This window comes from Glycine max, chromosome 18, assembly GCF_000004515.6.
Source record: "Glycine max cultivar Williams 82 chromosome 18, Glycine_max_v4.0, whole genome shotgun sequence".
Lineage (NCBI taxonomy): Eukaryota > Viridiplantae > Streptophyta > Magnoliopsida > Fabales > Fabaceae > Glycine > Glycine max.
Window position 1 is genome coordinate 44,516,810 of NC_038254.2, and position 72,089 is coordinate 44,588,898.

Here is a 72,089-nt window from a genome sequence, read left to right on the forward strand (position 1 = left end):
AAGTTAGAATTGGGTGTGGAGGATCAGAAAGTGTCATTCGACTTATTTGAAGCAATGAAATATCCAAATGATATGAAAGCTTGCTTTGATCTGGACAAGGTAGAACATGAAATAGAAATAGCTGCTACAGCCATGGCACTGCACTATTCTTTGGAAAAAGCATTGATTAATCAGGTGGAATGTCTTACTTAAGAGGAGGAACATGAAGTGCAGACTTGTATTAAAGAGTTGGATGGTGCAGGAGAAAATTCTAAGGGACATTCTACATTTGAGGAATTAAAGAACGGTGGGCAAATAGAAAAACCAAAAGTAGAATCGAAGACCTTGCCTGCACATTTGAAGTATGTATTTTTGGAGGACAATGACTCAAAACCAGTGATTATTAGTAGCTTGTTGAAGAAAACAGAAGAAGATCAGCTGGTGCAGATTTTGAAGAGACACAAAGCTGCAATTAGATGGCACATATCTGACTTGAAAGGAATTATTCCATCTTATTGCATGCACAAAATCAATATGGAAGCTGATTACAAACCAGTGAGACAGCCTCAAAGAAGACTGAACCCAATCATGAAAGAAGAGGTGCGTAAGGAGGTGCTTAAGTTGCTGGAAGCAGGCCTTATTTACCCCATTTCGGATAGTGCATGGGTTAGCCTTGTGCAGGTTGTCCCCAAGAAAGGAGGTATGACAATCATTAAAAATGACAAAGATGAGTTAATATCCACAAGGACTGTCACCGGGTGGAGAATGTGCATTGACTATCGGAAGCTGAATGATGCCACTCGGAAGGACCATTATCCACTTCCTTTCATGGACCATATTCTTGAAAGACTTGTAGGGAAATCTTATTATTGTTTTCTGGATGGGTATTCCGGCTATAATCAGATTGTTGTAGATCCCAAAGATCAAGAGAAGACTGCTTTCACTTGCCCTTTTGGTGTATTCGCATATCGGCACATGCCTTTTGGTCTGTGCAATGCCCCAACTACATTTGAGAGGTGTATGATGGCTATTTTTTCTGATATGGTGGAAAAATGCATTAAAGTTTTCATGGATGATTTCTCTGTTTTTGGGCCATTTTTTGAATGGTGCTTATCAAATCTTGAAAGAGTATTACAGAGATGTGAAGAGTCCAATCTAGTTCTCAATTGGGAGAAATGTCATTTCATGGTTCAAGACGGGATAGTGCTGGGGCATAAGATTTCAGTAAGGGGAATAGAGGTGGACAAGACAAAGATTGATGTAATTGAGAAACTTCCTCCTCCCATGAATGTCAAGGGAGTGAGAAGCTTCTTAGGACATGTAGGGTTCTACAAGCGATTCATAAAAGATTTCTCAAAAGTCGCCAAACCACTTAGCAATCTGTTGAAAAAAGATGTTGCTTTTGTGTTTAATGAAGAATGTATGGAAGCATTTAATGATCTGAAAACCAGATTAGTGTCTGCTCCAGTAATTACATCACCAGATTGGGGACAAGAATTTGAGTTGATGTGTGATGCGAGTTATTACGCCGTAGGTGTAGTGCTTGGACAAAGGAAGGGAAAAAATTTTCATGCTATACACTATGCCAACAAGGTTCTAAATGATGCACAGGTGAACTATGCTACCATAGAAAAAGAAATGCTGGCAATTGTCTATGCACTTGAAAAGTTCATATCTTATTTGGTAGGCTCAAGAGTTATCATCTACACCGATCACGCAGCTATTAAATATTTGCTCAACAAGGCTGATTCCAAACCCAGATTGATAAGATGGATCTTGTTGTTGCAAGAATTTGATTTGGTGATTCGAGATAAAAAGGGATCGGAAAATGTTGTAGCTGACCATTTGTCTAGATTGGTGAATGAGGAAGTCACATCGAAAGAAGCTGAAGTTAGAGATGAATTCCTTGATGAATCATTATTCTTGGTGAGTGAGAGACTTTGGTTTGCCAATATGGCCAACTTCAAAGTTGCAGGAATCATCCCAAAGGACTTAAATTGGCAGCAGAGGAAGAAATTTCTACATGATGCTTGATTCTATATCTGGGATGATCCACACTTGTTCAAGATAGGAGCTGACAATCTCCTAAGAAGATGTGTGACACAAGAAGAAGCCAAATGTATATTATGGCATTGCCACAACTCTCCAAGTGGCGGCCATTATGGTGGAGACAAGACGGCAGCCAAGGTTTTGGAATCCGGATTCTTTTGGCCCACACTTTTTAAAGATGCTCACCAGCATGTGCTACATTGTGATCAATGTCAGAGGATGGGGCGTATATCAAGAAGAAATGAAATGCCTTTACAGAATATTATGGAGGTTGAGGTATTTGATTGTTGGGGGATTGATTTTGTAGGTCCCTTCCCTTCGTCCTTTGGCAATGAATATATACTAGTGGCTATTGACTATGTCTCTAAATGGGTTAAAGTAGTGGCTACCCCACATAATGATGTTAAGACTGTGGTGAAGTTTCTGAAGAATAACATTTTCTCAAGATTTGGGGTGCCCAAAATTTTGATTAGTGATGGAGGCACACATTTCTGCAATAATCAGTTACAAAAGGTTTTGAAACAATATAATGTGACACACAAAGTAACATCACCTTATCACCCCCATACCAATGGGCAAGCAGAAGTATCAAACAGGGAATTGAAAAATATTTTGGAGAAGACTATAGCTTCTACTAGAAAGGACTAGTCCATCAAATTAGATGATGCTTTATGGGCATACAGAACAACATTCAAGACTCCGATAGGCTTATCTCCATTTCAGATGGTGTACAACAAGTCTTGTCACTTACCAGTAGAGATGGAATATAAAGCATATTGGGCCCTTAAATTTTTGAACTTTGATGAAGCCGCATCCAGAGAACAAAGAAGACTGCAGCTCTTGAGTTGGAAGAGATGAGATTGACTACTTATGAATCTTCAGGGTTAAAAAGTATCATGACAAAAAGTTGCTCAAGAAGGACTTTCAGCTAGGACAACAGGTGTTGCTTTTCAACTCAAGACTTAAATTGTTCCCTGGAAAGCTTAAATCGAAATGGTCTAGACCATTTACCATCAAGAAAGTCTGACCATATGGAGCAATGGAGCTTTGTGATCCTCAATCTAAAGATCCTGACAGGACATGGGTAGTGAACGGAAAAGGTTGAAGCAATATCATGGTGGAGCTATGGAAAGATTGAACATTGTTCTACGCTTCGATCCTGGATAACAGGATGATGCGTCAAGTTAGTGACGTTAAAAGAGCGCTTACTGGGAGGCAACCCAGCTTTTCTTTCCCTTTTCTATATTTCATTCTTATCTCTTGCATGTAGTTAGGATACCTTGCTTGTGATTGCGATTAATTATCAGCTTGTTTAGTAATGAACAAGGGGTTTTAAGCTTGTGTGAAGAGATAGACAGAAAAAGACTCAGAAAATTTTTTGCAATTCTTTATCCGCTAAGCGCAGACCTTGCGCTAAGCACTCAGTTTTCATGCGCTAATCTTGAGCTTGCTCGTGCTAAGCGCATAGACAATTGAACCTTAATCAGTGGGCTTAGCGTGGATGATGCGCTAAGCGCCACTTCTTCTCTGGAGAAATTTTATTGTAGCAGCGTTAAGCGCGCTATCCTGAGCTAAGCCCCAGAGCAATTATGTAATTTGAGCTTTTAAGCTGGGCTTAGTGGGGCAAGTGCGCTAAGCGCCAATCTCTTAATGTTTTTGAATTCTTGGAAGTGAGCTTAGCGCGCCTGTTGCGCTAAGCCTGAACTACTCTCTGTAAGTTAAAGCTTGATGGCACACTAAGCCTCACATCTCAGGCTAAGCGAATATTGCAGAAAATTTTGTGTTCCTGAAAGCGCTAAGCGCAGCTTGCTGCGCTAAGCCCCAGATGCTCACTGGAATTTGCAACTTCATGTTGGGCTTAGCGCGAGGTTGGGCTAAGCGCTTGGGTTTTTTAACTCAAATTTTACATGGGCACAATAAGCACAGCTCTGCGCTAAGCGTGCCATATGAATTTCAGCTTTTAAAAACCAAAGGCTGAGGCACTTGGGTGTTACCCAAAAATCATTAGCCTTTTCCTTTGCTACCCTTGAGCATTTGTGCATTTATGTTGCGTGCTTGAACTGACTTGTCTGCATCTTCCTTGCTTCATTCTGCATTCCAATCACAATCCAAGTAAGTGGATACATTTCCATTTTTATTTTTCATCCTTCAAACCATAGGATAGATTATTTCTTGCTTTCTTAGTTATTAATGCTATTAAGTTAAGGTTTTTAGCTTTAGAATTAGTCATTTTCGGATTTTAAGTATTTTAGAAGCCCATTAGGGGCAATGTGGCTGAAAGGGGTGAAGAACCCTGTGGTTCTGTTTGGAAGTCGTGATGAATGCATTAAGCACGCCTGCTGCGCTTAGCCTGTTCATCGCAACTGTTAAAATTTTGGATTTCCAGATGATCGTGCTAAGCGGACCATGATGCACTAAGCGCGTTCATCCCTACTGATGAATGAAAACGATGATCCCGCTAAGCGCGTCTGTGTGCTAAGCGGGCTTAGTGTTCAGACATTAAGATTTTTGAAATTTTCGTTCAGCGCTAAGCCTGCCCTGTGAGGCTAAGCGCCACTTTGCTTCTGAAGTCAATCCTTTGAATAAGGCTAAGCGCAACTGTTGCGCTAAGCCCTAGTTGTGTGTCGAGGAGGTTGAGCTAAGTGCACCCTGTTGCGCTAAGCTCAACTCTCTCACTATTTTTGAGTTGTTTTAGTTAGGCTAAGCGCGCCCTGTGCGCTAAGCCTGAGTGTTATTCTGGTGAGGCTGAGCTAAGCGCGCCATGCTGCGCTAAGCCCAGACTTTCTTTCGTTTTGAAAATTGTAGACTTAGGCTAAGCCCAGCTTGCTACACTAAGCCTAATCTGTAGAAAAATATTTTTTGTGTCTTTAGGCTAAGCGCGAGTCTGTTGCGCTTAGCCTATGAGTAAAATTTTATAAGGCATGCTAAGCCCAGCCCTCTGCGCTAAGTGCCCAGACAAAATTTGAGTTTTATTCTTCTGTTTTTGTTGAAACTAACCTGTGCTAATCTCTTATGTTTGATCTTATATTTTTTGCAAATGGCATCTAAGAAAAGAAAGTCCCTTGCCTCTTCATCCTCTTAGATCATATTTGACAGATCAAGATTCCATTCTCAGGAAGCTTGGGACAGATATAATAACGATATTGTGGTGCCGAGGAAACTACTACCAGAGAGAAATGTAGTAGTATATTACACTGAGTTTGATGAGTTCAAGGAGGAACTCAAGAGAAGGAAATGGGGTGAGGAGCTGACTAGTTTTGCTGACGGCAGCATCGATGTTGCCATTGTGAAGGAATTTTATGCAAACCTCTATGACCTGGAAGACAAGTCACCTAAGCAGGTGAGGGTCAGAGGTCATCTGATCAAATTTGATGAAGATACTTTGAACACTTTTCTGAAGACCCCTGTGATTGTGGAAGAGGGGGAGAATGTCTGTGCTCATTCCAGGTTTGCACTCCTGAGGCCTAATCCTCATGAGTTGGTTGCTAAGCTTTGTATCCCAAGGAGGGGATTTGAGTTAAACGCTAATGGTCAGCCATTGAAGATTTTAAGGAAGAACATGACCATTTTAGCTCAGACATGGAGTGTTTTTTCCTTCTTTAACTTAATTCCTACCTCCCACACATCTGATGTCATATTAGAAAGAGCCAAGTTAATCTATGGCATCATCATGAAGATGGATATGAATGTGGGGTACCTCATCTCCCACCAGATCTTTATTACTACACAACATGATTCATCCAGACTTGGATTCTCTACTTTGATCACAACTCTATGCAAGGCTAGAGGAGTCCAATCAGATTCTAGATCCCTAAAGATCCTGAGCCCTGCCATTAACTTGGCATACATTAAGAAGAACTATTGGAATCTGGATGATCCAACAGTGACATTTAGAGGGCCAAAGAAGGCCAGGGGTAGGAGATCAGAGGCCCCCACTACTCCAGCAGTGCCGGACACTTCAGCTCCTTCTTCTTCCACAGCTCTAGCACCTCATAATTCGACACCAGCATAGACTTCAACACCTTCTTCTTTTACTCCATCTACTCAGACACCACTTCCAGCTCCTTTATCTTTTGGACCCTCAGATTTTTTTTGTTTACACCACAAATGCTTCATTCTATGCTCCAGAGCTTACACAGGGGGCAGACCATTATCATGCAGAGCCTTCAGGGCTTAGGCCTGCCATCCATCATGAGCATGGATGAGTTTGACACACAGGTGGCCTGGCCAGGAGCCCAGCCTTCTCCTTCTGGAGGGGATGGGGCCTCCGCAGCCCAGGAGCCTGAACCAAAGGAGCCGGCAGCAGCAGCTAAGGGGCCAGCAGAGGGGGAGGATGAGCTCACTTCTCCTGAGCCTTTTTATTTTGATACAGATGTACACATGGCTCAAGAGGAGACTTTTACAGATCAGATACCAGAGCCATCTCCTGCACCTGTTCCTAAGGAGACCTTGCCATGTTCACCAGTCATGGAGCCAGAGTAGCCTATTCAGGATTCATTAGCAGCTCCAGCACTGGATCTTAATGAAGATCAGCCATGAGATGAGCAGGATGTTTAAATTTTGTTCAATTGTTTAAATTGTGTTTAGTTTAATTTATGCAAAGCATGAACATTTTAGTTTACCGGTTATTTAGTTGCTTTTTAGCTTGCTTTATATTTTAGTTGTTTTAATTCCAGTCTTTAAACATTTCAGTACTTTGAGTTGATTGCTTGTATAAAAAGCTTGTTTGAATAATGAACTGATTGAAAATGATATGCAGTGGATTGTTTTGTATGAAATGAGTGTTTGCGAATGAATTGAATGAGAAACTGTATCATTTGAGTGGACTGGAATGATTAGATAATTGTTTTGATCAAGCTTGTAGCCATTAGAAGAGAATGAGCATGTGATTAGAACTTTGACTGAAAATGTTAGTCAGTTTGTCAAATTGATTGTGAAGGAATGTATCGATCGTATCCCGGTGAAAGTGTGATCCTTAAATTTTGAGAGAAACGACTATCATTTAGTACTGACTTTTGCATGAATCTCTGAAGTATGGATTGAATGCATGAAATTGAGGATGATGAAGGCCATGTTTGATTGTGATAGCCACTTAGCCAAAAAGCTGACCATGTGCTTGAATGATTTATCCCTTGCACCCAGTTTGAGCTGAATGAATTATTGATTGATTGAACCCTGAGTCTATACAGTGTTATCTCCTGCTACCTTGTCTTAGGTTGTAGGAGAACATCATCTTCAGGAAGCTTGGTTGAAAGCAAACTTGTCCCAAATTTGGGGGAGTAATTATCAAGGTAAATTTGTTCCAAATTTGGGGAAGATACTAGGTAAGAATTGAAATGGTAAAAGTAAATAGCATACACACATTATTTCTGTATATACACATACTGTTTCTGTACATGTGTTAAAAAAACTGTAAATATGGATCAATCTAATAAATGTGTATGTTGTAATTCCATGAATGAAAGCTTAGTGCCTAAATAAAAGGCAAGTACGGGGCAGGAATGAATAAAAAAGTGAAGGTTTATCTATGGATGAATGCTCTCCTAGAACCTAAGCTTTTGAATCCTAGAAAAACCATGAATTGTTGGCAGCCTAACCCCATTACAAGCCTAGAAAGTCCTTCAGATTCATTTTATGTGTTCATTGTTGTATGATATAAGATGAAAGACAAAGGTTGGGACTTGTGTTAGTTGTTTATGATGGAATGAGCTTAAACACTTGAGCTTGAGTGAAACAATGACTGTGAGGTTTTGGTTGATGATCCTTCCTTGATTTTTGTCATTCTTACTAGCTTATTTCAGTTGTGACTCTAATGCGTGTGTTTCTATCTTTGAAAAGCTGCATATTTGTGAAAACTGAAAAGCAATTGAGTGAAGCATTCCATGATATTCAGTTCATATGGTTGAATTTCTCTGTGAAGCAAACACCATTTTTGAGTGACCACTACAATTTGTCACTTGAGGACAAGTGAACTGTTCTTTCTTTGCTTGATGACAAGCAAAACTGTAAATTTGGAGGAGTTCATTAGTCGTCTTATATGACTAACTTTTGTATAGAAAATATTTTCCAAAACTTGTATAGTTCCCCAATTTATGGTTATTTTGTAGTAATTTGTAAATAAATCTTGTTTTATTGTTAAAGTTGTCTCTAGAATATTTCCATTGGATTTAATGATGAAATCTGTGCAATTTCAGGTTAAAAAAAGGTTAAGTCATGAAGTGTTAAAAGTGGCAGTTAAGCTCAGCTCATCAGTTGAGCTAAGCGTGCATCCATCGCTAAGCACAACTTCAGTGTGACAGAAGAATCTGGCATAGCATCAATATCAAGGCTGCGCGCTAAGTGTGATATCAGTGCGCTAAGCGTAACGGTTGTCTTCAGCCAGGCTCAGCTCATAACTGACGCTAAGCTCAAATCCACTTACTCGTGCTAAGCACGAGGGTGGCGCTAAGCGCAACGTCACGGATTTAGAGCCTATTTAAAGCTTGTCTTGTGCAGAATTAGGGGAGATACACACAGAGAGAAGACAACTTTAAAGAATTCCAGAGCACACCACAGTGCCTATTTCGGGAAAAGAGCATTGGAGGCAGCAAGAGGAGCAGCTTTTGCAGAAAGACCTAGGTTTTGTAATTAGAGAGAGATTAGTGAGTTGCAAAGTGATTGTGACATGCTGAGAAGAGGAGGAGGGATCCCCCTTCTTATGTAAGGAGCAGTTATTCTCTACTCTTAATCTCATTATTGTTAGGGTTTTCTACAATGGCTGGCTAAACACCCTTGTTGGGGATTTCTAAAGAACAACTTATGTAATTCCTTTAATATCTAATTGGTTGTGTTTATTGTGTTCAATGCTTCTTTTAGTGCTGAAATTTTGTATGCTCTTGGTCTGATCACCCATTTGTATGCATAGTTAGGTGACTTTAGCATTAGGAAATGTACTGTTGACTTAGAACTCAATTGAAGCAGGATTGAAACTTAGTGTTAAATGAGGGATCTGCGGATTAAGTTTTGGTTTCAAATATGTTGTTACAATAATGTTGTTTGATCTAAGCCTAGTCTTAAATGAGGGATCTGCGGACGAGGCTTGGGTTAAATTAGTCTAAACTTTCGTAAGCTATTTAAGCTAAGCCTAGTCTTAAATGAGGGATCTGCAGACAAAGCTTAGTTTAAGTTAGTCTAAACCTACGAGGACTATCTAAATTAAGTCTAGTCCAACAAGAGGGATCTAAGGACGAAGCTTGGATTGATTCAGCCTAACTAGGGATCGAGGTTTAGTAATTTAGGCTACAACATATAACACAAAAGCATGATTGATTAGAGAAAGATCTTTATATATATCAGCTTGTTTGTTAGAAAGACCCAACACTTTTACCTACTGTTCTCAATCTTACTTACTTGCATTTTTTACTGTTTTTAGCCTAGACTTAGTTTAGTTTTGTTCTAAACCATCAATTATCAATGTTTCTTTCAACAATGCCTTATTTCTGAATTTAACCTTGTCTAATATTAGTTCCCTAAGTTCGATACTTGGATTCATCCGTTTTAATTTTAAATACTTGACGATCCAATGCGCTTTTGGCAAATCGGATTTACCTTGAACATATTTGCATAAAGAAAAATTGGACCAAAAAGTAACTGTAGGGGAAATCCAACATTTACTCAATCAAACAATTATTTTAAACAAGGACCATTGACAAATGAAAGTGACTTACAATCTTGTCTGTAATTTCCTTTACTGCCTCTGACGTCATTTGACAAGTTTTCTTTGTGCGGACCATCTTCCACTTCATGTGTCGTCTGATGGGAGATAGAGGATCAATGATGGTGTCAATGCTCTCGGGTTGGGCTACTTCCTCCAATTGTTTCTTTTTCTTCTCCTCCATCAACTTGTTTTCTAGATACTCATAAACCCCATGAGACAACAGGTGAAGGGTAATGTTTTATTTCTGAATGGCTTGTGCCTTTTTTCGAACATTAGCATCACTTATTAAGTTTGAAAATAATACATAAATATAAAGTTTAAAACAAAGAAAATCACTAACTTACCTCTCACGAAGGGTCTCTACAGCTCTGACAAAACCAGTTCCCCTTCTCCTTGCTAGTGTCATACTTTTCACATACAATATCATCAACGCCCTCCTTGCCATCTGCAAGTGTCCATTTTGACATCAAATCAGACTTAAATTGTCTCTACCACTTACTCACATTCTGAAGTATTTTCTTCTTCGTCCTCAAATTGGATGCTTCAGGGATGTCAAATTCAGCCTAACAAATGAAATATACATTTTATCGTTAGGCAATTACAATTTAATAATATTATTACCACTAATTACAACAACATGCAACATTTCACCTTTATACCTGAATATCCTCCCATATCAAATCCTTATGAGTTGCAGGGACTTGTTTCCAATTCTCATATGTGACATCCACCTTATCATGAGTGACAATCCCCAAATATGTCCTTAACTTCTTTTTGTGGGGATTGTCGGCTTTCCCAGTCGCAGGATCCACATGGACCAGTGGTCTCTCCGCCCCAATTGGTCTAGTCGCCAATGATCTCAGTCGTGTCACTTTTCTTGTCTGCTAATGTGTTGCTAAATCAGTAGGAGGAGGAGTTAGGGGGGGAGCTGGGTGGTGTAGCCATGTGCCTGTCAAGAAAAAAAAACATTAATTAAACAATGTCTAAAAACTATATTATGTTATGTAATTGAATGAACTTAAAGCAAGTTAATAAAAAATAAATTACATTATACAATGTTAATTAATTCTCCTTCATCGTGATCATTACGATTTGCATGCACGTTGTCAACTTCTTCTTCTCTGATGACGTTAGACGACATTTGTATGGACAAAGGATCTACATATGTATCAATGAGTGAATCATCTTAAACATTAACATCAATTATTTTTCCGTGTAGAACCACTGACCACCTTTCATCATACGGGTCTTGAACATAAAGTACCTATTTAGCTTGTTCTGCCATGATGAAAGGGTCATTCTTGTAAGCGAGTTTCTTCAAATCTACCAACATAAATCCTAAATCATCAATCCGCACACCAATATTGTTGTCAACCAACTTACACTTGAAAACACATACAATGAATTTGACATAATTAAGCCCCCTAATTTCTTCAATGACACCAGAGTAAGGGTTGAAAGCTAGACGGGGATTGCCATCATGTACACTCGCAAAGTGTTGAGATTTAACCCTTAGACTAACCCTGCTATTTTGAATTTTATTCTTGTCGTCTTGTGCTTTCGTATAAAATGAATACATGTTTATGTCATATCCTTGCCAAGTTATAACATTTCTTTTAGGCCCATCTGCTAGCTTTCTTAACATTTCAGAAGCATTATCGTCACCAAAGATTATATCTTTAAACCAATTTAGGAAAGTCTTGTTATGCTCTTTCAACACCCTGCTCTTCGACATTTTTGGATTACTTACCTTCGCTAAACCTTCATGACATACTATGTATGACAAAACTTCATTATTGTTATTCAGTACATACAAATGAGTTTGTTGCAAATCTTTTAGACTTGGAGTGATCACATATAGTCCTCTTGAACCCTTATCTCCCATTCTTTCGTTATGCTAAGACTTAGGTAACCCAACAGGTTTTGCCTTTTCAATGTACTCTGAAAAAAACTCAATAGCTTCTTCTGCAATGTACCTTTCAACAATAGATGCTTCAGAACGATGTAGATTCTTTGTATACCCTTTTAAGATCTTCATGTATTGCTCAACCGGGTACATCTACCGCAGATAAACAGGACCATAACATTATGTTTCCTTCACTAGATGAACAATTAAGTGAACCATGATGTCGAAGAACGCAGGAGGAAAATACATCTCCAAATGACACAATATAATGGCGGCCTCATTTTCCAAGTCATCTAACTTGGCAGGATCAACAACTTTGATACATATGGCATTGAAGAAAAAGCACAGGCGAGTTATGGCATGCCATACTTTGCTAGGCAAAATGTCTCGTATGGCCATGACTAACAATTGTTGCATCAAGACGTGGCAATCGTGAGACTTTAAGCCCACTAACTTTAGATCTTTCAACTGCACAAGGCTCTTAATATTTGAAGAGTATCCCTGTGGGACTTTGACATGGTGCAGACACTGACAAAAACTTATCTTCTCCTTTTTGGACAAAGTATGACAAGATGGAGGCAAATATATTTTCTTATCATCAAACCTTGGATGTAATTGGTCTTGTATACCCATCGTAGCTAGATCTTGACAAGTATTCAAACCATCTTTTGTCTTGCCGTGAATGTTAAGGAGTGTCCCAATGACACTATCTTAGACATTTTTCTCAGAAAAGTATTCACAAAAATCAAAAGTCTTATTTTGAAACCCATCAAACACTGAAACCCCCTCGTCCCACAACTTTGTCAAGTCTTCATTCAAGGGATTGAGATAAACATCGATGTCATTTCCTGGTTGTCTTAGGCCCGATATCATCATAGAAAACATCATGTGTTTTCGCTTCGTGCACAACCAAGGAGGCAAGTTGTAAATTACTAGCAAAACTGATTACGAACTGTGTTGAGTGCTTAAACTGCCATATGGATTCATTCCATCAGTAGAAAGTCCAAGCCTAAGATTTCTTGCCTCTTTGCCAAAATCCGAATACAAACGATCAATCTTCTTCCATTATGAGGAATCAGTCGGATGAAGGAGCATTGCATCACAGTTTCTCCCATTTGCATGCCAACTAAGGTCTTTTGCGTCGTCTCCATTAGCAAACAAACGCTTAAACCTTGGAATGATCAAAAGATAACACAACACTGTGGAAGCAATGTCTTCCAAGGTTATTTTGATGATGCCAAAGAATCAAGAGTTAAGCAAAGTTTCAAACAAAGATTCAAGAATCAAGTTTTAAGATTTAAGATTCAAGAATCAAGTTTCAAGAATCAAGAATCAAGATCAAGATCAAGATTCAAGACTCAAGATTCAAGAATCAAGAGAAGACTCAATCAAGATAAGTATTAAAAGGTTTTTCAAAACATTGAGTAGCACATGAAGTTTTCACAAAAATATTTTACCAAAGAGTTTTACTCTCTGGTAATCGATTACCAGAAGGTAGTAATCGATTACCAGTAGCCAGCATTGTTTTTCAAATTGATATACAAAGCTGTAATCGATTACCAGTGTTTTTAAAATATTAAGATTTTCAAAATTCAAAATGAAGAGTCACATTTATTGATGTGTAATCTATTACACCTTTATGGTAATTGATTACTAGTGACTGTTTTTGAAAAATTCATTTTCAAAAGTCACATTTCTTCAAGTGACTTGTTTCTGAAGATTCTTTCAAAAGTCATATCTTTTTAAGTGATTATTTTTAAAGGAATTGCCAAGAGTTACAAGTTTTGACTTAAGTCATCAAGAAACTATAAATATGTGACCTTGGCATGAAACAATAAAATTATCTCAATCATCTCTTTCAATCATCTCTTTCAATCATCTTTCAATGTTTTCTTTCATCTCTTTCAACAGTTTTTCTATTTCATCTTCTCTTCATCTTTCTAAAAGTTTTTGTTCAAAAATTTCTCTTTCAAGAAAAGTTCTTTGTTCAAAAACTTGTGTTATTCATCTTTTTCATTCCCTTCTCCCTTTGCCAAAAAGAATTCGCTAAGGACTAACCGCCTGAATTCTTTTGTGTCTCCCTTCTCTCTTGTCAAGGAATTCAAAACGGCACAGTCTGAGAATTCTTTTGATTCTTCCTATTCCCTTATACAAAAGTGTTCAAAGGACTAACCGCTTGATAATTTTTTTGTATCCTCATTCACAAAGTATCAAAGGTTTAACCGCCTGAGATCTTTGTCTTAACACATTGGAGGGTACATCCTTTGTGGTACAAGTAGAGGGTACATCTACTTGGGTTTGACTGAGAACAAGAGAGGGTACATCTCTTGTGGATCAGTTCTAGTGGAGGGTACATCCACTAGGTTCAAAGAGAACAAGGGAGGGTACATCCCTTGTGGATCTTTGCTTGTAAAAGGATTTTTACAAGGTTGAAAGAAATCTCAAGGACCGCAGGCCGCTTGGGGACTGGATGTAGGCACGGGTTATTGTCGAACCAGTATAAAACTCTTGTGTGTTTGTCTTCTTCTTCCCTACTATTTTACTTTCCGCTGTGCATTTTAATTTTCGCTTTTACTTTTGGTTAAGTTTCTCTTCTACTCCTTATTCACTTAACAACATAGTAAAAGCCTTAGAAGAGTAAATTTTTAAATAGTAAAGGTTTAGGAATAATTAATTCAACCCCCCTTCTTAATTATTGTGAGGCCACTCGATCCAACAAGTGGTATCAAAGCAGGTATCTTGTAGAAAGTCTAACAACTCCAAGATTAATGGCCTCTTTAGATTCTTTGTCTTTCAAAAGAATTTTTAGGAACAGGTTATTCCAAGATCATGATGAAGACCAAGTCAATTTGTGTCTCATAACAAAATCTGATGAGAATAACAAAGAAGATTTTGTAAGGAAGAAGTGGTACATAGACAGTGGATGTTCCAAGCACATGACGGGTGATATATCCAAATTCACAACTATTTCCCCCAAGAAAGGTGGACATGTTACATACGGCGACAACAATATTAGTAAAATCTCAAAAGAGGTAACATCTAAGCCATCTTTATGAATTAAGGTATAAGTAATATTTTCAGTTAATTTATTTTTGTGGCTAATAGAAAATAATTGTTGAAATTTTTTTTATTGTGTTTACAATGTTTAAATAACTATATTTAGTCTTAATTTTGAATATGTATGATTAATTGAATTTTGTCTGAATTGATTAATGCTTGAATTGTTTATGTTTTGTTTCTAAGATGATGATATTCTGTTGAAAAATAAAAAATGTTTTGACATGTTAGAATAATTGAATTAAGTAAATAATTATCATGACATGTGTTGATAATTGTTATTTGATACTTAAAATTTAGTGTTTAATTAATCGATTATAGTAGAACAGACTTAGTTTTATAAATTGAAGATAAGTCCAAAATTAGTTGATTATGTTAAAATTTATTGTAATTAATTAACTATATTTAGTTTTAAAAATTTCAATATACATGATTGATTTTTTTGTCTTTGATAATTGTGTCTAAGTAGTTGGAAGTTTGAAAATTAAAATATCGAAGTTATTGGAAGTTTGAAAATTAAAATTTGAAAGTTATTGGAATTTGAAAGTCGAAAATGGAAGTTGGAAGTTGAAAAATGGAAGTTACTGAAAGTTGAAAGTTGAAAATGAAAATGGAAGTTATTGGAAGTTGAAAAAGGAAGTTATTGGAAGTTGAAATTTAAAAATTTGAAATTTGAAATTTTTTAAATAGAAATTATTGTGCATAGTTAGTTGATTGTTAATTAAATTTAATTAAATTTGAAATGTTTGATGATTGATTGTGTTTGAGAGTTATTATGATTTTTTTACATTTAAAAAGTTATGTTGATTATTTTGATAATATATATTTTTAAAATGATTATGCATGATTTTTGATGTGATATGTGATTATTCATTTATGAATGGTTATGTATGGTTTTATATCTCTTGTATGATTCTTGCATAATTTTTAATATGACATGTGAGTTACTTGCTTAAGGTTCATTCATAAAGTTTTTCAAAATCCATTATGTTATATTTTTTTCTTTTTTATATAAGAATTTTCATATATAAAGTAATTTTTTTTATTCTGAAAAATGTGTTATCAAGCATAAGCATGATAAAGATATTGAGCATATAGGTTTCAAAGAAAATAATGTTTACATGATTGACTGAGTTCTTTGAACTTTCTAAGTTTTTAAATTATCTTTAAGAAATCTGAATGTTTAATGATGTCTGTGATCTATATCCTTCAATCCTTGTATAATTCTTGTTTGATATGTTTGAATTACTTGATTGATTGTTCAAAAAAAAATTTATATGCTTTTCAAAATTATTATATTTTATTTCAAATAAAATTATATTAATATGGTGAAACCTTCTATGTTAATAAAAAAAAATCATCTTGGTATGTGTTGATAGTCAATTAGCACTTAGTCATAGGAAAAAGGTAACTGTGTTTTAAAATTTGTAGATATTAAAAACCAACCTATAGACATCTTCACAAAACCACATAGTCTTAGACAAATGATTTATGTTTTGATGACTTATGACTTATTTGTTGTTTATGCACATATGCTTCTATTATAATATGAGGATAATTTATTATCTTGTTTGATTTCTATAAGTTTCTCTTTTCTTGTTTAATTATTATATTTTGATTTTAATCCTTGTATTTGGCTATGTTTTTATGACATTTGAATACTTAGTATTTCTTTTAATACTTGCTTAGTATGACTGAACATGATGATTATATTGACTTGCCCTTGGTTATTTATGATTATGTGTTTTAAACTTAATTACTTTAATGATATATGACTAGTGGTATGTACTTACATTTGGTATTATGTTTTATGTATATATGTTTTATTTGAATATTGTGGATGACTTTCTAGTTTATTTGATGTTATGAATGAAGTATTGTCTTTCTAAGTTTGATGAATGGTTAAGTTATCTTGTTTGATTGTTTTCTATTCTTTTGTATGATTAGTCATTTATGTATATTTTATATGTCTTACGTACTTTGGCTTTTTGTTGATGCCAAAGGGGGAGAGAAATAGGGATTAAATCAAGAACTCACATAAGTAATTAACTTAATTTCAAGTGAAGCATAAATTCAAAAACAAAGGGGGAGAATAAGGAGAAATAAGTGAGTGATCGACTAGGAAAAATAATGTGTATGTGTTTCTTGATTTCAGGGTTGTCATCATTAAAAAGGGGGAGATTGTGGAAGCAATGCCTTCCAAGGTTATTTTGATGATGCCAAAGAATCAAGAGTTAAGCAAAGTTTCAAACAAAGATTCAAGAATCAAGTTTCAAGTTTCAAGATTTAAGATTCAAGAATCAAGTTTCAAGAATCAAGATCAAGATTCAAGAATCAAGAGAAGACTCAATCAAGATAAGTATTAAAAGGTTTTTCAAAACATTGAGTAGCACATGAAGTTTTCACAAAAATCTTTTACCAAAGAGTTTTACTCTCTGGTAATCGATTACCAGAAGGTAGTAATCGATTACCAGTAGCCAGCATTGTTTTTCAAATTGATTTACAAAGCTGTAATCGAGTACCATAATCATGCAATTGATTACCAGTGTTTTTAAAACATTAAGATTTTCAAAATTCAAAATGAAGAGTCACATCTATATTGATGTGTAATCGATTACACCTTTATGGTAATCGATTACCAGTGACTGTTTTCGAAAAATTCATTTCCAAAAGTCACATTTCTTCAAGTGACTTGTTTCTGAAGATTCTTTCAAAAGTCGTATCTTTTTAAGTGATTAGTTTTAAAGGAATTGCCAAGAGTTACAAGTTTTGACTTGAGTCATCAAGAAACTATAAATATGTGACCTTGGCATGAAACAATAAAATTATCTCAATCATCTCTTTCAATCATCTTTCAATGTTTTCTTTCAACTCTTTCAACAGTTTTTCTATTTCATCTTCTCTTCATCTTTCTAAAAGTTTTTGTTCAAAACTTTCTCTTTCAAGAAAAGTTCTTTGTTCAAAAACTTGTGTTATTCATCTTTTTCATTCCCTTCTCCCTTTGCCAAAAAGAATTCGCCAAGGACTAACCGCTTGAATTCTTTTTGTGTCTCTCTTCTCCCTTTTCCAAAAGAACAAAGGACTAACCGCCTGAATTCTTTTGTGTCTCCCTTCTCTCTTGTCAAGGAATTCAAAACGACACAGTCTGAGAATTCTTTTGATTCTTCCCATTCCCTTATACAAAAGTGTTCAAAGGACTAACCGCTTGAGAATTCTTTTGTATCCTCATTCACAAAGTATCAAAGGTTTAACCGCCTGAGATCTTTGTCTTAACACGTTGGAGGGTACATCCTTTGTGGTACAAGTAGAGGGTACATCTACTTGGGTTTGATTGAGAACAAGAGAGGGTACATCTCTTGTGGATCAGTTCTAGTGGAGGGTACATCCACTAGGTTCAAAGAGAACAAGGGAGGGTACATCCCTTGTGGATCATTGCTTGTAAAAGGATTTTTACAAGGTTGAAAGAAATCTCAAGGACCGCAGGTCACTTAGGGACTGGATGTAGGCACGGGTTGTTGCCGAACCAGTATAAAAACTCTAGTGTGTTTGTCTTTTCTTCCCTACTCTTTTACTTTCCGCTGTGCATTTTAATTTTCGCTTTTACTTTTGGTTAAGTTTCTCTTCTACTCTTTATTCACTTAACAACATAGTAAAAGCCTTAGAAGAGTAAATTTTTAATTAGTAAAGGTTTAGGGATAATTAATTCAACCCCCCCTTCTTAATTATTGTGAGGCCACTCGATCCAACAAACACCTTCGTTGGGGGGCCTTTCTTTGAGTTTTCGTCATTGCTACCCTTGTCATCATCCTTCACTTTGTACCATGATACCCCACACCTAGGGCATTTTTGCATTTCTTCAAACTCATGTCTGTACAGGATGAAATCATTAAGGCATGCATCAATCTTCTGATACTACATACCCATCGGACACAATATATTCTTCGCCTGATAGTAACTTTTTGGCAACATGTTTTCCTCTGGAAGCATATTGTGCACTACTAGAAGCAGTGAACTAAAGCTTTTGTCACTCCACCCATATCTGGCCTTGACACTAACCAAACTTAACATCGCTGACAACAGTGTCAATGAATTGTTGCACCTCGGATACAAAGGCTTCTTTGAATCATTTTGCAATGTATTATACATAAGGGCATGTGCTTGCTGAAAAGACTCTTGTCCAAGATCACGAATCATGTCCTCTAAGCGATCTCCCATTTCTACATCAAAAGGTTCAGATTGGGACCCCCTCTACATGTCTCTCAATTCACCATGTTATATCCACATTGTATAATTCTTCTTAATCTCATCACACAGTAGATGTTCCTTATGTCGTCGAGTATTTGTCATCTTCTGTTCAAACAATTTATACAAGGACAAAAAAAAAATTTGTCTTCATCCGATTGACTTCTTTCGGAAGCAAATTGCAAAAATTGTTCCATGCTTTCCTCATACGCAGGGCTCATGCGACTTTCATTCATCCAACTTCGATCTATCTAATTAATAACTTCGTGATACTCACAAAGTTATTTGATGCATGAAAATATCACTTTTTCATTAAAGGTGTGATCCTATCTCATTCAGGAAGACATTTTTTATGGTAGATTCATAGGTCAAGGTTAAGTCTATTTTGTTAAATTTGACAAAATTTTGTCAGCATTTCACATTGATCTCCAAGTACACGACATGAAAGTGGTGAGATTAATTCCTCGACTATCAAGTATGTACTCAAAGAACAAATAGAAATGCATTGTACCTAAATTTCATCAAATTCAACAAAATAATCTTAACCTTTACGCATGAATCTACCATAAAAATATGATTCTTCCCAAACTATTCAAACAAACAATTCAAGATTCAATACAATGATTAATGCAAACTGTCCGCAAGAATCATTGTATTCAATCTCAAATGGGAATCTAAGGTTCACTCATCACGAACATACCTTGTATACAAATCAATACTCATTAATCACACTCAACAAGTAATAAAAAAACTAAATTGGCAAACTTATCAAGAATCGTTGCAACAAACTAGTGTCAAGATGGGTTGGAGTGGGAGCAACCAATCAAGCTTGAACTCAAGGCTAAAGAGAAAACCAACCAAGTCAAGACACCCCAAATATGCTACAAATACTGAAATCAACAACTTTGATTATAACTCAGAATTAACTATAAAAAGAATATGATGCATATGTGAAACAAAGATAGAAGAATTGAGGTCCTTTCCTTGCAAAATGACCAAGTGTTGAGTTTCATTGTCAAAACTTGCAAAATGAACAAGTGTTGAGTTTCATTGTCATGCATATTGAAAAATTTGAAGCTCCCTATCTTGCCACTATGTATGGAATGAATTTGGCATTTATGTTTCTATGCATGTACTTTTATATATGATACCAACACCAACATAAGCTCAAACAAAATAAGTTACTTATAAAATTATACTTGATTGATGGCCAAACTTAGTAAAATTACATTTTCAATTCAAAATAAAATATTTCTAAATCATTTTGAATCAAATGTCATATGCAAGAACTTTCCTTCCCTAAAACTAGATCAACTCCTCAGCTAAATGTTTACTTGTTGCATTTTAGCATTTCAAGAGGAGGGTGAAGCTCAATTTAATAGCCTAACCACTTACACAAATGTAAACATTATTTATACAACACATAACCAAATCAATTAGGTCATTCCTTAAATGTTCTAGCCAGTGTCTATAGGGCAGGGCTAACAAGGAGCTTCCCAAATCACATAACCAATATTTTCAAGTTAACTACCGGCTACCAATTAATATTCATAGGCACCAAATCACCATGACTGACCATTATATATAGCAACTCCTATAATCATAATTGTATGCATGCACACTAACTAATCCTTTTAACAACTTACTGTACTTCCAATTAAGGTTATTAATACTTCCCAAGTCCTAAGAAGTCACTTGAGTGATTACAGATTAGATTTAACATCGAAAAAAAAGGCTTAAGGTTCAATGTTAAGCAACATACCTTGTTGACTGAATTCTAGTGTTGCACACAATATTTCAAAGTGCAAATTCACATGTAACAGACTTAATTCACTCAACAAATAAGCCTTCGAAAAAAGTCTACAACTTCAGTGTTACACAACACAGTAAACTCCTTGTTTTCCAAAAAAAACAAAAACAAAAAATTACAAAGGGCACAAATGGATTGATAAAAAACAACAAAAATATAATGGAAGCAAGATAAAATAGTAGACAACTTCAGTAACTTGCTTCATATACACTGGCAAACAATGAACATTCGCGTTTTCGACAAAAATAGAACATCCAGAGCATTCATGTTTTTGACAATGGAAACGTTGATAATATCACAGACTATGGGCTCGCGAAGGACAATGGAAATGTTCTCAACACCAGGAATAACATAAAACAAACATTAAATGAAAAAATGTATAACAATGGAAGTTTTCTACGATGGAACGAAAACAAGACAAAGAGAAGGCGGACGCGGCGGCGACGGCCATGAGAACAACAACCAAATACAAAAATAAGCACAAGTACCTGACGGAGACGTCACAGGTCACGGTGGAGGAAGACAGAGACACGCAGAGTGGAGTCGCAGAGGGAGCTGAGACAGAGAAGAAGATAACGCGAGAAGATAGGGCTCGTGTTCATACATTTTTAAATTTAAGTTCAACATCGGTTTTCACTAAAAAAACTGATGTTAATCAATTGATGTTAACTTATCATTACTTAACATCGATTTTTGAAAGATCAATGTTAACATAAGTGCGTTAACATCGGTTTTTGAGAAACCGTGGTTAACATGACATTGTTAACATTGATTTTTTAAAAATTGATGTTAAGATAAGTGAGTTAACATCGATTTTTTTTTAAAAATTGATGTTAAGGAACTCACGTTATTTATTATTATGCCACCATTTTTTTGTTAATATCCATTTTATAGAAAATTGATTTTAACCTAACAATATTAAATCTATATTTTCTAGTAGTATAAATTTTACTGTGTAAATTCTACAATTAAGTGTATGTTTCGATCATAATAATATGATGATAACAATCAAATATGATTCAGTCTTAACAATTAATTATACTCTGATAATATATTTCATATTTGGTCATTAATTCTCACAAAAAATATATTTAGTCATTAAAGTATTATTTATCTATTTTATTAATAATAATAATATGGTGGCAACAATCAAATATATAATATATGATTGGGTTAAGATAATTAAGTCAACACTAATAATATATTTAATATTTAATTATTAATCCATCATTTATTTATTTTATTATTAATATGATAGTTACGATCAAATATTTAATATGATTCAGTTTTAACAATTAAGTTAAATTTAATAATATATTTAATATTTATTCATTAATTCGTCAGTTATTTATTTTAATAATAATATGCAATCAAATATTTAATATGTAATTTAGTCTTAACAATTAAGCCAACTCTAACAATACATTTAATATTTTATCATTAATGCATCATTTATTTATTTTATTTATAATATGATAGTAACAATCAAATAGTTAATATGATTCAGTTTTAACAATTAAGTCAATTCTAATACTCCTTCGGTTTCTCTTTAATTTTTTCATTTTGGGAAAAAAATATTTTATATGTCATTTGTAAAGTTTAATATAACATTAATTACTGTTTTATTAATTATACCCTTATTTTTTTACCTAATTTTTAATTAATTTACACATAAACTTATTGTAGGGTAGATATGAAAAAGGGTAAAATACAAAACAAATAATTATTTTATTAGGATCAAGAAAAATTGTTATATTTCTTGGTTTTTACATAAAAACCTTAAAAGATAAATAAATAGAAACACAGAGTACTCCTTCCGTCTTAAAATTATCAAAATTATTATTATTTTATCTTTTTATTGTAATATTAATTTTTTTTACTTATATCCCTTATAATATTAATAATAAACAATAAAAATTGTAAATGAATTAATAATAATAAGATTAATTTTATAAATTGAATACTCTATTTCATTCATTTATTATTTTTTCTTTGTTTATGACTATATGTAAAAAGAACTCAGGACGATAATTATTATGAATACTTTACAATTCACTGTAATATTTATTCTAAAATAAAGTAAATGTATATTATAAAATTTATGATTAATTCATTTATTTATTATTATTACTATCCAATTGTTTGGCATGAATGAATTCTTTTTAATCTTGATAAAAATGTTTGCATATTTTCTATGATGAGTAAAAGAGCGGAAAATAATAAATAATACACTAAATTAATTCATAAAATTATAAAGATTGCGATTAATTTAATCTTTGAAATAATTAAAAAAAACATTATTCCAATTCACAAAACTATTAAATAAAAATGAATATGTATTTCAAAAGCATTTTTTTTATTACAATTACAATTTTATATTACCTATAATTAAAAACTAAAATTTTTAATTTACCTTTTTGAAAATTATTTATATTCTATATTTTATTAATTTAATTCTTCAAAAATATGTATAGCAACTCAAACAAATACTTTTTTATATATGCATTACAAAGATGTAAACGTGCTTGACTGGTCAAAACATTAGTTGTCTAAAAGGGATTATGATTTATTAAATGAATAATTAATAGATACAATAGAGATTTGAATGCACCATTAATGAATACACATTATATAAACCTAGCAATACAGTGGATTCAGAGAGCCACAAGCTTCGTACACAAGAATGACTCGCACACTTGTCTCAATGATTTTGCTGAAATTTTTTATCTTTGCAGCCATGGTGATTGTTCTATTCTCACTTGGTATGTGGCCAAATTGACATCAAAATTGAGATTTATTTATGAAATATTTTTTTATTTCGTAATTTTCCATACTGTTCTAAGTGCCCGTAAAACGCAGGTGTGAGTAGCAATCAGGTTTGTCCTGGACAATGCGATGATTTTTCTGATTGTAATGCCTACTGCGTGGCCCACAACCATAAGACAGGGAAATGCGTCGTCGCACCTGAAGTAGGGTTTATTTGTTGTTGCTTCTAAGATGGTGAACAAACTTTTTAGTAAGAGTTCTCTTCATATGGTTGTAAGCAAGCAATGTAATTTTTGAATAATCATTAGCTTCATTGGCGGAAATAAAAAGTATCGTGAGAAGCTGAGTTTAATCCATTGTACTATTGTCTTGTCAAATTAGTTTATGAAAATATAAGTGTATTTTTGCAATAACTAAATTTCACTATTTTAGTTCTTATTTTTATAATGTTAAAAATTAAAGTGGTACCTTTTTTTTTGCTGAATTAACATGGTGTCGTTTAGAAACATGAAAAATCAAAATCATTGTTATTTAATATTTTTGAGAATTGGAATAATGTTTTTTATTATTTCAAAGATTAAATTAATTGCAATATTTATAGTTTTAGGAATTAATTTAGAGTATTATTTATTATTTTCCTCTCTTTTACTCATCATAGAAAATATGAAAACATATTTATCTTCCATTTGTATAAAGATAATTTGTCAAGATTAAAAAGAATTCATTCATGCCAAACAATTGGATAGTAATAATAATAATAAATAATTGAATTAATTATAACTTTTATAATATATCTTTACTTTATCTTAGAATAGATATTACAGTGAATTGTAAAGTACTTCATATCTCCCATAATAATTATCCTCCTAGATTTTATTTTTTTACATAATGTCATAAACAAAGGAAAAATAATAAATGAAACAAATAGAGTATCCAATTTAAAAAATTAATCTTATCATTATTAATTTATTTATAATTTCTATTGTTTATTATTAATATTATAAGAGATATAAGTGAAAAAATAATTAATAATACAATAAAAAGATAAAATAATTATTATTTTGATAATTATGAGGCGGAAGGAGTAATCTCTTTGTTTTTTTATTTATCATTTAAGGTTTTTACGTAAAAACTAAGAAATATAACAAATTTTCTTGATCCTAATAAAACAATTATTTGTTTTATATTTTAACCATTTTCATGTCTACTCTACGATAAATTCATATGTGTAAATTAATAAAAAAAATTAGGTAGAAAGTAAGGATATAATTAATAAAACATTAATTAATGTTATACTAAACTTTGCAAACGATAGATAAATAGAATTGTTTTTCCCAAAATGAAAAAATTAAAGAGAACTGGAAGGAGTATTAGAATTGACTTAACTGTTAAAACTGAATCATATTTAAATATTTGATTGTTACTATCATATTATAAAAAAAAATGATTCATTAATGATAAAATATTAAATGTATTACTAGAGTTGACTTAATTATTAAGAATAAATTATATATTAAATATTTGATTGTTACTATCATATTATTAATAAAAAATAATGATGAATTAATGAATAAATATTAAATATATTATTAAATTTGACATAATTGTTAAGACTGAATCATATTAAATATTATTAGAGTTTACTTAATTGTTAAGACTGAACCGTATTAAATATTTGATTGTTATTATCATATTATTAATAAAACAAATAAATGATGCATTAATAAATTAAATATTAAATATATTACAAGAGTTGACTTAATTATCTAGACCAAATCATATATTGTAGTTTCAAAAAACGAGCAAGAATTGGATTCCATATATTGTTTTGATATTTAGAATATCATGTAGATATTTAATTTTGTTCTTCTATAAAATAGATGTATGTAAGAGACACAACCAAGCTTGTGTTTTATCTTCTATTTTATAGGTCTCTAAAAGAAACCTTTTATTTATAAGATTATGAATTGAGAATTAGTAATTTTGTATTTTGTAAATTCAATTTTATTAATCAAATTGTGTTTTTTAAAAGATAAACCTATATATGCATTTTTATTTGTCCGTTATTATTTCTTTCAGTCAAGTTAATAAATTTAGTTTAAAAATTTAAAGTTCAAAAGAAATTATTTATAGTTAATTGAAATTTGATTGATATTTTGAATATTTGATTGTTTTAATTAAACATATTTGATTGGGCTAATACTTAATTGTTTATAAAGTATACTTAGTTTCAAAATTAATTTAATAAAAGACATACTACCATTTTTGTAGGTGAATTAAATCAAACAATTTTTTTTATCATTCTACTTGTAATTTTATTTCCTTTTTTTTATTTTTCAGTTTTAATTACTTTCCAACAAAAAAAAAACTATCTAGAGAAAATTTGACAAAATTATATAAATAATTAAGAAAATTACCATGAGTATATATTTGGTTTGATTAAATTGTTAAATCTTATATGAATTTTTATTTTACATAATACATTAATTTAATTGTTAGTTTTTCTGGAATAGTTTTTATAATTACAATAATCAATTATGTGATCAAAATAATAAATGAAATATTTTATTGATTAATTATGATATGTTTAAAATGTTGAAACTATGCAATTAACTACAAGTATAAAATATAGAAACATGTGTGCAAACCATAATAAATATATTTACTTAATAAGGCACAAAATTCTATTGTAATTAAACAATTTCACACATTTTTTATTATCCCACATCAAGCTTGCAAACAAAAATAAATGAATTAAATTAAATTTTTTTAAAAAGAAAGTGGAAAGGGAACATGCATGCAAGACATCACTAAAGCTAAGAAGATCCTACCTAGGACAACACTCATAATAATAACAATTTTTTGAAGCATATGTATATATAAAAATATATTTAAATATTTATTGACATATCTACTAACATAAATTTATTAAAATTTAAACTAAATAATTAATAATATATTAAAATGTAAATATTATAAAAAATAGTCCTATAAATTATAAAATATAAATTTAATACTCGTGTATGGTATAGACAACTAAGCTATATTATATATTTGACTGTTTTTTTACTATAAATATTTGAGTGTTACTAACGAATTAAAAATAAATAATGCATTAAGGACTAAATACTTTTTTTATGAGCATTAATGATTAAATATTAAATATATTATCAGGTTGACTTAATTGAAGTATGAATCATATTAATATTTGATTGTTACTATCATATTATTAATAAAATAAATAAATGATGCATTAATGATTAAATATTATATATATTATTAGAGTCGACTTAATTGTTTAGACAGTATCTATCATATATTAAATATTTGATTGTTACTATAATATTATTAATAAAATAAATAAATGATGAGAAGAATGTGTGCTCTATCCACTCTCCTTTGTGGTTTATTTCTAATATTTGAATTTTGGGATGTTATATATTGGCAAGGTCCGGATAAGGGGCAACTCATGCATAATGATTTGTTTCATCACATCAGAAGATATTGTTCTTTAACCTTTTCTCTTTGTTAATATTTAATGAGATAGGATTTCTCATTAAGAGTAGATTGATTTCTCTATAGAGTCTAGGAAATCTTTTTATAACTTTTTTGTGTGATTGTAGGAATACTTTGGTTATACTGAGGAGTCTCATGTGGAATTGGTCAAGGAACAAATGTAGCTTTCAATGGTAGAGAATGAATTAATATAAAAATTTATTTGTTTTCTTTTCTCTCAACTCTTATCTTGCACTTTCTTGATGGTCTCTTATTTTTATATATATATTTTCTTGTATTGGTTTGTTTTAATTTAATTTTTTCCCCTCATATATACATAAAAAAAGATCCTAAGAGAGGAGTAACAGGGCACCCTGCTTGCCCCCGGCCCCACGAATCTATCCTAGTTTAAATACAAATTATTTAAACCCTCTACAGAATAAATATTTAAAGTAGTTCATCTAAAATTAAAATCTCATACAAACTAATTTAACTCTTCTATTCAATATCAGGGGCTTGTCGGGTAAATTTATTTAGAAATACTCCTCGAAAAAGAATACAACATAAAAATAAAACAATGAAATTAACTTTTTCATAAAAATGTTTAACTTATGCATAAATTAAAAACCATCTTTTTAAAAAAAAGTTAATATCAGAAAGCTTCTACATTGCATAAATTAATTTTTATTTATGAATTTTTTTTCCTTCTCTTAAAAATACTTTTTAAAGAAGTTTACCGAAACATATCCCACCCCGTGCAAATTATCTTTTCTAATGCTTGCAAAATAATTCATCTGAACTAGCATCAATCTTCAGATTAGATGAAGTTCATCACACTTTTTATATTCTACTAGTTACGGCAACGAAAGTTTTATACTCTAATAGTCTTATATCAATAAAGATTAAATTCTTCTTTAAATAGTTTTAAGACACCCATATCAACCTAATATACAGAATTATGACCTCTGTCACTTTAGTAATTCATATCTTTACTTTATCACCACCACTATCTCATTCCATGTCTGTGAAAACCCATCAGATATTTTTCTAAATAATTCAATAGATTTTTTTCTCCTTGTGTCCAGAAAAAACCTTTCAGAGATGCGAAAATCAACATTGGGCCCTGTGATTCTTCACTCTTCCCTTCTTTTTTGTCAGGGTGGAATACAATGAACTTGTTAACACTCCAGCCCACGTTCCAGCTACACGACAAAAAAGGCCCATGATTAGTGTGTGCCAGTCCCACACTACAAACACCAACAACAGTAACATTAGCAGCACCACTAACCTCACCGATGCCCACCGAAAATCCCATATGACAGCTCCACTATACACCGTTGTCCTCCGCGGGCCCCACCTCTGAACCCCGCCGTGGCTCACCGCCCGGTAGCCTATGAAAAATCAATTTTTTGCCCCTTCCCGCGCAAACACACCGACCTTTTGATGGCGCCGCCTAATTTGAACCCACGAAAAAAACGCGGCGAAACGTGGCCCACAAAATCCACGTTGTCGTCCACTCAAAGACTGACACGTGGAATCTTCCACTGTCACCACTTAGCTGTCACCTACTCACACCGCTCGTTAAAACCGCTTCCCGTTGCACCCCTCTCAATCTCTCATCCCACCATTTTTTCAAATTTTCAAAAATTTAAAATTAAAAAAACTTATTGAATTTCTAAATTATTTTGATCTGATTTTTTCTCCAGTTATATTTTATATATAACCTTCTCCTGAAAACACATTTTCACTACTCCAAAGTGTGAAAGCTCGCGCTTTTACGGCTAATTTTTTGTGGGCTTGTTGGGTTCTGAAAGAAGGGGCAAAAGGGTGTCTGAAGATAGTGTTGAATTGCGATTTGGTTAAGTGGAGGTGTCATCATGGAGTGGGAAGATGAGTGCAGAACGCCAAGGTTGGTGCAGAATCAGATTCCGGCGGTTTTCATCTGCCCGCCGCCGCCGCCGCGGAAGAAGCCGGTGGCCGGAAAGCGACGACCGCCGCCGAAGGAGGGGTACTTCCACCCACCCGATCTTGATTCCTTGTTTTCAGTTCCAGCAAGAAAAGAAGCATGTGTCTAACAAAGTACTAGTAGCAACTTTGTTTTTTTTTTTTCGGGGGGAGGGGTATCTGAATTTGGTTTGTTATTTTTAAAAGGGAGTATTTAATAAACTATTTTATTAGTTTATTGATATAACGAATAATTAGCTGATGATCTCTATGAAAGAAAATTGTTATATAGAATGATGATATATACATTTATATGCTTTGAGACTTTGAGTTGATCTGTATTCTTCTAGAATTTGTATGAAGTAGTTGTTCCTTTCTGTTTCTACGTTTTTATTTTTGCAATTTCCTTCGTGGGTTTCCGCTCCTATCGGCTAGTCCTAGCATAGCTTCATTGTCTGACATTTGCTGTTATTTATGATTTGGTCTGTTCTAAATTCTCTTTTTGCATTTTGCCTGTTGTTGTAGCTTCTTTTTTTCATGTGCTCCCGCTGTAAGCTGTTCTATTCCAGCACAGAATTTTTACTTTTTTTCCCCTTTATTGACCGCAGCTAAAATAAATGAAATATAGTACTATATTAAAATACAACTTTTTAACTTAAGCACTGGTACTTCCACAAGCAAGGATACTCACCTCATTACTCTCTAGTAACTGGTGTTAAGGTTGTTCTTAGGCTACATTTCTCTTTCTCCATTTCTCAACAACTGAAGAGGGTTTTGCTTTAATTAGGGGAGGCGAAACAATTAGATTTTGATCAAATTGATCGCTGAAATATAATTAGGGCCTGTTTGGGTAAACTTATTTAGAAGCACTTATAAAAGAAGAAAATAAGAAGTAAAAAGATGAGATGAGCTTTTCCACAAGCAAAAATAAGTTCTTCATGAATTAATTTTTAGAAGCTCACCAATATAACTTCTCTAAAAGGTGAGATGACATCTACAAATTAGCTAATGGAAAACTCATTTTAGCTAATAGAGAATCTCATTTTATTTTTTTCTTCTTATTTTTTTCTTCTAGAAGTGTTTCTAGAGAAGCTTACACCCAAACAGGCCCTTAATATTGAAATGAAAAGAGAAGGTTTCGAATTTGAGTTAACTAGAAGGGATGGGCTGATGGGATTTTGTACTTGGTCTAACTTTGACTTTGATTTCATCCATAATGTTTTATAAACAAGAGTATACTTGTGCTGACCCAAGTCTTCCCAAATGACTTGACTTGGTAGTCTTGAAGCTTCCAAAACTATCTCATGGTCAAGAGCCTTAAGATGTGTTTGGTGGAAATGGATGAAAAAAATGAAAGTGAGGGGTGAAAAGGGAAAAAAGAGATTGAAAAGTTGGATTATTTGATTGAGATGAAAAAGTGAAAAAAAGATGAAAAATTTAAATTAAAGTAATTTGATATATAAGAAATGAAAAAAAAAAACTAATTTGAAAGGGATAATTGATTATGCATTCATGCTAGTGCTAAAAGTGTATGTGAGATGTTTTTATTTCTCTCTCCTCTCTCTATTACGTATATATGATTTTTTTTCCTATACTTATAGGTTTATTCATCTCAAATTAAGATGAAAGTTAAAGCCTGTGGGTCCAATATAATTTTAAAAACTTTCACCAATGATCGATATCTAACAAACATTTGCTTCCAAAACTTTCATTGCATTTCTATAAAGATAAATATCAAAAGAAAAAAAAAGGGTTGATTTGTGATATTAAATTTTTTTAAAATCTTGTCGTAATCAAACAAAGTTTTCATCTAAAAGAAAATTTTTGTAAAGTAGATAATCGATTTTGAAAACACAATTAGACAATGAAAAACAATTTTACCAAGTAAAAGATATTTTAAAATGTCTAAAAGTAAATTGTCTTAGGTCTATTAAAGTAGAAAGAAAGCAGATAAAAATTGAACACATGGAATTATATTGGTTTGTCTCTATCATTGAGACTATGTTTAGTTCTTGATAAATTATCAAGTTTCACTAACTTCGCAGGCTACAAATATTACGTTACGGTCACTTTTGACTCTACAAAACAAGCTATACTCCTAGGTTGATCAACACCTAATATTCTCTGTCTATACCAAGTCATTGCTAATTCTAAACAAATCAAAAGAGATTTGTTGGTTGTGTTTGCACAATAACTAAATCTATGATATTCTTAAAGATGAATTTATAATTAGCACTTAATTTTTTCTCGTAATGTGTTCAAAGTGTTTTGAGAGTTTTTTTTTCAAATTGTACAATCAAACACATAATGTTTTTTATAGAAAGAATAATGAATGTTTTCGCACAAAAGTTGTTGTTCATATCTTTAAAGCTTCTGGTATATATATGTCTTATCTTCAAGTGTCTGTTGTTTCACAATGGATAGAATTCTTCACTTGTTGTTCTTTGTCTGGTGAATGTGATCGTTGAGACATTTATTGCTTGCATCATCAAATGTATGTCTTTTCTTCATGCAGAAAGTATGCTTTCTGTCTCTGGCGTGTCTAACACTACAACAAGAAATCACTTCCTTTTTTATAAAGTGGGTATGTGCAATAGAGCTTATAGAACTCTATAGATCTTAGGAGAATATTTTTGCAAAACAAATATCAGACACAAAATATTAAATAAAGTTTTTAATGTCATCTTCATATCATGCTTTTATCTAGCTATTGTTTGAAACATTAGACATAGATTTTACAAGGCATGTTCTGATAATCCATAAGACTCAATTTTTAATCTTTGTATATATCTACATCTAATAAAAATAATTAAAGGTTCAGATTTATCTAAAGACACAAATGTCTTTTAACTTAACAATTTTAGTGCAATTCGCTTTCACTATGCTTTTATTGGTTTGAAACAAACACTGCCTTAAGCATATTAGGTTTTACATTAGGGTATGTTTAATTTCTGTTTTCAAAAATTGTTTTTAGGTTTTTTTAAAAACAAAGGAATTACATATCTACACTAAGTCAATGTCTCACTGCATACAACACAACACCTCTCCAAATGATTTACACCCCTTGAACTAGGACTACAAAATGGAAGAAATAAGTGAGAAAATATCTTTTAACTATTTTTGTTTATAGTTTTTAAAACATTTGTTTTGACGACAATTTTCAAAACTTAATAAATTTAAAATGAGAAATTAATTGTTGATTAATAAGAAATTATTTTAGAAAACATTTTTAAAACTAAAAAGTGAGATGAAAATCAAAAGTCCTAATTATTCCTTATTAGTGCAAGATAGGCAGCCATAAGCCAATTAGTCAATGTCTTAGTTATTTCAAGGTGAATCTCCATGTGGGTGTTAAGGGGTGCTACTCGTAAGAATTTTGATGCTCAAGTTAACAAGAATTAGAGTCGAAAGGTCAAAGTTGATGTCATCGTACCTGCCTTGAATGTTAAGGGTGTTATTTCAGTATTTGGTTGTATACTTATAGTTTTTGTATTAAAATATATTATATTAAGGAGGCAATGTAGTTGTAGCAGTGATTTTTTTAAAATAGACTTTCTGAATTAATTGTGGACATAACTGATGCAGGCGATTATTTTTACTTTCATTTTCTATTTTCACTTTTTAATTATAAAACTATCACCTTATTTTCAATTTTTTTCTATTTTTAAAAATTTGTACATGAAAAAGAAAAAAACAATTTTTTTCAATGTTTTCATACAAATATTTGAAAACAGGAAATGGATTGAAAATAAGATGATAATTTTATAATTAAAAATTAAAAACAGATACAAAAGTACTAGTAAATTAATGCCCTCTTTCTACATCAATTGTGAAAACAACCTATATAAAAAATCACTTTTTACATTTTCAGCATCAATATAGAAAGTATCGCTTTTCCATATTGGTTGGTTTTTTATTTGCTGCAAAACTAGCTTGATTTTTTCTTTGTTCTTAAAATCTTGTATGGAGCTAGTAGTCATTCTCAGTAAGAAAAATGATTAAATTATCGATTCAATATAAAAGGAACTTCTTATAAAATTAACTTAAATGGCAAATGAGTAAGTATTTTTCTAAGTAGAGTTTATGTTTTTATCAGGTCCATAAAATGTTAAAGAAAAAAAATATCTTAGGCCAAAGCAAGAAAAGTATCCTGACTCAAAGTATATATATTAAGGAGATTTAATTGAATTAGTCGAAGAAAATGCATAAATTATTATAAATATGTGTTAATTGTTTTTTTGGTTCAGATGGATATAAAAAAAATTATTTATTCATTAAAGGTCCATGTTAACATGCAGTCAGTTGGTAATATGCCGTAATGGTATGTAACAAGCTCAAGTATATATATTTTATTTTCTATAATTTATCATTATGGATAATTGATATATGAAATTAATAATACTGAATGACATTAACAATTCAACAATTTACTATTTAGAAGTTATTATCACAGTTAAATAAATTATTTAAATGCTTCCCCTAGCCCCTAATTATAAATTGACTAGAGAGACGTCTCTGTTCACACCTATTATATGTTGTTGAAGTTCGAAGTACATCACCAACTTGATAAACTTCTCAACTTAAATGTCTTTGTGAAAATATATGCATTTTCTTATTCAGTTATGCAAAACTTGATCTTTTAATTTCTTTGTCCTTAAAATTTTGTATTTAGTGTCTAAGTTAGATAGAAACAATATTATTTCTTTAGAAGTACTCTCATTTTAGAGATAATTATGTTCGAAGCATAATCGGATTACATATTGGATGTGAGTAGTGAGAATTTGATTATTAATTCGTCACCTTGTAAGGGATTAGCATTTTTTTTCTAGACGTCGTTGGTTGACCCAATGTCATCGGATTATATGGAAAAGGAGATAATAATAATAATAATAATAATAATAATAATAATAATAATAATAATAATAATAATAATAATAATAAATAAATAAATAAATAAATAAATAAATAAATAAATAACGACTGTCAAAATTGGAAATTTACCTAATAAAAGTCTATTGTTTTTCAAGTTGCACATGAACAATTCTAATATTTTAATTTATTGTTTTTGTTAACTGCATGTGGACGTACGTACTTTCCTAGTAGCGATAATCCTTTCATATCCGACTTTGAACTTTGAAGCAACTACACTCGCTCGTTAGTCAGTCTGGCTCTTGAATTATTTTAGTCTCAAAAACTTTTTTCATTCTAGCATTAGCTATATTTTGTTTTATTTAGTTACTTTCTAAATAAGCTAGTTTTTATAATTAATAATATTATTGATTAATATTTTTAAAATCTACTACACTATTACTATTAAAATTTATCTTATTTGCAATAGAGTTTAAATGCAAATTAATATATGTAAAGACAGTATTTTAAAATTTTCTTCTTGAAACCAATTACAGTGCAGGAGTTTATAGTATATGTTTTAAAACTTACTAACAAGTTTATCATTCTTTTAAAAGGGGTAAGTAAGAAAGGATGTGAGAAAAATTTTGCCAGCTGATTCATATCATTGTGTCTTCTAATAAAAGGGACATTCAATCATGATGAGTGAAAAGTATTAAAATGTAAAGAGAACTCTCATTTATTTCTTTTAGAAAAAAAAAAATGTTCCAACCATAAGTTAGAGAACAAGCTTGTTTCAAGATAAGTGTTGTGATTTTTAATTAGGTGACTTAAACTAATGTTTGTTCATCAAGTGTTATTATCAACTTTGTTTAATTTCACTTGATAGTCTCAATTGTATTTCAAGAGTGAGGAGAATAAACATTTTACTGTGATGTTTTATATTATAGATCTTGAAACTACAATGCATATATATCAAAGGTTTGGAGTTTTTCTTTTTCTTTTTTTTTTTCTGCTTAATTTGGTATGCACTTGAAAATTGAAAGGTATGAATCATTTATAACTTTGATTGTATTATTTATTTTACATGGTGTTTTTAATTTTTCATTTTCATTTTTCAAAAGAATTCGATTAATGAGATGTTTTCCATATACTATACAGTCGATCGGTTTTTGGTATAGCTGCCTAGACAGTTGGTAAAGTGTATATATACCATTACTTTTTGTAAATCTATCAATATCATATTGCATATATACTTTTTTTCGGTATTTAATATACATACTATTAATCTCTTAAAATATTAATCCCAATTACAATGATATTAACGATGACTTTACATTTTTCACTTAAAGTATAATAGACAAGAATGACATATACAGTTCAACTTTTTCCAACTATTTAGGAACTATTATCCCTATTGAATCATTTACCTGAACACGCTTTCCTCCTAATAAATCTTGTTCAAATCCATTTTGTAATTTTGCATTTGATGGTGGTTCTGTGTCATGTCATCTGATAACAAGTCTATAGCTTAAGATCGAAAACATGTATAAAATATAATGTAATTCGATTTGACCTGCCTTTTTGAGAAAATGATCGAACTCAACGAAGCACAACAACCTTTAGGAAACTCAGACTAAAAGCAACAAGCCATAGATAAGCTGAGTTTGGAGTTTTGAAAACGTAAGGTGTGAGTTGAACAGGTTATGTTGAAAAGAACCTTTGTACACGCGGATCTAGCTTCATACACCTCACTTCTAAAGGGTGTAAAGTGTATTCAAGTAGTTTTGGACTTTTCTTCTATCTCTAAATGTAGAATTCTAAATCAAAAGATAAGGTGTATTTAATGCATAATGAGAATTGAATTTTTATCATTAAGTGAAAGATTATATTTTATTTAGATGAAATTTATTTCAATGGATGCACTGAAAGCTATTTTTGTTTCAATTTTTAAGAAAACTTATTTATTATTGTTAGTGACAATGTTCACTATAAATAAAGAAGAAAATTAGTGGAGAAGATACACATGAAGAGAGATTGTAAAACAAAGTCACTTTGTTAAGAGAAAAATATCTTTGTATAAGAGTGTTATTATTTCTTATAACCATTGAGTGAGATACTTGAATTTGTAGAATAATACACAATTTAGGATGAGTTACAATCTTGTAATTATTTTTGTGATAGTGAAATACTTTTGAGACGATTCCATGAACATAGGCAAAGAGTATTGAACCATGCTAAATTATATTCTTGTGTTCATTATTATTTTTCTTATTATGTAATCTTTGTTGTGTTCTCACAATCTTTTGTGGGTGTGAGTAATTTTGTTTGAGGGAATATTGATTATCCAACACGCTTTGTCATTTGACATTTACAAATTGTCTAGTAACATACACACAAAATACTCAACTTTCAAAAATTTGACTCTTTAGGAAGAAAAAAAAAATATCTTTAGACACCTTCTGGTGTGGAGGAAAAGAAAGATGACAAATGTTGATAACACTATTTACAATCCACTATATATTTTGAATATATATTTTTTACTATTGATTGAAATTTATTGAAAATCTTATAATTTTGTGGGTGTTAGTTCATAATTTAAGTCATGTAGTTTCTAAAAAAAATCAATTAATAATGAAATGATGTGTTAGAAAGTGTATTATTAATATTCTTCAAGAAAGATAAGAAACTAGGAAAGTAAAAAGGCAATAGAGATAGAGGTGAGGACAACTTTAGTTGCATGTTCATGAAAGAGCAACCAAAAAACATGAGTGGCAATTTTTACCATTGAGAGTGATTCAAGAAAACCACATGATAGTTGTCCGGGTTTATAAATAATTAAAGAAATATTTTTATAAATTATTTATTTGATAAATGAAATTTAAAAATATAATTGTCAATGATATTTTATATCATTTTCTGTTAAAGGAGATAAAAAAATTATGTATGAATTAAGATATTTTTTATTTATCAATATATTTATAAAGAAATATTTCAAAATTTAAGGTCGACCACTCAACTAAAATTAATTAACGTGAAGATAAAAGTAAACGTTATGTATAAATTTCATAAGAACAATATAAGAATAAAGTGAAATTGATATAATAAAAAACCAAAAATATATATTTAATGAAAGCAAAATACTCAATTATAATGATAAAACACATAAAAATGATGCAAATAAAACACGAAAATTATTCATTTAAGTAGACTTTTTGTATTTATTTCTTTTGTTGATGACCTGTTGTTGAATTTTGTTTTGTTTGGTGTGCTCTTTTTTAAACTTTGATGGTAGAACAATTTGTTTATATGTCTTTCTCCTTAATGGACTTTTTGAGATTGGATAAATTTCATTTGATGATGAAGATGCATTTTTTGACTTTTTGGATGCTTGTAACTCTGGACTTTGAATTGTGACAGATTGTTTATTTACCTTTTTCTTAATGAACTTTGTGAGATTTGATAAACTTCTTCATGATGAAGATTTACCTTTTAACTTGTTGGATAATTAGTTCTTTATCTCACTCATTTGATAATATTTGTTGAGGTGAAATGAACTCCTTTTTTAATAAAAATATCAATTAGTGGATAAAACTATTAATATTTTGTACAAGAAGTAAAAATGTAAATAAATTATAAATATGGTTATTTGTTTAATTTCTTTGAGGAGAGGATCATGCTAAATGATATTTTTTGGGATAAAAGTCCTTGTGATGATATAGGTTTGAAATCCTTCCTTCAAGTTGTGAGCTTGAATTCAAAATTAAAAGTGTGTTTGCAAACGGTATACAATATTCGGAGTATGTCAGCCTTATTTCCTTTTTGGGTGTGAATGAGTTCAGATGCTCTTGTGTTTAGAATTTGTAGTGCATCTCAATTGAACATTGTGAATGTTGCTACACCGGTATCATCAGAGACTTTCAATTGTATCCTAAACCTAAAAAATATTTTAAAAATTGTAATATTTATTTAATTATGTTATAAAAAAATAATTCATTATATACAAATATTAAACCTTGTTGTTGGATACTTGGATGACTATTTACATTCTCTACAAGTGTATTAATTTTCCCTCTTTTGTAACTTTCTTTTGGCATCTCTCACATGCAACATAATTTCAACAAAATGTATAGTCGATCTCATTGATTGTTGCATGAATTGTGAACACATTATCATATTATTTTATATATGTTAAAACTAAGAAAAGATCAAGTATGATTGAATATTATGAATACGAAAGTCATGGTAGGTTAGCATACCTGTGATTTTGATACCTATTTCATGGACATTATATATTGCAAAGATCTTTTATTCTTTTACGTTCTCTTATTAAGATCAATGTTGGCAAACTTGAAAAAAATAGTTCTTTTTATTTGATGTTGGTCGATTTTTTTCCCTGCAAAGTAGTTATTTAGAATAGAATTTATAATTTTTTAACTACATCAATCAAAGAATTAGGATAAACTAATAATTTTGTTTGTTGAATGTTACAAGATGTATATAATAAAATAAAATAAAAGAAGGAAGTTCATTTTAATCTATATTGAACTTTACAAAATCAGGATTGTCTAGGTTGATATACATCTTTGTACTTGAGGTTGAGTTGATTGAATACTGATATGAAAAATAATTATTAAAATATAATTTTTAGTAAATTAAAATTATTATAGTAAATAAAATATAAAAAAAAATTATTGTAAGCAAAAAGTATGATATAGACTTAATTGAATTAAAATTATTTATTTATTAATAAGTTGAATTGAAACAATACTTAAGATAGTAAAGAAATATCTCAAATAAATAAATAAATATCAAATTAAATAAACATGCTAATATAAAAATAAAAGATAGGAAATTATGGACTAATTTTTATTTAAATGTTATTTAAATATTATATATATATATATATATATATATATATATATATATATATATATATATATATATATATTTAAAACTTAATATAAAAATAAATTTAGAAAAATAATTTTAATTTCCATAATGAAATGACATATGACAATCGTTTAATTAATGTAAATATTAAATATAATTTAACCATCTATTTATTTAGTTATCCATATTTTTTGTCTGAATTATATATATATATATAAAAGAAAAGAGAGTAGTAAGAAAAGAAAAGATATTTTTTTTGAGGCTATGTTTGTCCGTAAAGTAACTTTAATAACTTCATTTATGAAAATAATCGATTAAAGAGGGAGATGAGAAAATATAATATTTTGTATTACATTTTATTGTGTAAAGAAACATATATTAATGAATTATACAAAATTATTATTTTAAAAAAATTATAAATGATAAAGTAAGGATAATATATTTACTCTTTTGGTATGATTTTGTTATGTTGTGAATAGCATCAAAGTTGTGAATAACATTAAAGAAGGGAGAAGAAAAATAAAAGCAATAAACATAAAAGAAGAATGTTCTTCTTTTTCAAATGATCAATTGTACTTACATGAAAGCTAATAGTAAGGAGCTCAACTTTTATATATTATAAATAAATTGTATGTGGTTCTATAAATGTTTAAGTTACAAGCTAGGTCCATTAGAAACCTTAATATCAGACTTATTAATTGAATTTGGGTAAAAGGTAATTAAATTATTTTAAATAATAAAACGGATGAAACACAATGGAAAATTATATATGAAAAAATATATAAAAGAATTTTAACAACTTATGATAATTGCTTGCTTAGAATTGCCTTAAGACAGGTGTTAAAAAACGAGACATGAAAAAATAAGGTCCAAATAAATTGGTAGCCTTAAGCATGTCATTATAGCCTTAAGGACAGGAGTATGTATAAACTCACCCAATTGTTAAGGTTCATTGTGAAACTCAAATAATGGCACCTCACAATTATTAATTACTTCATCTCCACTCTAAAATTAAACTAGACCTACAACCATGTCCACCAGACAATGTCACGACAAACACTATTTTCTCTCTATATAAAGTTATCTAATTAAGTTCATTTTTCCCATTCTGAACAAAGCACAAAGACAACACATGGATTTCCCCCACTTTCCTTCATTTGCATCTCTCAGAGTTCTTCTGTTTTGTTTCTGCGTTATGACATTGTTTCCTGAGTTTGTAGTGAGCATAACAAGGCACTACACCTTTAACGTACAGTAACAAAACTCAGCATGCTGCATGGAGCTTGTTTACTTCAATATAGTTGCATGCATTTGCATTAATTTGTACACTACTCCTAATTTTTCTAGTTGTTTGTTTCCTCATGTGTATAGGTCGAGTACCTGAACGTCACTAGATTGTGCCACACAAGGAATATTCTGAGTGTGAATGGAAAATTCCCAGGACCTCGCTTGGTGGCAAGGGAAGGCGATAGGGTTGTGGTTAAGGTGGTCAACCATGTCTCAAACAATGTAACCATTCATTGGTATGTAATTCTTAATTAGAAGCCATAGTAACCCTCACTCTTAGACAATGTTACATGTAATATTCTAGGAATAAATAATTTATGCACCTTTTATATCTTCATTCAATAAAAAATTGTAATTTACATTAAAATTATTAATTTTTATAATAGCAATCTTAAAAGTCATACAATCTAACTGTTTCTGATTGATTAACAATTTATTTACACTAACCGCGCGTGCATAGAAATTAAACTAATATTCTAATTTTCATGCAATTTTTCTAATGATCTTGGATTGTTGCAGGCATGGCATCCGTCAAATGACAACTGGGTGGGCTGATGGACCAGCATATGTGACACAGTGTCCTATACAAACCAACCAGTCATACACATACAACTTCACCATCGTTGGGCAGAGAGGGACTCTGCTTTGGCATGCTCACATATCATGGCTAAGAGCAACCATTTATGGACCCATCATCATCCTCCCCAAGCAGAACGAGTCTTATCCATTCGAGAAGCCACACAAAGAAATCCCCATTCTTTTTGGTATAATAGCTACACGTTATTAGAAAAGCGTTTATTTGAGAGTTAGAGTGGAGGAAAACTAATCTTGACCATATTATCAAAATAAATAGTAAAGACTAAGTTTAATTAAAATAATATTTGACCTTTCTTATATAATAGTATGGTCAAAATTAATACTTTCACATATTCTGAGACACATTATATATATATATATATATATATATATATATATATATATATATATATATATATAAATGTATATGTGTATGTATATTTATATTTATAGATATAATTCTTTTGATAAATTGTGATTTATAATATGGTGGTAGCTTGCATGGTTTTGTTTTGGGATTGCAGGGGAATGGTTTAATGTTGACCCAGAAGCTGTTATAAGTCAAGCCTTGCAGACAGGAGGGGGACCCAATGTTTCAGATGCATACACCATTAATGGACTTCCCGGGCCTTTGTATAATTGTTCTTCTAAAGGTACACACAACAAAGCCTTTTATATAATGGCTCCTTGAAGTAGGATCTTCAATCGATCCCATGAGAGGGTGCGTTTTGGTAAGATTGAATATGGAAATATGGTAGGGAGCTTGTGAATGTGAACAGTGTATTTAGATATTATAAGTATCTTATACAATAATACATTATTAAACTTCACTGTTTTCCATTTCACAATCATATTCCCATGTTTCAGGGTGAAGATTAGGTAGAAAAAGAGTGAAAATTGACTACGTGTTTTAGAAAATCTTTTTTATTTTGATTTTCTATTTTTTTGTAGTACAAAAATATTATCTTATTTTAATTTTACAAAAATTGTATAGGAAATATTGAAAAATAATAAAAGTTGCTTTTATTATTTCTTGTAGAATAATATTTTATAATAAAAAGTAAGAATAGACAATGAAAATACAAATGAAAAATACTTTCTTAATGTAAAAAGACTTGTATATTTAGACAAATATAATAGAAGAGTGATTAATTATTGAAACCAAATGTCAGATATAAAATTTCATTTGAGACAGGCTAAAGGGTAGAGTATTAGACACTAATTGAGAACAACCAAATGTCTGAAAATCAATAACCAACTATACACAAGTAATTAACTATTCACCTATGATGATAGAAATCTAATGACCTTTCATGATTTTTTTGAAGATACATACACACTAAAGGTGAAGCCAGGCAAGACATATCTGCTAAGACTAATCAATGCTGCACTCAACGAAGAGCTTTTCTTCAGCATAGCTAACCACACCCTAACTGTGGTTGAAGCGGATGCCAAATACACCAAACCATTTGACACAGACACACTCCTCATAGCCCCTGGCCAAACCACAAACGTGTTTCTCAAAACCAAGCCATATTTTCCCAATGCCACATTCCAAATGGCTGCTAGGCCTTATTTCACAGGCCGTGGCACCTTTGACAACTCCACAACCGCAGGTACCCTCATCTACAAGCAACATTCCAATGTCAAAAATCTCACCCTTCTCAAACCAACTTTGCCACCAATAAACGCCACAAGCTTTGTGGCAAACTTCACTGCAAAATTCAGAAGCTTGGCAAGTGCTAAATTCCCTGTCAAGGTACCTCAAAAAGTGGACAGAAAATTTTTCTTCACTGTGGGGCTAGGGACTAATCCTTGCCCCAAAAACACAACATGCCAAGGGCCAAGTAATAACACCAAATTTGCAGCCTCAGTGAACAACATTTCTTTTGCACTTCCATCATCTGTTTCCATCATGCAGGCATACTATTCTAGCCAGGCCAATGGGGTTTTCAAGACTGATTTTCCTGCCACCCCTTTGAACCCTTTCAACTACACAGGAACACCTCCAAACAACACAATGGTCACCAATGACACAAAGCTGGTGGTGCTCAAGTTTAACACCAGTGTGGAGTTGGTGCTGCAGGACACTAGTATTCTTGGGGCTGAGAGCCATCCCTTGCATCTTCATGGTTATGACTTCTTTGTTGTGGGGCAAGGGTTTGGAAACTATGATCCCAACAATGACCCTGCAAGGTTTAATCTGATTGACCCTGTTGAGAGGAACACTGCTGGTGTTCCTGCTGGTGGTTGGATTGCTATTCGATTCTTTGCAGACAACCCAGGTTGGTACATTTCAATGCTAGCATGCATGTGATGTGTTTTATGCATATCATATTGAGCATGTGTTCATAGCCATTTTTTTAAAAATGAAAATTGTTTTATAAGAGAAATATGCAAAATAATTTTATATAAAAAATGGTCGACTAAGCAAAGATGATATTCTAGTCTTTATAATTTCTTTTAAAATAGATATTATATGTAAATATAGGACATATGTCACATCATCAATAATGACTATGAACCATTTTTAAAATCTTAAAATTTACAAAAGATTAAAACGAAAATAATTGCAAGAATTAAAACTGAAACTTACAAACCAATAATATATGACACTGCTACATTAAGAAAATGATATTTAAATCCTTTCAATGTTAATCAATATAAAATATTCAAAAAGTGTATGTTTGAAAGTTAAGGACGATGAAAAATCATCGAGATTTTAGCAAGCTGCATTTTGCATACCCTTCTAGAAGTTAGAAATGATGCTATGAAATTTTGAGGTATACATGACATCATCCCTCTGTTCCAAAAAGTTATATCAGATAGAAAGAAATTGTCACCATGCATTAGTTTGTAAATCTGTCTCTATCTAATGTCATTATTTTATGTAACAGGGGTGTGGTTCATGCACTGTCACTTGGACCTCCACACAAGTTGGGGATTGAGAATGGCATGGCTAGTACTAGATGGACCTGAGCCCAACCAGAAGCTTCAACCACCCCCTTCTGATCTTCCAAAATGTTGACTTTGACTAACCCTTTTGGGTCCGAATACATTGGCTATGCATCATTTCCTCCTGAGTTACTCTCCAATGTTTTTTGTTCCTTTTGTTTTCAACAACAAATGTGAAATTCTTTTGACGTGTTAAGGGAAAACGAATAAGTTGTGGCTCGATCGAGTCACATGGGGTTTGTAATGGTAAAATGGTTTGGTTAATTGTCTTGATGTTGTTGTCATGTTTGGTTGGTTGGTTTGGAATGAGCAGTCACAGGGTTTCGCCGTCTGATAGAATATTCAAAGCAATAGTTGGCAACTAAAATTTGATCAATTCATCTCATTATATGGTCCTTTGATCATTGTTTTGCTTCTATTCAAAGTCTAAGTACATATTATTTGTCTTCTAATTGTAAGTAATATCATGATCACTTATAAGTTTAATTTGAGAACTAAAATATAAGGGTACTCAAGAGAAACTTCGCTTTTAACAATGTGTTGGATACTTTAATTAACTATGGAGTTCCTTCTCTAATTCCTTATTTCTACATTCCCAAAACTTGGAGAAAATAATTAATATTTACATGGTTATTTTTTAAAAATTAAATAACTCATTAACTGACAAAAAATTTCAGTAGATAGACATAATGACGCAGAGATGCTACTTCAAATAGTTTTCTGTTTTTTGAGAACTATACTTCAAGAAAACAAATGCATCCTCAATTTTTTCCTGATCCCAACGAATTTCATTCAGTTCATACTAATTGTGGCATTATATTTATTCCATTGTAAGAATTTACATAATAACTTGGAAAGAGATAATTATATAGTGACAACTGTGGGATGGGACAATGACTGTGCTCCCAATCAAGGACAATGAAATATAAATGTCATAAATTATTGTTGTATCTTCACTTTATGCGCCTTTAAGCATTAGCACAGATTCAACAGGTCACCTTTTTTTTTTAGAAACTAACCTACCACTTAAATGTCATAAAATCATAATCATATTGCTAAGTGAACAAAGGATAAAAATTAGCATTTCTCACTCAACGCTATCGCCGTCAATAGACAATTCAGTTGTGTAGTCTTGAATAGAATTTCACAATCGCTGGTAACTACAGGCTAGATAAAAGTAAGAAGACCAACGATAGGATTCAGCAAACTAGTTATGAACAATTCTTTCTATTATGGGTCTCAAGATTATCAAACTTGAGAGAATTTACGTAAATTCATGAAAGTTTCAGAGACTCGACTCGTAGACTCAACTACTAAACTCGTAAAAGTCTACTTCATATAAAAATAATAACAAAATATCTATAAATAACATACTAATTAAACATTTCAACAATATAATAAAATAAAACAGTACATCATAAAGTTCAGAATATTTAAATAACCAAGTCTATTAATAATACATCACCACTAGACAATAACTTGTAGAGGTTATAGTAATGATAAATTATTCTCTTCGAGAGTTTGATGTTATTAGAGAACAAGAGTTTGATATTATTAAATATGAGAATTTTGTATTTGAGAATAACGCGCTAAATGAAGGTATGTTGAATGTTAAAAAGAAAGAAAACAATAAAAAATGACTTACATTTTGTCTAATTTTTTTAACTTGCTAATTCGTTGACTCAATGGTAAACTCGAGAGTCTACCGTGTTTATTTAGAATTTATAGAGTTTACCTAGAGTTTACTAAAAAAAGAATTTACTCAATAGTCAATTCGCAGAGGATAAGTCAACTCGTAAACTCGAGAGTTTGATAACCATGGTGGATCCTCCTTAGATGAAGTTGAACTTTTTTATTTTTGGAAGTGTGTATGGCATGGGGGAGTTCTAAAAGCTTTTGCATCGATTCTTCGTTGGTGCTGACAAGTTCCTAATTGACTATCACATTGAGTTCGAAAATTTGTTCTTATTTAACTTCGATTGTCAATTTAAGAAATAGATGAATATCTAAGTAAGGTTTGGTCCTGCTTTTCATCATCTAAACTTTATTTGTTACTTTTGTAAGTTATTTAGGTTGAACCTATATAAGTATTCTTTGACTCAAGTAGTCAAGTTAGTATCAATCAGTTGTCATCATAAATTCCACACAACTTCATGTTGTTGTGAAAACCAACACCAACCATGCTCAGTTTTGAAATTGTGATCTACCAGTGTTGTTGAAAAAGACCAATGAGATTTTGGAAAAGAATGATCCAAAAATTGAAATTATGGAACAACACGATCAACAATGTACTATCTGACGAATAACAATATTGAAATTGAAATAGTAAAAAAAATTATTTAATGATCCTGTAACAAATTATTATTTGGAAAACAATATTTGGTACAAAATGCAAAATAAACTTTGCTCTTTTTTTGCCTCATTTACTGTGTTTTGCCAAATGAAATGTCAGCTATAAATAACACAGATTGATTGGTCTTTCAGTTCACAAATTTCCCCATAAGGATTTTCAAGCAGGCTAGGCCACACTTAAGAAGTCAGTAAAGAATATTAAGGAATATGAAGTCAAAATGAAAAATACAAAGGTGCAATATAGAAGATAATTTCAGAACTGCGGCATCACTGAAGAATGTAATGCATTAGGAATTGAAGAGTGAGAGATAAAGAGAAGAAAGGCCATAAGAAGAAATGTCATATTACACTTACCGAAGAAGATGTTATAAAGTCATCAGAATACTACTAAATCTTCGTACAATACATATAACAGCCGTTTTCAGCATTACATATACCATTATACATACTCCTTTATAGGTTAACTGTCCTAGAGCATAAGCATAGAAAAGTACTCCTCAAACTCTTGATCAATTGTTGGTGGTCTTGAGCTTGATTGAGCTTCTGCATTGAAAACATTATTATATGTTAGTAATAGCTAAACAAAACTTCTTTATTAAATGCAGGTAACCTAGAAACTAATTTCACGAGTGCTAGCTTGTTTCAATCTTCATACATATTAACTGTCTAGAACATGTAGAATACCTTGATTTACATTCCATCTTCCAGATGAAAGGACATACACATTAGAATTCGCCCCACTGGAGTAAAGAAAATCTTCGAATTCCTTCTCGACAGGGTACTCATTGCTGTCTTTAGCATCTTCTGAGCATTCATGACCTGAAAAGCTTCCTAACCCCTGAAGGTGTTCCTCATGATTGATCAAAGCTTGTGCATTGGCATCATCATAAGGTGGAATGCATTCGCTATCAACAAAAGCTTCCTCATCGATATAGCTTACCCTATTTACTGTTGATACATCCAAAAGTTAGTGGTTACTGGTCACCCTTGGCACTATCAGCATCATCTTATTCATACACTTGATTTTGTACCCTTTCCTTTTACACAACCTTTTTATGGAAAACAAAATGGAGTAAAGAGGGTGAACTCTCTCTCCTTTTGCTTCATAAAAGTAGGTGTAAAAGGGAAGTGTAGAAACCAAAGTGTAAGAGTAACATTTGTGTAACATCATAGTCAATCCCAATCAACCAAAGAAGTGGAAGGCCTACCATATAAGTATGAATTTCCGCAATCTGCCTCATGCTTGGATTCTTCATTTACAGAAATGGCAGTATCACAGTCTTCCATAAGACTATTGCTGTCTTTGGCAGATTCAGGTTCCGAGCTTTCAACTGTGTGGTTATGCATGCTCTCTAAAACTGGATTCTCATCAAACACTGAAGCATGTGCAGAGGAGAAACTTCCAACCCAGCATCTATGTTTAGGTCTAAGCAAATCCAACTGATCAGTCTGTAATTTTCTTTTCTTTTTCCATTCAACAATGCTAAGATTGTGCATTTCATCCACCTGGAAGCTGAAAAGAATAATAGAAAAATGTCAGAATAAAAGAAAAGGGCAAACATATCAGGACAAGATATTAAGTGTCAGAAGACCCTTCTCACTCCACACATAAAGAAAAGGACATAATTAAGCCAGGATATGAAGAAGGACGATTATTCAACTAATATGTTACTCGGGCTAATCTTTGTGGGATAATTTCTTCATTAGTATATCCTCTGCTCAAGTCAATGAATCAAGAGTGAGCAGTGGCAAAACAGGATCTAAAATCCCATTAGTTTATTCAGTAACTTCTTTGTTTGGAAAAAGGAATAATAGTAGCTTCAACTAGAAAAGCATATATTTTAACTAATCTCTCACTGTTCAAGATGTCTGGATCATATGTCACATAATACACTAGATCATAATCAAGTTGTGTCTGAGCAACATGGGTCAATTTTTCAGTCCATTATCTAATTTGTGTCACAAGGGAAAAGCTCAATCATTAAGCATTTTAAAGAACAAATAACACAGCACAACACAAAGACTATATAATATGTAAGGCAAGACATGATCAGTTCCTTGTTAAGAATGGGTTGACAAAAGAAAATAAATTCCATCAAAGTACTTTTCATGTGTATAAATGGCATTTCTAAAAATAAGCTTATCTCATTTATGGGAAAGGGCTTTTGTTGTTGTAACATAGTTCTTATTAATTTTACAGATGTTTAGGCATTTTCAGTGGTCCAAATAAACTGCAAACAGAAATGCATACTTTGAATGTAAAAGCAACCGACCAGATTACAATGCCTTGTGGACGGTTTTTAACATGGTTCTAGCTGTATACATTGAAGAATTTTTTAATAAAACAATGATATTTTGCAATACTTCATGTAATATGGTGTCACAATCTAAACAATATTAAAAGGAGGCAATTCAAAGGCTAAGTTCGTTACAGCAAAAAATGCAGAAAAGAAAGTACAATTAAGAGTGGAGGAGACCATTTTTAGATTATATAGCATGTTTCACACAGCATAAAACAAATTAAAATTTTCCAAAAAGCTGTTCCTGTTTTCCTAGAGAAACATTCTCAACTTACAAATAATCAGCAGAGAAAAGGGAATCTTTTACTCAAATGTCTAATAATTTATGGAATTTAAATTATGGTTGAGGATTGACTTTCTGAAGGTTCTCATGATAGAAAAATAAACACCATATAACGCAAGGCCCAAAGAAGAAAATCCCATATATTATGTGCCAAAATGCAATCCAAACACTTACATCTACCGACCAAAGCACATAGTTGCAAGCCTAATACTTAACACTTCAAAGCAATTTTACATGTTTTGACTGTTTCAGGTACAAACCTTTAAAAACAGGCTACAAATTAAAAGAAAAATTGTATTTTCTTAATTATTTATAAAAAAAAATAGACAATGAAATTAGAAATGTGTAACCAAATCACTGGTTTTATTATAGGTTGGTCCGAGTGAAATTGGACATGGATCCCTTAGATAAGGTTTAAGGTTTGACTGATAAAAATGTGTTAGGAGAGAAGATGACCAACCAGATTCTCCGGCACACATTAGGTAAATGATTAACACTTATAAGATGCTAAAAAACATATCACGACTTTTTTTTGGCTAAATATCACTGACCTTATCTAGTTTAATCAAGCAAAAAAAAAAAAATTCGCTTGAAGTAAACTAGCGGTGTGTATAATTGTGTTTTCGGTTTTTAATTTTTCAAATTTATTTTATAAAATAACTTTCAAAAACTAATATTTAGTGAGTAAAGAATGAAGAAAAAGATGGGAAAAACTTCAAAAAAAAAATAACATTATTAAGAGATGTTCTAATTTTATTATTTAAAGAAATACTTTTACCAAATAAGTTTTTTAAAGCAAAAATTAGTTTTAAAAAATTCGAAAAAAGAAACCCTAAATCCCCAACTTTCAGGCGAATTTTCCATACTCAGCTACTGACATAAGCATCATGGTTTTAATAATACCATAATTGATAATTGATAAGAGCAACGGTAGCATCCAATCCATAACATAAAAAATGAGCCCTTCTGCCCCCTTCTTACCAAAAAAATAAAATAACATATAGCATAAAATGCAGAAATAGGGTGGAACAATCAGTGATCAAACAGAGCAAAAACGAGAAGAGAGGAAAATCATGAAGACCCAGATAGATAGTGAAACCTGTCAACTTGAGAAGGGTTGTTCCTGCTTTCCTCCATCTGGATCTGGAAAACCAAAGACTGATAAAAAAAACAAAACAATCAAGAAAACAGAATAATAAAGACAGGTTTTTAGAGCTGAGCCTGAGAGAAAGAGAGAGAGAGATAAAGAACCTCTTAAAAGAAGTTCACTTTAAGGATGCCATGCTGAGTATATCGGAGAATATGACATCCACACCCTCCATTGTCTCCTTCTTGTCACTGCCCATATACCCATGGCGCGTGCATAAAGAAGTTAACTAACTGACTCAAAATCAGTTTACCATAGGTAATAAAATGTATTTTCTAGTCCATTCTTTTTAGAGTTTATTGCTAATAATATATTAATAATATAAAATAATTTTATAGTATTATTTAATTATAATTTATTGATATAACTTTTAAAATAATTATAATAACAAAATCAATAAATTTATCTTCCATACATAAGTTTTCTCTTCTTTTTAACCTATATAATTCTTTTCTCACATAATTATGTTTCATACACTGTTTGAATATAAGCATCTTTTTTTCAAAAAAGTTCAAATGTTAATTCACCTTAATTTGAGAAATTACTATATTATGCTAAACTAAACTACATCAGTTATAAGATATATTTTATTAAGGTTACAATTTATTAAAAATTATGTATTTGTTACATAAATAGTAAGAACTATAAATTTTTAAAATTTTAAATAAATTTGATTAATAAAAATATATTAAAACAAAAATGTTAAAGAATTTCACGTAATAATACAGTTTTAATTCTTTATTCTTTTTTGTTATTAGTAAGTTCTATGTGAAGTTTGCCATGTGTCCAAAATTATAATCACATATTAAAAGTTACTGATGATTTCATGTTTTGAGTTTTTAATTATAAATTGAAGGTAATATTTTATCTTAAAATAGATGAACATAGGTGAGAGATAATTAATTAGTACTAAATAAAAAAAATCTGGTGGGAGAATATTAGTTAGTGCAAAATAAAAAGAGTCACATATATTTTTAACTAAAACAAATTACAATCACATTTATCTATAATTTTTTTATATAAAAAATCGTGAAAATAACTACAACTTCAACCACAACTTAAAAGTTTGATTTTGTGCAAGTTTTAATAAATGAAAAATATACCTAAGTAATTTAGTTATATTTAAGAGCAAAACATATATTTTAAAATATATCATTAAATGTATTTAACAATTTTTACTCTGCCCGACACTGATTGGTGGCAACTTGTGAAGATGATGGCACGTGAGTTTATGCGCAGTGTGAGTGAGTGAACGAAGAATCACTCGGGTCCCCCATGTATGCATTCTGACTTATCTGCAACCTGTGATCATAGGAAATTTGCTGTGCCTGTACCATCCTCTTATTTAAATAATGCTACATTTTGCAGCCAAATCACAATAATTACTAATTAATTACAAGCCTAACTTTGAGTTTATACTTTATACTACAGAGGCTGGTCCAAAATTCTTCTATGTTTAAGATCATACAAAATCACTTTTTTGTTTTTTTAATATCTAACAGAGATATATAATTATGCAATTATTGGAGATTAAAAATATGAAAATGTTGATGTAGAGGTCTATCATTATCTGTTCATAGATCAAACGATTCTGTTAAAAATAATTGTGTTAGTTTTTGTTTATAATAATACACTCTTTCAGTTTAAGGGAAATGAAATTTATGATAACTTGCATAAGATACACAAATTCTTTGATAAAGGAGCTTTGGTCCTTTAAGAATACCGTAGTTGGCAAAAGAGAATGTGTTACAATTCAAAGTATAGATAACTGAATACTGTAACCTACATACAACTCTCCCACTAATAATCTTTCTAACTAGAGTGATCACATAAGAACAGAAACAACCATAACAATCTAATTGCCCCAAACATTCTTTTTTGGGTACAAAGGAAAGAAATCCCAAAATTGGAAGATGTGGACAAAACTGAAAACAAAAGGCAGGAGCAAATACTTCCAAATGTAACCCCAAAAATAGACAAAGAAAAGCAAAACATTAAGGTTGTCGATCTTTTCAACATTTGGGAAGATCAGAGGGTGGAGGTGGCAGCTTCTGATTGCGCCGTTTACCATCTTGGACTATCCATGCCATTTTCAATCCCCAACTAGTGTGCACTTCAAGGTGGCAATGCATGAACCAAACACCTGTTCATGTAAAACCAGCAAAACAATGTTACAAACACTAACAATGAATCCAACCGAAAATCCAGAGTATGGTACTTTTAAGAAAGACTTCGTGTTAGATTAATCCTCCTTTCATATTGAATAATTGATATTAAGGTAGTTTTTCAATGATAATTCCTGTCCTCAATGTGATTTTTAAAGTTTCTCCAAATCAATCTTCTATAAATTAAAGAAACAGGTGTCATGAACTATATCATCAAAGAAGAACTAACTTAATGTTATCTATGAATAGATGTCTAATATGATATTAAATATATATTTTCTAAGCAAACAAAATTGATAAATGAGTTTAATTTATATGCACCATCTGGTATAAAAAATGGGTTGTACATTCAATTAATTAGAAATTATTAATGATAATATGTGGTTAGAAGATGATTAACCAATCAGAAATAATTGACGGCAATAATTTGTGATTGGACAAGAGTACATTTGAATTAAATTCAAAAAATAAATATATACTCTTTGTAATTGTATATAGTACCCACCTGGATTGTCAGCAAGAAAGCGCACAGCAACCCACCCACCAGATGGCACACCAGCAGTGTTCCTCTCAGCAGGGTCAACCAGGTTGAACTTTTTGGGGTCCTTTTTGGGGTCAAAGTTTCCATTTCCTTGGCCAACAATGAAGAAGTTGAAGCCATGAAGGTGAAGAGGGTGACTCTCAGCTCCAATAATGCTTGTGTCCTGAAGTACCAACTCCACACTGGTGTTGTATGGCAGCACCACTGCCTTAGTGCCACTACTCACAAAGATATTGCTTGGTGGAGTGCCAGTGTAGTTGAACTTGAAAGGAGGGTTAGCAGGGAAATCAGTGGTGTACACTCCCTTGGACTTGTTGAAAAAATGTGCTTGGAGTAAGGCAATGTTTGGTGTCACAAATGTCACATTGTTAACTGCTGCAGCTACCCTTGTGTTGTTAGGCCCTTGGCATTGTTGGTTTTTTGAGCACTGGCTTATTCCTAAGCCAACAGTGAAGAAGAAGCGCCTGTCCACGGTTTTTGGAACTTTTGCTGGGAATCTTGCACTGGCCAAGCTACGAACCTTGTTGTGGAAGTTCATTGCAAAGACAGTGTCATTGAATTTAGGGAACACTGCTCTAAGAAGTGGAAGCTTCTTGGTGTTTGACTTGCTGCTTGCAAGTGAAGGTTTCTTGTACTCAAGGAACCCTGTGGCTGTGGTGTTGTCAAAAGCAGCTGGACCTGTAGCATAGGGCCTTGTGGATATGGCAAATGTGGCATTTGGTGCCTTGGATTTGGCCTTGAGAAGGACGTTGACGGTTTGACCAGGTGTGATCAGAACAACCTTTGTGCTGAAGGGCTTTACATACACCGCATCAGCTTCCACCATGGTGAGGGTGTGGTTGGCTATGCTGAAGAACATTTCATCATTAAGTGCAGCGTTGATCAGACGAAGCAGATATGTTTTTCCAGGCTTCACCTTGAGCTTGAATGTTTCTGAAGAAATAGACAATTTCACTTAATCGAATGAAACCAATCAATATATTATCAAGAATTGAAATGTTTGTGCTTTTCTTTAGTACTGCTTTTAAATTTAATTTCAATGCATTGTCAATCAATCAGAAATCATTTTTAGTATGACTTTTAAGATAATTATTATAAAAAAAATCAACAAACTTACTATATATGACAATTTGTGATTGAATGATAGTTTAAAAACTATTTAAATTTTGTCTGTGCATAGATTATTTACTATTTCTTTACTATATTCTTACCTTTGGCTGCGCAGTTGGAGACAGGACCGGGAAGACCATTGATAGTGTGAGCATCTGAGACATTTGGTGCCAATCCTGTCTGCATTGCTTGATTTATAACAGCTTCTGTGTCTGCTTTCCACCACTCCCCTGCCATTTTATTCAGGTTTGCATATTAGAGAAAAATCTAAAGATTCCAATATGTAGAGATCATATATAGTACCACTAAATTCCATTATGTGGTTTGGAGGATCTCAACTTACCCAATATGATGGGGACTTCTCTGAAGGGTTGAGGGAATGGGTAAGGGACATGTCTTTTGGGAAGAATGACAATGGGACCATAGAGAGTTGTTCTAAGCCATGAGATATGTGCATGCCACCATAGTGTTCCTCTTTGACCAATGACTGTGAAGTTGTACACAAAACTTTGGCCTGTCTGAATTGGACACTGTGTGATATAGGCAGGTCCATCTGCCCATGCACTTTTCAGTTGGCGAATTCCATGCCTGAAAAAATTAATCAAATGTTGAGAAAATGTTACCATTCAACAATTAATTGCAACAAATTGATTTATAGGGTTTAATTGAATAAAACTATACCAATGAAGGGTAACATTGTATTGAACGTGGTTAACCACTTTAACCATAATTCTGTCACCTTCTCTTGCTATGATTCTAGGACCAGGAAATCGTCCATTGACAGTTACAATGTTCTTTGTTTGGCAAAGCCTTGTGAAGTTTTGCATTTTGATCTGAACAAAAAGAAAAAGGTAAAAAGTATTAGTAAATGTAACAAATTGAATTGAAAGCATCTCATTGTATCAAAAACATGTCAATGGAATGCATTACACATACATTAAACTTGTAGTGCCTAGTGACTCTTGCATGCTTTGCATGTGTTAGCTCCGGCAATATCATCAGCGCACATAACACAACAAACATTGCCCTCATGAAGCCTGGCATGTTGAGATAAGCACAACCCATTTCCCCTTTTTCTCTTCTAAATCTTCTTTTGAAGCTCTTCAACTAGACAATTGAGTTTCTTGTTTTTTCTTTGGATGAAGAGAACAACAAAATGAGGCTGCTTATATAGTATAAATAAAATTAGTGGGATTAGATAATTAGGTGGTTGAAAATGAGATATTACAAACTTTGAATGCCTTCAGCAACAATGTTCTTCCAAACTTGAACCATGCCACTAGCTTGCTAGCTGCTGCCAATGCTTAAGAATATAGAGTACTTTACAAGCCAGATTTTTTTCTTTTGGAACTTCCTCTAACGGTCTAACTTCATTTTCCAAAATGACCCTTGTAATACAAGCAATGGTACATGTAATCACAACTCAAAGATTGGACAATAACAGATTCAAATATAGATAATGCACTTTTCCTCTGTTGTTATGACAATGATTCGTAGTAATTAATAAATTAATCTTCTTTATTAGTGACGGATCCGGGGCCATTTTGGTCAAATTAGATTATCTTTCCTTCCACATTTCCATTTTTTTTATTCGTTCCATATTTCTATTTCTGCACTTTGAGTGAGAAATAAAATAGATAAAATCTGGATAAACGAAAGGGATTGATCATTACAAATTGGGTTTGATGGGCTTGGTTGTCAGGTAAACCTCAGCCTCCTCCTACCGTTAATACTTGCTAATAAAGGAAGAAAGGGAAAGTTGCATGTTTACATCACATTGTTTCGTTAGCTGTGTCGGTTGTTAATTTCATGCTGTGCTAACTCTAACAGCTTTTGATGTTACGGCAAATGCCATTTAGATTTGTCCTCGAAAATTTTCCTTATATTCTCTCGGACAAGCATTGATTTGTATCTATATATTTATCAGAAGTTATTATTAGGAATTTTATAATTCCTAATTAATTAATGTGTACACATATTATATTATAACATTTATATTAGTTATTTATATTTTTTATGTATTAAGTGATTTAATCTAGTTAGTGTATTAAATTATCACTAGAAAATTTGATGTGGGCTTAATGGGCAGAAACTAGTTTGGTCCATTAGGAGATGATGAGAAACCTAATAGGTTTAAAACATGAGACATGATTATGGTCCCTAAGACATCAAATCAAGAAACAAGAAACAGTTTATCCTCTTCTCGTCTAAAGAGAAAACACAGCCCCATAAGGAATAAGGTCATTTGTTGAGAAATGTCATTAAACCAATTGTTTGCGACTATTCAATGGTCAATCATTATGAATCCAAATATTCCTAAAATTCTTCTCGATAATCTAACTTAATGTGTTCCTAGTTATTATTGGTATTTTATAAAAGTTTCCTAAAATTCCAACAATAAAATACCAACAAGTGGTATCAGAGCCACTATTACTCTTAGATTATTGAGATTTAAAGTTATTTGATTCTAATTATACTTGAATTGTTTTGGTTATCTGAATCCTTTTTTTTTTGGAATAACACATATTAATTGTCAGTAAATTCAGATATTGCCATATTGGATATTTGATTTGAATTCGGGCGATTTGGGTCTATGAACGGCTACTATACATATCGCTTCTGACATATATTTGAGGAAGTTTTTTGCGTATGCAGTTCTTATTTTTTTTATTTTTTTATTTCTTTTGGTTAAAAAAATGGGAAAAAAGTAATACAATGGAGTACTTAAGCTAGAGGTTAATGAAGAATTTCTCATGCATTTAGTTTTGATCTCACTTCCTTGTACACTTTGCGCAATTCAAAGTGAGCTAACACTCACAAGGACAAATGGTCCTTTAACGAGCTTATATCTCATTGTGTGCAAAAGGAATAGAGGTTGAAGAAAGACAGATATGAAAGTGTTCATGAAGCTTGATCTCTCTAAGAATAAGAAAAGAAAGAAAAATAGGGGTGCTTTTAGCAAAAGAAATAAAAGAAAGATAAAGAATTTAGTTTCTACTTCTACAAGAAGTCTAGACACATAAGAAAAAGTGTCCAAGATATGCTGCATGGCGTATAAAGAAAGGTAAATCTCATTTGTTCTGAAGTTATTTATTTGCATATCTAGTAATTTTTTTAATTAAATTGATTGGCACGATATATTGTCAAAATAGTCCCTATTGTGAACATTGATTTGATTAAAATTATATAGATTCTTGTATGGAATTATTTATGCAAATTGTGTTCGGCCTAAAGGAAGAGACAATTTGGCAGAATAATTATATGTTTGTGATGGTAAACATGTAGTGATTATAGATAGTGTGATCTTGCATGTGAATAATGAAATTTCCAAAGACCATCATTATTTGAATGAAATAATCATCATATAAGTTTTCCATGTGAGCAATGGAGTGTCTAAGGACAACCTTTGTTTGACAGGACTTATCTCCAATGTTTGATCAATGCGTTGAGAGTACCACTTGTAGTTAGTCTTTTTCAATCCAAAGATTGAGGATTAATGATGCGCTAGATATCTTGTTTGGGTCTTGAAATTTACCATAAAGATTATGTGTGCATTTTATGTTTATTGTTCTCTTTTTTAATTGTTGTTGTTTCTACTTATATGGTTTAAATTACTCATATTATTTGAATCCCGAAGTTGCATGTATAAAATTGAGAGTTAGAAAAAAGTCCGTAGAGAGTTGAGGATATTGCATAACTTTTTGTTTTTTTTTTAGAGAATAAACAAGAGAACAAGATAAGGAATTTCCTTGTTGCTTTTGTAGGATGAGGCATATATAAAAAAAAGTCTCAATTACATTATTTAGTATGTGAAGAATGGTAAACTTATCATTTTTGTTTGCTTTAAAGTTATTTTTTCTACCGAATGACGCTAGTGGGTAGATTTTGGTTCTACTACTCACATGAGCATGTCTATATAATGCTACCTATGGAGTCATCTACCAAGTGATAATGAAATATTCATCTATGTAGGCGATGACATAAAGTTGCAGTTGAAGCTATAGGAACTTTTATGTTGCTTTAAAAGACTCAATTTCATTTGAATTTGGTTTAGACATATATTGAGTTGTTTATTAAACCAAATTTTATTTCTAATTTGGAAAAATTTTGTTATTCTAGTTCAATTATAAATAATAAAGTTAGTCTCTCTTGTGATTCAAATGGTGTAAGTTATGAGTTTTTTATGGATATTTAAGTGTTCCTATTGCAAACAATTTTTGGTGGTACAAAACTTAAAATTAAATGAGAATTTCGTCACTTTATAACATAAGTGATTAAGTCATATCTCTTAGTAAAGAATTTGGATGCTTGTGTTATAGGAAATTTTGGATCCTTTATATTGGTTGAACCTTATAGTTAACATTGAGTATATAAAGGAAAAATAAACAAACAAAATAGAATTCAGGTGCCGAAAGAACTAAGGATGTCTTAGAACTAATACATACATATATTAGTGTTTTATTCCTTATGGATTCATGGAATAAGAAAATATATTTTATTATGTTCATAGATGATTCCTATTTATTTAAATTATGAGAAGAAATTTTGGCCTTTAAACATTTAGTCTTTCAAAGTTGAAGTTGAACTTCAACTAGGAAAGAATATTAAGGTTGTCAAATCTGACCGTGGGGAATACTATGGTAGATATGACATAAGGTGCAACGTTTGTAGTCCCTCATGTGTTTTCTTCAATAATTGTGAAATTGTTTTACAACATATAATGTTAGGCAAACCTAGCATGAAAAAAGTTGCAGAATGATGAAATTAGACTTGTCTAGATATGGTAAGAAGTTTGATTCTTCTCTACCAAAGTCACTTTGGGGGAAGACATTAAAGAATGCAATTTATGTCTTTTTAGGGTACCAATTAAAGTAGTCACTAATAACCCCTATAAGTGTGAGCCAAGGAAATCCCAGCATTATGCATATGCACATTTGGGGATTTCTAGCCGAAATAATGCCTTATAGGCTGCATGAAGGTAAGCTAGACTTAAAGATAATTAGTTACAATTTTTTTGTTACATTTAAAGTTCTCACATGTACAAGTTTTACAATCTCACATTAAGATCATGTTTGAGATGTGCAAGAGTCCTTGAGGAAATTGAGTTTGAAGGGAAAGGAAATATAAGGAGTGTTGTCTTTAAAGAATAACCTATTATTGACAATAGATAAATCTTTGTACTTACCATTGTTCAAGAAACAGATATGATAATTAAATAATGATGTTACTCCCAACATTATTAAAAGACAAGACAACACTGAGATTCCCTCTCAAGCACCACCTAAAGTTTAAACTTAATAGCCTGAAGAAGTGTCATTAAGAGGATTTACTAGAGAAAGGAAAAATATAATTTGATATGATTGTGTTATATTTATTTAATAACATGAATATGACATTAGGTTGAGTGAGAAGGCCTAATCGAATTTAGTCAAGTCATGTTGTGCTCTAACTCTCAAGTGGATTGATGTCATAAATGATATAATAAAATTGATGGTTGAACATGACATTTGGGATATCGTCAAATTGCCTAAAAGTGTGAAGCCTATAAGTTGGAGATAAATATCTATAGTCGGATTCAATGGGTAATATTGAGATGTATAAAGTTTGTCATGTCGCCAAAAGTTTTACAAGAAGGAATGCATTAATCACAAAGAGACTTTCTCTCTGGTTTCTCAGAAAGACTCTCTTAAGACTATAATGACATTGTAGATCATTTTGATGATTGTTTTGAATAGATGGAAGTAAAGATTACGTTTCTAAATGGAAAAATTGATGAAATAATTTATACAGTGCAACCAGAAAACCTTGTTTAAGATGATCCAAAGTCTATGGTATGCAAACTAAAGAAATCCATTTATGCTCTTAAACAAATCTCTCGTCTATGGTATAGTAAAATTCATCAAGATTATTTCTTATGATGTTGGGGTAAATTTGGTTCATGTGTAGGCATGGCAATGGAGCCCGAACCCGCCCTAATTTTGACAGGGAAAGCCCAAGTTGACTGGGGTCAAGTTCGAGTTTTCCCTAATAGCCAAAGTCGGGTTCGGGTAGGGGATAGGATTATTAATACCTGAACCCGCCTTGCTAATTATTAATTTACAAAAATATCCCTACATATATATAACATACTAAAACCTGAAACCCTAAACCTAATTTCAAAACAACCTATTTAGACTCCACAAGTCCTAGTCCGTTGGTGTGTGCCTGTTGGTCCGACTCCATGGATCTCATTGCCGTCACGGTCCTCATGGAGGCTACTGTGTCCTTTTCAACTTCTGTGGTTATTTGGTTGTAAGGTATTTTCTTTGGTTCCTCTTTATTCTTCTTTCTTTATTTAGGCCATCTTCTCTATTTTTAGGTATCTAATTTGAGAAACCTACTCTGTTTGGGTCTTTGGAAATTGCATTTATGTGTTTCAATGTTTATTTTTAGGAATTTGAAGGTCTGCAATCTCCTCAAAGCCTTTGAGAAACACCCTACACCCTTGAACCCTTGCATGAAATCTTCCTTGTTGTAATCTCTTCAAAACCAGGTTTGTTTACTGTTTCTGTGTGGTGTTGTAGTAGAAAAATAGATTATGAATGAAGTATGTTTACTCAAGAATTATGTTTACTATTGCTAGCATGAATTATTTATCTCTACCATTTGTAAATTATAATAAGCTTGACATAGCATAATGACATGTTTTCTAAAATGGGTGGAAGCCGGATGTCGTTGTTTTTGGTTGATGATGGTATTGTGGTCAAAATTGCAAATTTGATTATGGGATCAATATCACACAGTCCTGTGATTTTTTATGCTCCCTGCAATCTTAATCTACATGAAAAATGCAACTTGGTGTGATCAATAGGATTGCATGATTTTGGATGTAGAATCTAAGGAATTGGACGATCCTACTATGCATAGGAAAAAATCCATCCCAATCCAATTGGAAAAACCCCTTGAACATTGTTTCCTTGTTCATTTCAACTTGTCTAAATCTTATTCTCTTTTCTGCAGTTCAGATCTGCATTCATCTTATATGGCTCTTTTCCCCTGTTTGAGTGGTTATGGTTTGACTGATTTGCATATATGCACAAGATCAACTTACCCTAAATGTGAAATTTTTTAAAACGCCTATTGTAACTTTATACAAAATATTAATTTTATCAATTCAACTGTTAGTTTTAAAGTTCTCATTGAAGTCTACAAAATTGGTTATAATTTAGAAATTAATTGATACTTCAATGCACCACTTCATTTTAATGTACTTATGTATAGTATGCTGTCAGACCCTAATTTCGTCCGGGGATTATCGTTCGCTGGTATTTATATTCTTGTTAGTCGAATTATGATAATGAGCGCCAGTTACAGTGCGAAGTGAGAGAATACTCAGTGTTTTGATCAAGGATACCAAAATATACCAATGAAGGGGGCAAAAGGGTCTTTTTCTTTATTTTTCTGGACCCTAGCTCACCCAAGCTAGCATCTGGCTCGCCTGGGCCATGGAATTACCTCCTGGCTAAGCAACCAGCTCGCCGCTCGAAGCTTGCCTAGGCGAGCTGCAAGTGCCCCAAAGTGACCCTTTTCCTATAATTAGGCGTGCTAGGAGGGCTAAGAAAGGGTTCCAGCATTCAACATTGAAAGGAATTTAGAGGATTAAGAGAAAAGAAGAAGAAAGAAGAGGAAACGAAGCTGAGGCGCTATCGAATCGCGACCGTGATCAATCCCTACATCGTTTCTTGTTTTGTGTTCTTCGTGCGATAGTCGGTTAGTTTTGTTTTTTTAAAGATTTGAATGTGATCTATGTACCCTTAGGGGTCCTCCTTTGTTATTTTGTGCATATTCATCTCCTCCATCTATCATCGTTAATCTCGTTTTTTTTTTTGTAAAAATGTAATCTTAACCGATCATTAGTGTCGTAAAGTTGTCTTTTAAAGAGATTGAAAGTTAATAAACAAAACCAAGATAAAATTAACGCATAACTTAATTTCACTCCGTCAAAGTCACTTGAGATCGTTCAAGGCCCAATGCCTTAACGACCCTTTTTGTTCTAGTTAATTAAAAAGAATCTTTCAAAAGCATAAAACCAATTTGACACAAACTTTCTCACTTTAAAGAACTCGTAGGTCTGAATTCCTCATTGCACTTGGGGATACGTAGGAGAAAGGGCATCCCCTTGTCGACTCCAAAAAATAAAAAGATATAAAAAAAAGGAAAAGTAAATAATTTTAAAGTCACATTACACACTTGATTAAAGGTTGTTGTCCCTTGTGATGGACGCGTGGGTTGCTAATACTTTCCCTATGCGTAAACAACTCTCGAACCCTTATTTTCAAAATATGCAGACCTTCTGTCCTTTTTGGTTTTTTCTAACATTTTCCCTTAAATAAACATTGGTGGTGACTCCCATGCATTTTCTTTTTTGAAGACGCACCTTTTGCTTTTTGCCCGCACGCTCGTAGGAGGGTAGGTTGTGACATATGGTATTTAAATTTAAATTTAAAATATAAATAAATCGATACCTATTATTAATTAGATATGCATCAGTTTTGACCCTTTTTTCTCTCTTTGGATTGCATATATATTTTGTAAGATTGGACAATGTAGTTGACACATTTTGACCATGTTGTGCTCCCTTCTAGCTACATACGTGGTAGTTGCTACTTGCTAATAGAAATAGTATAGTTCTTAGAGAGTGATAGAACTGGATCATATGTAATCTGAAACTGGATAATTTATTCAAGCCAATCTCACTTGTAGCTTATTGGAGATGGATTCATAAACTGGAATAGATAAGACAAATGACTGAAAACAAAAAATATGACCCAAACATTCAAGAAACCTGGACTTTCCCACTGAAATTTTGATTTAAATCTTATGTACCCACTTAGTCTCCTTTTTTCATATTTATTGCAGACTTTTCTTTACTGTCTGTTGGACAGTTATAAAACTCCCTCTTTTCCCTATTTATTCCCGCCTTCTTTATTACAATTATTTCCCACTAAACATTTGCTACTATTAATAAATCCTTATGACTCTAATATTTTGTTACCACTCTTTCTCTTCTTGCTATAAACTATAATAAGCCACTCTTGTTGTTGCACCTGAAGTGACACAAATCACGACCACTATCAAAGGCCATTCACAGTTACTAGCAAGTGCAACATTGATTAATGGTTGAAAACCCCTGTTTACCCCCACAACAATGGATTGTTTAAGGTTTAATTTTGGGGACAATGTTGTGACTCTTCTTCCTTGTGGCCAATTCTGATGTTTTCTGACACCTTCCTGTTGTTTCCAACCTTGCTTTGTTCTATGGATTTTTTAATTTTTAAAAAAAATTAAAATTTTTTTGGTAAGAAAAACAATGTCAGACTGCCTGATGTGGTATTCACTTGTTTCATTGCAGGTACTATTCTCAGCTAAAATCAAGCACCTACTTGGTATTCATGTGAAAACAGTTTGGAGTAACTTATATATATATATATATATATATATATATATATATAAATATATATATATATATATATATATATATATATATATATATATATATATAGGTAAGGATATTTAATTAATTTCAAGTTGTGAATATCCACATATATGAATACTTCATTATATATTCTTATCCTATAAAAAATTTGTTGAAAAATCTATTTATTTTATTGCTAGTACTCATTAAGTTATCAATTTTCAATCTATTTTTTTTACATAAACCTTTTCAAATTGGATATAGATGTGTGACTATTTTGTGTCATTTTAGGGTGATTTTTTTCTCTTATGAATGTGTTGTTATAAATTGTTCTCTTGTGTCTTCTTTTTTTTTTTAACAAATTCTAACTCTATTTTTATTTAATTGTTTCTAAAGAAATGGCAGATCAAGAAAGTGCACATGAAGAAACAACTCATGGTCCTGGCTATACTTTTTCGCATTCTCCTCGCGGTATCACTCTATCACCTTCTACTGGTCATGCTCCTTCAGCAACACCAAATGAATCATAGCAGCACCTGAAGTAGAAGAAATAACCGATAATTTGGAGGGGACAACAGAAACAAGAACAAGTAGGCTTAAAAGTGAGATTTGGAAGCATTTTAAAAAGATCAAAGTTAATGGAGAAGACAAGGCCTAATGCAATTATTGGTATTATATGTTAATGGGGAGTCAGGGCGGGGTAAGCAAAAATCAGCCCCGACCCGCCTTGTTGCCATGCCTATTCATGTGGGAGTAAATTTATTATATTGGTATTATATGTTGATGACATCTTACTAGCATCATACGGTTTATTGTTGCAAAACAATTATATTGCAATTTATCATGTATGCTTAAGTTTATTTTTTTTATTGTCCTGAATTTTTTTTTTAGTGGGAGTTCTAAGGTGATATATGAGTAAACTTGGTATACAACACTAGAAAGTAGTAAAATGGGTAATGTGCAAAATGAAGAGAATAAGAAACTACATGTTTTCATTTCGAAAGTCTAGAAGTTTAGAGATCATTGGGTATTCTGACTTCTATTTTTACGAAATATCATAATACCAATCACTCCATATAAGGATCCACATTTAACCATATTGGTGGAGTTAATGGTTTTGCTATGAGACATTATACTATAATTTATGATTGTTAAATTATTATAACTAGCTTGTATGTTGTTTCCAACATTAAGAAGCCATCGAGTGTGTATTAGGACAATATCTTAGTGGTCTTATTAAGGATTCAACCAAGTAAAAGTTTGTTGACATAAAGTATTTTCTTGTTAAATAAATAATTCAAAAAATATAGATTTGTATAGAACATATAGGAACTCATTCCATGCTAGTTGATTCACTTACAAAAGGTCTGACACTTAAAGTTTTTTCATGAGCACACTGCTCATATGGGTGTAATTCCTGATAATACATTAGCTCAGTGGGAGTCTTGCTTATGTTCTATATCTTATGGTTTATAAACATTTTGTTGTTTAGATTTTCTACCGAAATAAAGTTGATGCTTATCATCTTATTATAAACTTGTGTTATGTTTTATATGCGATATTTGTTGCATTTGGATTGATCTCTATCAAGAATAAGGTTTGGACTAGTTGGAAATGAACATGAATAAGACCATATTACATGTTATTTTCATACCGTTTATCCATATTTGATCTATGTCATCAAGTATAAGTGACAATGATGATCATTGTGACTTAGTCACGTTTGATTATGATGAAAACCATAGTGGTTTATTGTTGTTATATAAGATGAACCAGATTGTTTAAGGGAAGTCTAAAAGTAAATAACACTCGGTTACACGTCTAAAGAATTTTGTGGTATAAATGTTTAAAGTTAATATGAAACCCAAGTGAAAAATTATTAGGAATTTTATAATTCCTAATTAATTAATTAATTAATGTGAGCTACATATTATATTATAACATTTATATTAGTTATTTACATTTTTTATGGGCTCAATATAAGTCATCTAATTCAGTGAGCCTATTAGACTATCATTAGAAGATTGATATGGACTTAATGAGTGAAAACTAAATTGGCCTATTAAGGGATAATGTGAACCCTAATAGGTTTAAAACCTGAGGCATAGTTATGATCCCCAAGATACCAAATCAAGAAAGTTTCTTCTCTCCCTATTTGAAAAAGAGAAAATGACAGTCCAACGAGGAATAAAGTGATTTGGTTGAGAAAGGTTATTAAACCAATTGTTTGTGACTATTCTCTAGATTACACTGCGTTTGAATGATTAATCATTATGGATCAATGTATTTCTAAAACTCTTCTTGATAATCTAACGTAATGTGTTCCTAGTGGTTATTAATATTTTATAAGGATCTCCTAAAATTTCAACAATAAACTACCAACAATTATTACATGATCCACAACATATATATAACATAATTTTAAAAAGGTTATATTGTAATTTTAGTCTATTATTACTAAATTAAGATATTTAGTCTCCCTACTTTTAGGATAAACAATTTATGTCCTTCCATGTGTCTTAATAAGAGTTGGACTCATGGCTTTTTAGTTAAAGAAAGAGCAATCAACCACTAATACACTTGTTTGGTTTAATTAATTTTATAAATACTATTTGGCATGTATCATTAGTAAATAGTTATTAATTTTTTTCAAATTATAAAAATTTATAAAATAAAATAAATATTTAATATTTAAATATACTTAATTTTGTATGTATTTATTTTTTTTATACAATTTTAATTTAATATAAATTAATAATTATTATATAATTTTTTTCAACTTTTATTATAGTTTTTAAAAAGATTACATAACCAATATAGAGATTATTTAAAATTTATTTTATCTAATTTATACTAATTTCTTAAATTTAAAATAATATTTAAATAATCTAAATATTGAAAAAAATATTAATATTTATAATTAAAGTAAGAAATTATTATTTATATATAAAACTAAAATTACATAATTTTTATAAATTACATAAAATAATTTATATAAATAATTTACATGTTAATTTATGTAATTTTATTGATTTATATAATTGGTATTAAAAAAGTTATTTACTAAATAATTATTTGTAGTTAAAACAAAAATAATAACATGTAAGTTTACTAAAAAATAAAATATTAAAATTTATTAATTTATATAATTAGAATAAAAATAATTTACATATTAATTGATGCAATTATATTGATTTATATAATTAGAGTAAAATAATATGTATATTAAAATCAATTTATAAAATAATTTCTGTAAATAATTTATATAATAATTTATGAAATTTAATTACAAATTGTTAAAATAAAAAAATTTAAAATATTCAAAATAAAAATATATAAAATTGTCTAAAATAAAATTTAAAAGATTCATATATGAAATAATTTTTTAATTTATAATTTTTTATAAGTTGAAAAAATTAATAACTCTTAACTAATGATACATATAATATAGTATTTACAAAGTTAACTAAATAAAACAAATGTCTTAGTGGTTTATTACTTTTATCTTTGAATAAAAAGTCATGAATTCAATTTCTATCAAGATCATGGATTAAAATCAAAAGAGGACCAAAATTGTGATTTAGCTTTTTTAAAACTGAACTAGTATTGTAAAAAAAGGAACTAGAATAAACGGCCATAGCAATAAATGTGAGAATATTTACTCCCATAATATTTATTATGTTTTATTTCTCTTAAATTTTCAATAAAAAATTAGGATTTAATCCCATAGAGATGATAAATCTTTCATCGATAATTAATTCAACAATGATATAAATTTTATTTCGATGATATCAAATTGGATCAATATCATGAATAAAAATATTTGAGTTATCAAATCAACTCATCGTAGAGAATTAAATAGAATAACATAGGAAGATCTTTTATTCATACTAAATAAAACAAAAAAAACATTTTTATGGAATTCAAAATTTATTTTCCTTATTATGATTAAGATTTTGTTTATCATCATTGTTGACTAATTTTTTTCAAAATGTAGGAATTATCAAAGTGGGGCTATTCCTAACAAAGTATTTTTTTTATAAACATGACAAATATGAATCAAACCTCATTATCAGCAAATCGGATTTTGTGGGGTTTTTTAGCCTTATATTTGAAAATGTTTTAAGTGTGATCTTTGTCCTTCAAATATGACGTTTTTATAAATGAAAAATCAAAAGAAGACAATTCTTTTAAGGAATTTAAATATTATCATATATGTAAGGACCAAATTAAAAACATACTTAACTATTTTGCTTTTCATATAGATTTTTACCTCAAATTAGAGCAGTAGAGAGCTAGATAATACAAAATACAGAAATGAAGTGAAAGTTGTTATGTTATCAATAGATGAAGGCTTAAGCTACTTGTATTCATCTTCATTAGACATATAATGCAAAGCATATACATATTACAAGCAAACGTTCTTACAAACTCAAACTAAAGAGCTTAATACATGAATCATAATCCTTTTCTACTGGATTACAATCAACTATAATTGGTTCAAACCAGGAAACACAAACACTCATAACAAACAATTTTTGTTGGATCGAGTGGCCTTAGAATAATTAAGAAGGGGGGTTGAATTAATTATTCCTAAACTTTACTAATTAAAAATTACTCTTTTAAGGCTTTTACTAAATTGTTAAGAGAATGAGGAGTAGAAGAAAACTTAACAGAAAGTAAAAGCGGAAATTAAATGCACAGCGGAAAGTAAAAGAGTAGGGAAGAAGGAAACAAACACACAAGAGTTTTTATACTGGTTCGGCAACAACCCGTGCCTACATCCAGTCCCCAAGCGACCTGCGGTCCTTGAGATTTCTTTCAACCTTGTAAAAATCCTTTTACAAGCAAAGATCCACAAGGGATATACCCTCCCTTGTTCTCTTTGAACCTAGTGGATGTACCCTCCACTAGAACTGATCCACAAGAGATGTACCCTCTCTTGTTCTCAGTCAAACCCAAGTAGATGTACTCTCTACTTGTACCATAAAGGATGTACCCTCCAATGTGTTAAGACAAAGATCTCAGGCTGTTAAACCTTTGATACTTTGTGAATGGGGATACAAAAGAATTCTCAGGCGGTTAGTCCTTTGAACACTTTTGTATTAGGGAAGGGAAGAATCAAAAGAATTCTCAGACTGTGTCGTTTTGAATTCTTTGACAAGGGAGAAGGGAGACACAAAAGAATTCAGACGGTTAGTCCTTTGTTTTTTAGAAAAGGGAAGAAGAGAGACACAAAAAGAATTCAGGCGGTTAGTCCTTGGCGAATTCTTTTTGGCAAAGGGAGAAGAGAATGAAAAGATGAATAGCACAAGTTTTCAAGGTTTGGAAAACCAGAAAACTTCAGAAAGCTTTTGGTACAAAGAAGAAGAAGAAGTTCAAAGAGATTCAAGGCTTGTAAAGGATTGTATGAAATAAGTGTTCAAGATTTTTGAAATGTAAAACAAAGTCTTGCTTTTATAGACTCTCATGTCTGGTCAAGAAGACCATTCAGAAGAGTTATAACTTTTAGAAAAACTTAAAACCATTTGAAAAAGTCAAAACCTTTTTGAAGAGTTACATCTTTTGATTTTTCAGAAACAGCACTGGTAATCGATTACCAAATAAGTGTAATCGATTACACAAGCTTTTGAGTGAAAGGATGTGACTCTTCACATTTAAATTTGAGTTTCAACGTTCAAGGGCACTGGTAATCGATTACCAAAACATTGTAATCGATTACTGCCTTTTGAAAATAATTGGAACGTTGTAAATTCAGTTTGAAAACTTTTTCAAACTCATTTTCTACTGGTAATCGATTACAACAATATGGTAATCGATTACCAGAGAGTAAAAACTCTTTGGTAAAGGTTTTGTCAAAAACTCAGTGCTATTCAAAGTTTTGAAAAAACTTTTTAATACTTATCTTGATTGAGTCTTTTCTTCATTCTTGAATCTTGAGTCTTGAATCTTGATCTTGATTCTTGACTTTCTTCTTGAGTCTTGAATCTCTTGATTCTTGAACTCTTGACTTGTTCTTGATTCACTTGAGATGTTCTTTGATTTTGAGCTTTTTTTTCACCACCTTTGTGATCATCTTTTGTTGTCATCATTGTTATCATCAAAACACCTTTGAATCACATTCACCATGAAGCCTTGCTTCTACAATTTTGACTAATAATACATGGAAAAGTCTCAATATGTAACACAAGCTTAGAATAGAAGTTATAAACAAGGAAAAAACACTACTAGTTAGTCCCCTTTGCCGGTTATTTTTGAAATAGCATAATATGTTCCAATAGAAGCACATACCAGCCCCATAACAATGATCAAAACGCAATTTCTTATCTAGAAATCAAAAGATTTAAATAACATGCAATTTAATTAGTTACATATCAAAATATTAAAATGTTTAAAAATAATAATTTGAATAAAGGCCTAACTTTATACCTCTAAAATTTATAATATGTTACTATGTAGCTTGAAAAAACATGTGCAAGGATAAGGAAGTGCTTGTCATGAAACATAACAACATAAATACATAATTATGCTTAAATGGATTGCACAAACAAAAGTCAACATGAAGTGAATAACTTACAACTAATATTGACATGAAAGAATCAATTAGTGTCATCAAAGAACCTGTAGTAAATTTGAAAGAAGAAATCATTAAATAACAAAAAATGTGTGATCTATGATCTTACTAGCTCCCTGTTTCCCATAATTACAATTTTTCTTAAGGGTAATGAATATTAAAGTACTAACTAAAATATGTTAATGTCAAGCTGAAATGTGAATTTGAAACTTTATGAAATTATTTTATTCATTAAATTTTTTTTTAACTTTCCCAACCCCAAGTTTAGAACTAGTGAATGAACTAGAAATAGATTCAGGGACTTTGAGGAAAGAAAATTACAATACTTTCTTATATTTTTCCATTAAGTTGATGGTGGCATTTATAATTTGATGTCCACTTATATAAATCAATATTCAAATTGTTGTCTACTTATAAAAATATAAAGGAAAGTCAAGGTCCCTCCTAAAAGTCATTGAATTCATTCCTAATTGAACTCTAAGTAATTATGCTAAATAAAGCGACAAATCTTGAATCCTAAGTCATTGAGGGCAAAGATGCTAGCTAATAGCTTCTATTAGGTAAAATTTTGCTTTCAAATCAAATATTTGAAGTGGAGTAAGATATTGAAGAGTAGTGGGTTCAAATATTAAAACAAAGAAATGAAGGAATACAAGTATTAAATATATTTGCTTGTAATTTTATCAAAGTCACAAGATGCATTTGCATACCCTGACTTGAACATGGGTCTGCAACTAGGTAAATGTGTCTAAGTTTGTTTAATTCCAATAATTACTCTAAAGTAATCTAAGGTTGAGTACATGTTCAAGAGTTCATGACTACTTTTTGTTGGAACTTCTCCCTTAATTGATGAAGCACTTAGTGGAAATTAAGTTGAGTAAACCAAGTGTCATGACTCTTGTAGACCACCACTAACATTGAAGGAATTTAATGCAAAGTTGACTTTAATTGCTCACTTTCTCATGAAGAGTTGCACTATTCATGAATGAAGGATCCTTTCATCCCCTATAAATAAAGAGGTTTTTGAAGTAGTGGAGTATCTCATTCCATCCAATCCATTCAAGAATCCTCTTTGAGGGAAAAGGAGAGTGATAGAGTCAAAAAATTTTGTATTCTTCTTTAAGAGAAAGAGATAGTTTTTTCCACCACACTTAGTGAAAATTAAGAGAAAGCCATCCAAGAGAGGTGAGATTCTTTGAGTGAACCTCTTAAGAAAGAGAGACTATTTGCAATCCTACTTTTATACTAGAGATCTTTTACTATACTAGGTCCCATAATGTTTCCTTGCTCACATTGAGAAGGTTTTTCGTATAAAATTTTGTGTTACTCTTGTACTATTTACTCTTATTTTTGCTTCCATATAGTACCTATTTTGAGTTCATAAGGGTGGGAACTTGATCTATTAATTCCCAACACTTTTCTTTAGTCAACCTTCAAGTGTGAACGATGCCTTTAGAATTAAGTTGACTATAGATGTCAACACTTAATTTGCTTGTGTTGGTAAGTATTGATTTTTAGTTATTATGTTAGTTGCATCTATTTTACCAATCCATCAAAGTTCACACTAAATAATTTCAATTTTACATGTATCTTTCCTTTTTCTTAGCCCTAATTACTCTAAATGTGAAAACACTTATAAGAGAGAAAAAGATTTTAAAAAAAAGTTTGTCATAAGCTAATTTAAGCTTATACTAAAATTTTATTTCATTTTTTCTTCTTATGGAGAAACTTATTTAAACAGGGTCAGAATGCAAAGGTGGTAGTAACAATAGTAGTATGTAAATACTTACCAAAATATGGAATATAGAGAGCCATAATTAAACTTAAAATTACTAAACTTGTTCCAATAAGAACAGACATAGCATGACATCTTAGCTTAGGAGAGGCGGTGAGTTCCTAAATACTCAAAGCAATAGGCAATAATGTTAAGGCATATTTTGCCAATGGAGTCACAACCTATAAAAGACATAAATTCGTTAAAAATATCATCTAAGTGATAATAAATTTAAGTTAAAAGGGAATCAAAAGTTTTCTTATGTTGAACATAAGTATCTAGCTATTTGTTATCAGTTATTATTTTGTAATTAAAAAAGAAAAAGGAAATTAGTTTTCCTTTCTTACTGTTGTCTATGTTGCAATCTCATATGCATATAATTTCTTGGGCACGCTTATGTTAAATTGAGATGCAAATGAGTCATCAAAGGTTAAAAAGCCCATTATTCCCACACTTATGTACATAACATCACAAAAGGAAAAGCTGCAAAATGGAATTGAATCAGCATTGCTCTTGAGGAAAACTAATGTTTGATTGTAAACTAAAAATACCATTTCCCATATATGTCTAACTATGTTACATTGTAGGTTAGTTCCTTGATTTTGCTTAAATGAATGAGTGGCACAAGTGAATTCAGTGTCAATGCACCTTACAAAATTTAGTACTAAATTTCAAGCTTACTAGATATATAACACTAATGGGAATTTGGATGGTTCCTTCATTGAAGAGTATATGTTAGGAAAAACTGCATGGCCAACAAAGTAGAAACTATAAAGACCAATTGAGACAAATATGTTTGACAAGTCTAAAGTTTTTTCTCCCGGCTTGTATCCATCAACTTGGTCTATTATCCCAACCCAAAACAAGTAGATGCAACAAGAATTGA

The 72,089-nt window shown here is 31.4% G+C and overlaps 3 protein-coding genes across 5 annotated transcripts; 1 reads left to right on the forward strand and 2 right to left on the reverse strand.

Annotated features, from left to right (window-relative positions):
• The first annotated feature begins 39,796 nt into the window (after positions 1 to 39,796).
• On the forward strand, positions 39,797 to 43,835 carry LOC100806074 (laccase-17). The gene is made up of 6 exons (XM_003551434.4): positions 39,797 to 39,934; positions 40,057 to 40,208; positions 40,492 to 40,736; positions 41,073 to 41,201; positions 41,877 to 42,833; positions 43,446 to 43,835. The coding sequence occupies exons 1-6, from the start codon at positions 39,818 to 39,820 to the stop codon at positions 43,574 to 43,576; spliced, it is 1,731 nt and encodes a 576-aa protein (XP_003551482.1). The 5' UTR covers positions 39,797 to 39,817; the 3' UTR covers positions 43,577 to 43,835.
• Positions 43,836 to 46,182: 2,347 nt separating this feature from the next.
• Positions 46,183 to 49,867, reverse strand: LOC100500150 (uncharacterized). 3 transcript variants are annotated; one of them, XM_006601691.3, is made up of 5 exons: positions 49,690 to 49,867; positions 49,538 to 49,596; positions 47,064 to 47,368; positions 46,540 to 46,803; positions 46,183 to 46,398 (listed from the first exon to the last, which is right to left on the reverse strand). In XM_006601691.3, the coding sequence occupies exons 2-5, from the start codon at positions 49,573 to 49,575 to the stop codon at positions 46,325 to 46,327; spliced, it is 681 nt and encodes a 226-aa protein (XP_006601754.1). In that variant the 5' UTR covers positions 49,576 to 49,596; positions 49,690 to 49,867; the 3' UTR covers positions 46,183 to 46,324. The 3 variants fall into 3 exon arrangements, with proteins under 3 accessions (XP_006601754.1, XP_006601755.1, NP_001237561.1); XM_006601692.4 differs by having other exon boundaries at positions 49,538 to 49,581; positions 49,690 to 49,794; NM_001250632.1 differs by lacking the exon at positions 49,690 to 49,867 and having other exon boundaries at positions 46,299 to 46,398; positions 49,538 to 49,609.
• Positions 49,868 to 51,275: 1,408 nt separating this feature from the next.
• Positions 51,276 to 54,542, reverse strand: LOC100777925 (laccase-17). Its single transcript, XM_003552131.4, has 6 exons — positions 54,338 to 54,542; positions 54,083 to 54,234; positions 53,745 to 53,989; positions 53,503 to 53,631; positions 52,256 to 53,224; positions 51,276 to 51,728 (listed from the first exon to the last, which is right to left on the reverse strand). The coding sequence occupies exons 1-6, from the start codon at positions 54,464 to 54,466 to the stop codon at positions 51,598 to 51,600; spliced, it is 1,755 nt and encodes a 584-aa protein (XP_003552179.1). The 5' UTR covers positions 54,467 to 54,542; the 3' UTR covers positions 51,276 to 51,597.
• Between the last annotated feature and the right edge of the window lie 17,547 nt (positions 54,543 to 72,089).

Bases quoted from the DNA above. Each gene is read 5' to 3' on its own strand.
- LOC100806074 (XM_003551434.4), top strand. From the start codon at position 39,818: ATGGATTTCCCCCACTTTCCTTCATTTGCATCTCTCAGAGTTCTTCTG. The intron at 40,737-41,072 runs GTATAATAGCTA...TTGGGATTGCAG, and splicing joins AGAAATCCCCATTCTTTTTG to GGGAATGGTTTAATGTTGAC. The intron at 42,834-43,445 runs GTTGGTACATTT...TTTATGTAACAG, and splicing joins ATTCTTTGCAGACAACCCAG to GGGTGTGGTTCATGCACTGT.
- LOC100500150 (XM_006601691.3), bottom strand. From the start codon at position 49,575: ATGGAGGAAAGCAGGAACAACCCTTCTCAAGTTGACAG. The intron at 47,369-49,537 runs GTTTCACTATCT...TATTCTTTTCAG, and splicing joins AACCCTTCTCAAGTTGACAG to CTTCCAGGTGGATGAAATGC. The intron at 46,399-46,539 runs GTATTCTACATG...TTTTCAATGCAG, and splicing joins AAGATGGAATGTAAATCAAG to AAGCTCAATCAAGCTCAAGA.
- LOC100777925 (XM_003552131.4), bottom strand. From the start codon at position 54,466: ATGGGTTGTGCTTATCTCAACATGCCAGGCTTCATGAGGGCAATGTTT. The intron at 53,990-54,082 runs GTATAGTTTTAT...TAATTTTTTCAG, and splicing joins TACAATGTTACCCTTCATTG to GCATGGAATTCGCCAACTGA. The intron at 51,729-52,255 runs GTGGGTACTATA...TTACATGAACAG, and splicing joins CTTTCTTGCTGACAATCCAG to GTGTTTGGTTCATGCATTGC.